Source organism: Panthera uncia, chromosome F1 (genome assembly GCF_023721935.1).
Source record: "Panthera uncia isolate 11264 chromosome F1, Puncia_PCG_1.0, whole genome shotgun sequence".
Classification (NCBI taxonomy): domain Eukaryota; kingdom Metazoa; phylum Chordata; class Mammalia; order Carnivora; family Felidae; genus Panthera; species Panthera uncia.
In genome coordinates, this window is record NC_064813.1 from 35,084,297 (window position 1) to 35,144,130 (window position 59,834).

Genomic DNA, 59,834 nt, shown 5'->3' on the forward strand with positions numbered 1-59,834 from the left:
GGAAAGAAAACACTATTTGAAGAAATAATAGCTGAACATCTTCCAAATTTGGTGGAAACTATAAGATCATAGATCAAAGATAGTCAAACACTAAGAACAATAAACATAAATAAAATCACAGTAAGGCAAGATATAATGAAATTGCTTAAACCTAGTGATCGAAAAATTTTAAAGCGCTCAGAAAAGAAAAAACAGCCCAGAGGAACAAAAACAAGAAGAGAGCAGACTTTTTGTCAGGAACATTGCAAGCCAGAAAACAATGGAAGCAACATTTTTAAAGTATACAAAAATTAGAAGAAAGAAAACCTGCATCCTAGAACTCTATACGTAGTAAAATACTTTTTAAAAATGAGAGCCAAAAATAAAGACTTTTTCAGATATATATATTAGCTGAAATTTTCACTAACAGACCTGTACTATGAACCATATTAAAGGAATTCCTTCAGATTAAATAAAATGATACCAGATGGAAATGTGGTATTCAGTCTACATAAAGGCTGAAGAGCACTTCAAAATAGCACCTATGTGAGTAACTTTAAAGATTTTTAGATTATCTAAATCTTTTAAGAGATATATGATGGTTAAAAGCAAAAGTGATGAAAATTATACTTTATTATGGGTTTATAACATGCTAAGAGTAAAATATTGACAATAGCACAAAGGTTGGAAAGGCAGAAATATAATATATTAGAAGATCTTTATACTATATATGAAGTGTTATAATACCACTTACAAATGGACTGTGATGTAAATACCACTTACAAATGGACTGTGATTTACTAGAAACCTGAAAGTAACATAACAAAGAGTTATAGGTAATAGCCAACAAGGTAGATAAGTTGGAATCATAAAAAACAAAACAAAATATAAAAAACAAAAAAGCAAGTATTTAATCCAAAACAGGTCAGAAAATAAGAAAAAGGTTTTAGTGGAGAAAGCAGATAGGATGAATAAACAGGAAGAGGATAGATTTAAACTCAGCCATATCGATAATCACATTAACTGTAAAAAGTCTAAACATCTCAAGTAAAGGTACATAGAGATTGGCAGATTAGATTAAAATACAATGACCCAACTATATGAACTCAACAAGAAACCCATCCTACACAAATATACAAATAGGTTAAAGAGTAAAATATGGATATATATACAATATGTAGAGGGTTTATGGTGGCCCGGAAAAGATGTGTCTATATTGTAATCTCTGGAGTCTTTTTTTCCAAAAAGGGTCTCTGCAGATGTAATTAAATTGAAGAGTCTTGAGATCATTCTGGATCATCACAGAGGCCCTAAGTCCAAGGACAAATGTCCTTATAAGAGTGAGGCAGAGGGAAATTACACAGAAGAGAAGGCCATGTAACCTCAAAGGCAGAGATTACAATGATGGGGTCAGAAGCCAAGGAATATCTGGGGCCAACAGAAAGTGGAAGAAGCAAGGAACAGATTTTCTCCCAGAACCCTCAAGAGAGAGCACAGCCTTGCCAACACCTTGGTTTCAGATGAATGGTCTCCCAAACTGTGAAAGAACACATTGTTGTTGTTTTAATTCAACAAGTTTGTGTGAATTGTTACAGAATTATGAAATCAATACACATATTAACAATGATCAAAAGAGAACTGGAGTATGGAACAATGTAAAGACAATTAATGCCAATAAATTTAAAATGGTTAAAATGGTAAATTTTATGTGTATTTTACCATAATTAAATATTTGTAACATGTAAAAGAGAGAGAGAGAGACAGAGAGAGAGAGAGAGAGAGAGAGAGAGAGAGAGAACAGGAATTGCTGTATTAAGTCAAATAAAATGGATTTTAGAACAAAGAATATTGCTGAGAATAAAGAAGTTCATTCTACAATTATAGAGTGATCAATTTATCAAGACAACATAGTCCTAAAGATCTCCTCAATTAATAAAGAGCCTGAAAATACATGTAATTTAATCAGTTTTGGTTTTTGGTTCAAGGGGAAATAGAAAAATCCACATTTAAAGTCCAAGGTTTTAATAGCCAACTCTCAATAACTGACACAAGTAGACAGAAAAACAGTAAGTATACAAAAGCCTTGAACAACACTATCACCTAATTTGACTTACCTGATATTTGTGGCACACTCTACATGATAGCAGGACATTTATTCACGTGAACATGAAATATTTGTGAAACAGACCATATTCTGGGCCATAAAACAAGTCTCAATCAACCTAACGGAAGCCAAATCATAAAAAATACTAGAGTTGGATTAAGTTACAATGACATCTAGAAAATCTGCAAGAATTTGCTGTCTAAACACATATGTAAATAATCCATGGGTCAAACAAGAGATCAAAAGAGAAAGCATTTTGAACTAAATGAAAATGAAAAATATATCAAAACTTGTGGGATGCAGCTAAAGCAATACTTAGAGGTAAATCTATAGCAATGCCTACTTATTAGAAAAAAAAGGATTTCAAAACGACTTAGCATATACTTTGAGAATTAGAAAATGAAGACCAAATGAAATTCCAAGTAAACAGAAGAAATGAATTAATAAATGATCTAAATTTCATATGAAGATGGGAAGAACCTAGAATAGTGAAATCAACTTTGAAAAAGAACAAAGTTGGAGGACGTACACTGCTTGATTTCAAGCTTTATTATAAAGCTACAGTAATCAACACAGCATGATACTGGCATAAAAATTTAACAGATTGGTGGAAAAGAAGAGATTTCAGAAAGAGACCAATACTTATATGGTCAACTGATTTTTGACAAATGTGCAAAAGCAATTCAGTGGAGAAAGCATAGTCTTTTCTAGAAGTCAGCCTGGAACAACTGGTTGTCCATATGTAAAAAAATAAGCTTTGATCCATACTTTGTAACATATACAAATTAATTTGAAATGGCTCAAAAAATATACAACAAACTAAAATGACACAAGTTCTAGAAGAAAAGCGTAATAGAAAATCTTTGTAACCTTGGGTTGAGTAATGAGTTTTTAGATGCAATACCGTGAGTATAATGAATGAAAGAAAAAAATTGGTAAGTTAGGTTTCATCAAATAAGAAGTTCTGCTTTTCAGAAGGCACGGTTATGAGAACGAAAAGACAAGTAACAGACAAGGAGAAAATATTTGCAAGTCACTTATCTGATAAAGGACTACTATCCAGAATATTTAAAGAATTCTCAAAACTTACTAAGAAAACAACCCAGTTCTTAAAAATTGACAAAGACTTGAACAGGCTTGTCATCAGACATATGGATGGGAAAAGAACACTTGAAAAGATGTTTAACATCATTAGTATTAGAGAAATGTAAACACAATGATATAACACTACTCATCTATACAGAAATTTTAAGATTATGTTTGACCATAACAAGTATTCTTGAGGATGTTACCAATGTATAAATATGCAAAGAAACATATTGGGTAGACACACCATATTGATTCACACTCTTAGAGCAGGGGTCTCGTTGAAACTTATAATGGACAAATAAACCAGGAGGGGAAAAGATTTGAAAGACTGGCTAAGTCAACTAAGTGAACTTGTTCACACATTCAATATGATATAAAGAGCAAAGAGAAGACTCTACTGGAAAGGCCTCTATGACCAGGAGGTGAAAATGAGAATGAAAAGTAATGGATGGAGTTACACCACTTTTTGTTTTTTGCTCCTCACAAAATTTTCCTCTATCTTGACTGACCCAGTTGCCTCAAGACTGGCCCTGTACTGCTGTGTACCAGTACAGCACAATATCAGTGCACAAGACACAACATTCATACCATTAATTTTGACAGTACATGCTCCTAAGGGAATATCAGAGCCATCACAACTTTATGTGGCCAAATGAGGGGTATATGCAGTCCCATTACTAAGCAGCAAGGACAGGCCTATAATTCTTTGTCAAATCTAACACACATCCCTGGGAATAGGGCAAAGGGTAGGCCATGGAAAGACTGAGGTTACTGTTTGCTTTAGGAGTAATTAGTAAAGCTGAGCCAGGGGAGGAAGGAATGGGTTAAACAGTGTGCAATAAAAGAAACAGGAGATACGGCAAATAGAGGGTTTGACCTGAAAATAATACTCTTAGCTGTCTCTCTCAGCTCCAGTGCTAACGGCTAAGGCTAGAATACACTTGACTCTTTTCCCAGAGAGGAAAAACTGGACTCAAACTGATTTAGGAGTCTGCCCAGTCTCCACTTGGGTAAACTAGTGATGTGATGCAATATTCTCAGTGATTTGAATACCAGTATCTGTCTGGAGCCACCTTTTGGCTCACCATTTGTGGTCAAATTTCCTTGATTGGTTTTCAGGTAACCTGAAGTTAAGAGTATCCCCAACTTGCACAATATGGAAGTTGTTAAAGAGCAAACATCTGCATGTTCATAGTGAGACTATGAATCAAGATGAGTTTTCCCTGAGAAAGCTGCCTGGGTACGATGGGGAGCAGATTGCTACAACTTACCATTAACTCAGCACTTACCTTAGAGCAAATGTGAACACAAATGTAATGAAAAGTCCTTTTATGAAAATGGCAATGGAATTTATTTATTTTTAAATGTTTATTTTTGAGAGAAAGAGAGAGATAATGAGCAAAGGTGGAGCAGAGAAAGGCAAGGAGAGAGAATCCCAAGCAGGCTCTGTTCTGTTAGCACAGAGCCACGTGGGACTTGAACTCATGAACTGTGAGATCATGACCTGAGCCAAAATCAAGAGGTGGACACTTAACAGAATGAACCACCAGGCATCCCTGGAATTTAGATAGCCTCGAAGAGAAAGTACCAATAGAAGGAAGACACTGAACAGCACTGTGAACAATTCGTCAGTAACACCGTGGAAGTAAATATGTTATTGGATTACTCTTTTAATGCACCTTGATAAAGATCAATTGCGAAGATTGACAGCAAGAAGAATTTATTCTAAATATTCAAAAAGTGTTCAGCAGGTATGAAACAATGATGCTTTGGCAAAGCAAGGGCAAAGTTTAGATCAAATTTCATTTTGTACTCATTTAGATCATAATTAAAAAAAATACCACTTTCACAAACAAACAAGTTATCTGCAGTAATAATAGAATATTATTCATAGACTAAAACTATGGCCTAAAACCTGTTTCTGAAATAGGCATCTATAATTTTTTTAGGTAAAAAAGTCCTTAATTTATATAAGCTTCAGAAGCTACTTTAAGTGATCCTCCATAAACATTTCGTAAAATAATCAAGTTTTTAGAATATTTCCTTCTTCCTTTACATGGGTTGGGAGTTTGTACACACACTCAAACATGCTCTCAAATATTAGTTGGAAATAAATATTTCCACTATTTTTAATTCTGGTAAGTTATAAGCAAAGTTTTTTCATTGGAATTCTCCCTCTTTATTTAAAACAGAAAGACAGATTATCACTCTTTCTTTACACCAAGAATCAATGGCTATTTGAACAATACACAAATTAAAAACCAAGCCTATTAGATGGGCACTTGGCTGACTCAGTTGGTAGAGCATACCACTCTTGATCTTGGAGTCGTGAGTTTAGGCCCCTCTACCCATGTTGAGGGTAGAGTTTACTTAAAAAAATAAATAGGGGATGCCTGAATAGCTCAATTGGTTAAGCATCCAACTTCGGCACCGGTCATGATCTCACAGTTAGTTAGTTCCAGCCCCTCATGGGGCTCTGTGCTGACATCTCAGACCCTGGAGCCTGTTTCAGATTCTGTGTCTCCCTCTCTCTCTCTGCCCCTCCCAGGTGCTCTCTCTCTCTCTTTCTCAATGGTAAATAAACATTAAAAAAATTTTTTTTTAATAAATAAGCAAGCAAGACTATTAGCAAAATGTAGCTACTAGCAACAAGCAATCCAATTGCTATAGTATTTTCTTAATCAGTAAAGATTTTTAAACGTACTAGGCTTTCATTGCTATAAGCAAAAATTAGAAGCTCTAAAGATAATAAGTGTGGAAAAAAGTCACCTACCTATTGAGAAAAATTCAACAATTCTGAATACAGAATGCATACTGTGAATTTCTTCCTCTTAAGCATGAAGCCGAAGTATAATAGGAATAACAAGCTGTGCTAGGAATATGTAGATAAAATTTCCAAGGATCTAAAGCATGGATTTTATTTGTAGAAATCATAGCTATGTAACAATACATTTATCTATCATTTAAAACTAAATTTAAAAAATGACACAGTATGGTTATAATGACATCTACTGGACATTTGGGTTAATTACGGTTAACAGGAGGGTTAATTTGAAATTCACCTAACTTCACCATTAATAATAAACTCATGTGAACTAAAATTAGATTGCAGTGAATACATTTATTTTCCTTCTTTAATATAATGTACTAGCTCTGTAGAAAAGAGCTACTTCTGAAGTAATAGGCTTCATTTCTTCTCAACCAGTCCTCCCAACCAATATACAATGACATACAACACAGACACGCAAGCCTTTTAGCTTTTAGGTCTTAGAATCATGATATGGATTTATCACATAAATTTGGGAGAAATGCTCTTAATATAAATATAGGATATTACGTAAAATTTTAAAAGATTAGTTTGAATTTCAACAACGGAAAAATTTTTAACACGTGGAAGTCATCTTACATGTATTAACTTCATAGAAATATTTCTGGTGCAAATACTTTTTGGTTAAAATCATCTTAAAGGAAATTAATACCAATAAACATTGTATCCTAGCCTAATTTACTAAGGTAAATAGATTTCTGGGGTGCCTGGGTGGCTCAGTTTGTTGAGCGTCTGACTTCAGCTGGGGTCATGATCTCAGTCTGTGAATTGAGCCCCGCGTCGGGCTCTGTGCTGACAGCTCAGAGCCTGGAGTCTGATGCAGATTCTGTGTCTCCCTCTCTCTCTCTCTGCCCCTGTCCTGCTCATGCTCTGTCTCTCTCTGTCTCAAAAATAAGTAAAAACATTAAAAAAAATAGATTTCTTATACTACAATTCCTTTAAGTGAAAGAAAAAAAACCCAGAGCATTTGGGAGAGTCAACAAAAATCATGTTTGAAAAATACTGAGTACTAAGAATTCCTAGAACACTTTATTGGGAGAAAAAAAATAGCAAAGAAATATCACAAATTCTAGAGTTAACTTCAATATATTCTTTGATATACCACAACGGTCTTCAGAGCTATCCTAACCAAATCTCAGCCGATTTCAGATTAATTAGGTGTAATCCTTATTCTAACAAATTAGAAAACTAAGTAGTTAAGTGGTCTCTGCATTTTTAGCTACTACTGATTCATTTAAAAGTTAAAACCTTTTATGGCTTCCATATATGGACACATTTTGGGACACTATCAGATTTCAAACAGCCACTGGAATTAGGCTTTGGTGGCCCTGAAACCACACTGGGTTAGTATTGGTAATAGTGACCCAAAACTGTTGAAAATACCAAATTAGGTTTTAACACCTAATCATTATCAGGTCTATGTATATGACTAGGTGACAAGTTTCTCTTGTAAGCAACATCATACTCTTTCCAGGTCAAATTAGAACTCCAATCAGTTCAAAGGTAAGGGTTTTTAGTATATACAAGGGCAGGTGGAGTTTAATTTCCCTAGAGAAGCTCCCCTGCCTGTCTGGATGGTCCAGTCCGTCAAGGAAACAAATGGAGATGTTGTCTGGGGGCATTTGTGAGATTATTTTATCCCCTTGTCACTTCTAAGTGTGTTGGCAGAATCTCGTATTTTCAAAACTTGTTTTAGAAAAATGCTTCAATTAATCTATAAAATGAGAGTAATAAAGCTATTCTTTTCCCTTCTGGAATATGATTATATTCAGACTAATATAATATTTTAAGGTAACAGACACGAATAAGTGTTATAATCATTTCATGAGATAGTGGTTTCTCACAATCATAAAGCCATAAAATAACAAAAGAACAACAGTTTAGTTATTGTTTTATATATATATATATATATTCATATATATATATACATTTTAATTTTAATACAAAACTGGATTTTAGAAGTTGTACAAAAGAAAGCCAAAAACACTCTACACATGCATGATTAGCTTTAATAGTTCTTTTTACTGTACATACTGAAAATGTTTACATTTACTAGTAAGGAATGCCAAGCGTGTCCATCACCATTTGAATAGCTTGTAGGGGATTTGTGATTTCTTCCATGTTATCTCTTCTCAAAACCCAATCTGGTTTAAGTCTGAAAAGAATAAAAATCTTGCATTAACAAAGTTCTTCTCTTCAAGGGGTTACCTTCACTGTTTTGTCTGAACTAAAATGTGGCTACTCCTGAGCACATTGCTTCCCTTTTAACAGGTGAGAGGGCTTCATATTATTGCCGTTTACTATTTTCAGGCATTTCTTGTCATCCTTCTTCCTTTGAAGTTTATGCTGTTTAGCTCACCACTGCCTCTGGGTCATCTGTCAACCTCCGGTGTTTTGTTCTTTGTAAACCTGGTTCTTGATCTTCTCTCAACTTTTGCCACCATTCTTAGTAACTTCAACATTCATGCAGCCCAAAAGCCAACAACCTCTTCTGTCAGTTTTTGCCCCTTTCCTTCTGTTCTACATTAACCAACCCTTTTCTACGAGATCACATAAGAGCCTTTGTCATCCCCAGAAAGTACCCCACCACTGACATCTCAATCTGAGGCTGCCATTCTCCCACCACTTCTGATCTATCCATGTCTTTTGATTTAATACGTTCATTGCACATATTCTTCCACCCTAAGATCTCTGATTCACTGACCTCAACATGTATCCATCCATCCATCCATCCATCCATCCATCCATCCGAATGCTGATCTCACTTCCCTCCTTGTCTAGCTTAGGGCCATCAATATAATCCCCTTAGCAAATTTCATTAACGCTATTGTTCTCTATTAAATTCAAATGGAAGGTTCTATTTGGATTCCAAATTGAATTCAAATATCTGCCTTCTCCATTCCTGTACAGCTGAATAGGAAGAAAAGAAAAATTGCAGAAGCAGGCTGACTGATTTTATGTCAATAATTACAAAGTTAAATGGGTGCTTGAAATTGCCGAGTATGCTTCCTCTTTCTCCAAGATAACCATTTTATTCCTTTCTTCTTTTCAAATGTCCCTTCCATACATACCCTCCCTGGTCTGCTTTTGAGCTAATGTTTATAATCTCATACTTCATTAAGAAAATAGCATTCGTCAGAGGGGAGCTCATACATCTTTCTCACATAAATCCCTACTATGATATGCATTTCCATCTTCTTATTCTTTCCTGTTAAAAATCCAAATATCTATCAATTGTTAAGTGGTCAAAGCGTGGTATAGCCATACAATGGAATAGTACTCTGTGATAAAAGGAAATGAAATTTTAATTTATGCATCAACATAAGTAAACCTCAAAAACAGTAAGCTAAAAAAAGAATCCAGTCACAAAAAGCTATATACTGTATGATTCCATCTGGGTAACCATATAAAAAAGGCAAAACTAAAAGTACTGAAATAAGATTAGTAGTTGCCTGAATCTAGGGGCTAAAAGGAGACAACTGATTACAAAGAGGCACAAGGTAACTTGGGTGTGACGGAAATATTTTATCTCAGTTGGTAGTGGTTTCACAACTGTACACGTTTGTCAAAAGTCACTGAATTGCATACATATATAAAGGGTGCATGTATACACTGTTGGTAAATTCTACCTAAAAAAAGTGACTATATTGAAAAAAAGGGGAAGCTAGTTATTCATTCATGTTAATTACAGTTTTAAAAACATAATTAGTATTAAAACTTACCAATTCCTTAAGTAGAAATCATATATAGAAATGGTCCTCATTAATAAGTTTCAAGCAAGTGCTATTTTTATGTTATATTGTGAAATATGCAATCAAAATTTCAATTTGCAACTATTACACAGTTTGTTATAATGAGTAATTATAAAGCAAACTGCTAATGTTAACCCAGGTCAAAAAATAGTGCATTGTCAACACTGTAGGATTTATGCCTGGCAGAGAAGTGCTGAGTCACAGAAATGGAGACAGGCAGAAAAGGAAGGAAGGAAGGAAGGAAGGAAGGAAGGAAGGAAGGAAGGAAGGAAATAAAACATCATGAGTTAATTTAGTTCATCAAAACCAATTAAATCTTTTATTAATAAGGTAAACTCAGAAAATGCTAACTTGATTATTTTAAAATAAAATTTTAATGTTGCTTCAATAAAATGTAAAAGTCATAGCTGAAGTTCTAATGTTATAAATTCTGGGTCATAAATAAATTCATAAATAATAACAAACCTGTCCCTTAAATCAGTATTATAATTCCAATTTAGACCTTCTAACAGAAGAATGTTCCTACAGTTCTCTATAACAGAAGACCGAATTTTGTCATAAAAAATTCAACAAATATTACACTTAAAAAGGATGAATTTTACTGTATGTAAACTGTATCCCAATAAACCTGACTTTACAAACTATGTAGTAGCATGGTTAAATTACTACCTAAGTTTCTAAATGCTGACTCTATGCTCCTGAACTTTTAGCAACACAGAGCAGTAACAGACTTTGCAGCCTGGCACTGGTCTGGGGGTCACACTTATTAGAGTAGCACAAAAAGGTGTGAGGTGATTCAGGTTTGTTTTAGTGACAAGAATCATATTTAGATGGTCTTGTGTACCAGGAGACACAATATCGGGTGGTCTTATCTTTTTGTGATGTTGAGATTCATCAATGGATTTGACTACTGCCACAAACATCGATTTAATTCATCTAAAGCTTTTATCAAACATGCATGTTCATGGCCCAGAGCACACCTATTATTTCATGAGGGGCTACAAAATAATAATAGTTTCACATACCTTCTGCATTTATTAAACAGAATTTTTTTTATAGAAAACTTTTCTACAACAACCATTTGGTTACCTAAGATATAGTATGTATAAAAAAAAAAATGGGAAAGACTTGACTCCTTCCTTTTACCCGTAGTAAGTATCATGAGTGGTTTCTCTAGCATCCTTCAAGGGTAAGCAATGAGTTTTTTCTTTAGTATCATTATAGACTCATCAATTTTTCATCTGATGTGTTGCACCTGTTTGCAGTCCTCATGACTCTGTGTCACTGCCTCACCACTGGCTTCCATCTTGTTGAGTCCAAGGGGCAAGTTTCACACCTCATCTAACAGCCTCTTAGCAGCAAGCTGAAGGGCTGATGTGCCGCCAGTCTGGAACAGTGTCTATCCAGTCAGCAATTCCTGTCCAGAGCTGTTGGCTGGTTCTTTCTCTTGTCTCAATTCTGGAGAAATTGGGATTACTCTGAGGGTCAGTTTGGGGCATTCTTTTCTAGGTATTCTCTTCCCCTGAGGTGATCACGTTCATTGCGGTGGTCTTGAATGCTACCTAATGATTCCTGAATCTAATGATTACCTAATTTAAACCTCTAGACTGATTCTTCTGGCCAGAACCACAGCCCTGATTTTCTAATGGCTTGTTTGTCTTTTCCTCTAATTTCTCATAGGCACCTCAGACTTACCCAAAACAAAACCCACGCTTCAACGTCCCTTCCCACTCTATCTTCTGTCCTTCCTTGCTTTTACTTCTTGTAATTATATCCCAGAGACAATTTCCTAGTCACAGCAATTTTAGCAGGCCCTCTGAGTGATACTCTATCCTAATAACAACCACAATCTTTGATACTTTATTTGCTTATTTATGGTCATTCTCCTGAACTATGTAATTCCATGCTGTACAATAATCACAAGTCCAGCGCCTTAAAGCACAGGGTTCAGCTCTATACCATTCTTACTCTGACACTGATGGAGGTGTCTACTTGGTTAACCAGGTAAGCTAACACCCATTTTTTTTTTAAACTTCTAAAGTTACATGTCTTAAACTAGTTAAGCTACTATTATCTCTATAGGTTGGCTGTTGGCTGAATGGTGGCCCCCACACCAAAATGATACATCCACATCCAAATCCTTAGCATCTGTTAATGTTACCTTATTCTGAAAGGGGGTCTCCACAGATAAACATAACTAAAGGATCTTAGGATAAGATCATCCTGTATTATTGGAACTGGCCCTAAATCCAACATATGTCCTTTTAAGAGACACAGAGGAGGGAGAAGGAGGAGAGGCCCATGTGAAGACAGAGGCAGAGAATGGAGTTATACAGCAACAAGCAAAAAACACCTAGAGTCACAGAAACTGCAAGTCAAAGACAGAGTCTGCCACAGAACCCTCAGAGAGAGTGAGGCCTTACTGACACCCTGGTTTTGAACTTCTGGTTTCAAGAATGTTCAGAGAATAAATGAGTCTGTGGTTATTTTTTACAGCAGTTCTAGGAAACTCATGCAAGGTCTCATAAAGAACTTCTCTAGAAGGAGAAATTTCAAGTACCAGGAGGATTATGGGAGGAGTTGGAAGTTGATATTTTGGCCACGAGGGATTTTTGGCAGCTTCCAAGCAGAATAGTTTGTCCTACATGCAGGAAAAAAAAGTTTATACGCCAAAGCTTATAAAAAGCTAATTTTCAGACTTAGCACTTAACTATTTAATACAATGAATTTATTGAATGACTATTAAATACCCAAAGCCACGGTGTTATTGCTTCATTATTTACTGAGATTGTCTACTTTAGAGTTACCAAGGATTCTATTCTTACTCATATGTTGTTTCTCCACTGTCCAGCACAGTACCTTGCTTTATAGTACATACTCAGTAATGTTTGCTGAATGAATGAATGAATGAATGGATAGTGGCACAAAACTATAGAGTACATTTACTGCTTACCTTGAAACTATTCTGGTTCTTATGGGTGTTTCTGGAATAAATGGAATACTTATAGAAGAATTCTTCTTTTGGGTATAAAGTATTCTTTCAGTATTCATTTTATGTTTACGAGCTGTAAGTTTGTAGAGACTATAAATACGGTCAACAACTTTGGACCTACTTCGAACATCCTAAAAAAGAAAATGTACATTTATTAAAACTGGGAACAATTTTGTAGCCCTTCTATGCTAGTAAAAGCAACAATAAGAACCACTATAGTGTAAACTTACGAGCTTTTAACAAAATCAAAAGCCATTCTTTCCAAATTTAGCAGTTAGATTGGTTAACATTATATAAACTAATTTGTAAGACAATTATAAAAAAGGCAAATATTTAAAAATTGTACACTTAACTCCATACTGAATAATAAGGTAAATATTATAGTCAATATATGTATTATATGGAGTTACCAAAGCCTGTGAATTTTCTCTCTTCCTAGTTTCCAACGTTATCCACTTGTCTCTTATAATACAACCCTAGGTCAAGTACAATTTCTTACCCAGACCACTGTATCTATATTTACATTTATATTAATATTTATATCTATAAATCTATCTCTATCTCTATCTCTATCTCTATCTCTATCTCTCTCTCTATCTCTCTCTATCTCTATCTCTTATTTCCCTCCTTCCTGGTTTCCCTACATCCACACTGAACGGTCTTCATACATCCACACTTTCCCAAATCTATTCTTAAATCAGTAGCCAAAGTCATGTTAGAACCCAAACTGGAGCATACTCTCTTACGTAAATCCTTCAGTGGTTTTGTTCTCACAGTGAAGGCCAGAATCCTATTACAGCCTACGGTCAACTCTCTGCCGACTGTAACACCTAGAGAGGTCTCACCATGGAAAAACTTGAAATGTACTTACGGGTTACAACAAGAAGATGTGGAGCCACATATATGTGGTTTTCTACCTGGATAGGATCACTTGTTTCTTTCCTCAAGTAAAAGGGAAATGGCTATTTCTATAGCCATAGTACATTTTATTTTTGAAATTCAGTTTCTTTAATATGTTAGAAACACCTCTTATATCAACAAAAAAGGCAGGTTTGAACATATACAAAACCCTATTTAAATTGTGATAATTACTGGGGTGTCTGGGTGGCTCAGTCAGTTAAGTATTTGACTTCGGCCCAGGTCATGATCTCATAGTTCGTGAACTCGAGCCCCGTGTTGGATTCTGTACCGATGGTGCAGAGCCTGCCTGGGATTCTCTCTCTCTCTGCCCCTCCCCCACTTGCTCTCTATTTCTCTCTCCCTCTCAAAATAAATAAATGAACTTAATTAAAAATTGTGATAATTACTGAAGGAAAAGTGTAAAAGTCTTAGACCTGAAAACCTAGAAAGATACCTGAAAGAAAGATAATCAATACTTACAGAGGCTCGATTTGTTGTCTTCAATAAAATAGCTAACAAACAACAAGTTTTTGTAAAAATGCTTCCACCCTTGTCTGCAACTTTGTCACCGGGCTTTTCTCGGTACATTTGTAAAAGGTCCAGTAGTGTGTCTATGCAGTTTTCTACATGGTAAACTGCTGCAGTGGTTTTCTCATACTTGAAGAGAACAGAAAGAAAGCAAAAGTTATAATAAATGCATATGCTCTTAGAAATAGCCCAAGCGGAAAGAAAGCTTAGGACCAACTTTTTGGACTATCTACAGCCAGTGCAAGGGACTTCATGAAATGAATTTTTGATATTACTATCATGTCTGAATCCATTTTATATGCATATCTGCATTGTAATTTTTCTCTTCCCACCTACTTTAAAGTGCCATAAAATGTGAATCAAATCTAGAATCCCTGAACATGAACACCTTGAAGTAAATAAAAACAAACTCAAAAACAGGGCAATTTTAGTGAGAATCTCTCAGGAAAAACAGAACTTATCTGTGATAGTTAATCATAGGGTAAAATACTGATACAGGCTAAGATTTAATTAGTTACCCTACTGCATGCTTCTTGAGAGGAAGATGCACTTGCTTTAAAATAAAATAAATTTGGGGCGCCTGGGTGGCTCAGTCGGTTAAGCGTCCGACTTCGGCTCAGGTCACGATCTCGCAGTCCGTGGGTTCGAGCCCCGTGTCAGGCTCTGGGCTGATGGCTCAGAGCCTGGAGCCTGCTTCCGATTCCGTGTCTCCCTCTCTCTCTGCCCCTCCCCCATTCATGCTCTGTCTCTCTCTGTCCCAAAAATAAAATAAAACGTTAAAAAAAAATAAAATAAAATAAATTTGAAACTAGTAAATTTAGGAGATATTTTTCCTGCCTCAATTATCTCATTGTATCACTAGATTCATATTGAAATTTGCCTGGGAAAAAACCATGTGAAGGATACTAAGACAAAAATAACAACAAAACGCTATTAGCAGTTCACATTTATTTGGTACGTCTATGTATGAAGCACATTATATATATTGACTCACTTTATCCTCACAATAACATTATGAGGTAGATACTATTACTTTACCCATTTTACAGTTAAAGAACATGAAGCACAAAGAGGCTAAGTAACCTAAAGTAAGCTGCAGAGCTATGATCTGAACACTGGTGTTCTTAACCACTCCTTCTCAGAAAGAAAATACTGGATAAAGTGCTCTAAGTTGTGGCTGAAGGGTTGGTTGGGGAAAATAAATTTGTCATCTCAATACTTTTGATTACATGCATTTATAGTTTAGTACAGATATCTGCCACCAGTCCAACGCCAAAAACGTAAATTCTAATACCTATACAGAGTATGACATACAGGGTAACTAAGTTGAAGCAATATCTTAATCATGTTTTGCCAGACATGATTATAAGAGGTTCTACTGCTTGGATACAATGCAGTGAATAAGAACACCAGTTCCAGAGGTGGACAAAAAATGGATCCAAATTCAGCCCTACCACTTATCACATTCAAGTGCTGAGGCAGGAGGCTTAATTTCTATAAGGATCACTATTCCTTCTCTATTAAACAAGAATAACATTAACTGCCTCAGAGGATATTGTTACGAACTAAATTAAATGATGCATGAAAAACGCTAGCGCATCGTGAGTACTCAATAAATGTTAGTAATCATTGTTATTAATATCATAAAGACAAGAAATAAAATCATAAAAAATTAGTGTTTCTATGTATAATTATGTTAATGCATTAAACATTTCCCCCACCTAAGACTCTTGCACACAAATTAATTCTAACTTGGCGATCTAAATTCCAGTGGTGAGTAAGCATGAACTTAATTTGCTGGATCAGATTTCTTGACCAATGAACAACTCATTATCAAAATGTTACTACCTTAGCGACATTAAGCAAGACTTGCACAGAGTATCTGATGACTTCCATACAAGGAACACTACGATTGCAACTTCGGATCAAAACAAATATTTTAGAAACTGCTCCACTCTGGGCCATGTTCTCACAGCAAAGTGGAGACAATCTAGTAACTACCTCTGAAAGGAGGAGAAAAAAAAAGAGAGAGAGAGAAATAAATTCCCAGCAACAAAATGAAGTTTTAGCTAATATTGTATTATAACACTCTTTGCACACTCAACGGTAAAAATGCATTTCTACCCTCATACAAGCTATTGTTAAAACAAACTAACCTAGGTGCTTTAGAGCCTCAAGAATAGCAGAAAGGTGCTTATATGTCAAAAGATAATGAAGTGCAAGAGCAGTTCTTTTGTAGAGTTTGTTTTCTTCTCGAATCTCCCTATTAACAAGTTGAAGACTTAGTCGTATAGCTTTAATTTTTGTACCATCATTTTTCTTCCTCCAAGAGTATCCTCTCCATAATGCCTTAAAGAGACAAAACACAGTGATTGTAAGATTACAATCCATGATGTTTTGAATTTACATTTATAACTATTTCTACGAAACAAGTATTTTCCGTAAATTCATATGATGTAATCAGACACTTTGCGAATAAAATCTCAAGTCAGGTTCTAATAAATAGCAAAATCAATTTTTCCGGAAAGAAAAATGTATATCATATTCCTGTATGTAACCCGAAGCATCATTCACTGACCAAAGATATCTAAGTCTATTTTAAATCCTAAGGTATTTTTTCATGTCTTCATCATAAATGTCTCTAGGGAAATCTGAAAATAAAGGGCTTAGCAATGACATAGCATTTATGAGTTATTTTATTGGTGAACCTCAGCTTTTTAAAATATATGTGGCTGTGTTTTTAACACGTTAGATGTCTCACGTAGGTGAATTATAAACCAGAGTCTGGAACTAACATCGTAATGTTTTCAGTTACCTGAATTTTAGTGATTCCATTATTAATTTTTTCTTTTTTTTTATGGAGGAGAAAACGGCGTACTGCTTTCTGTATTACTGATGCAGCTCTATTTTGCTGGCTCATATGTTCTTGAAGTTCACGCTGACTTTTTATGACACTGTGACATTTCTGAGCAAACCTCTTTTGCTGTAATCTTGTTCGAAACCATCTCTGTTTAAAACATTAGAGGCTTTGTTTTTTTTTTTAACTTCAGGTTTTTAAAATAAATAAATAGATACATACACATGCATACATAAATGAAATAAATAGAACATTAGATTGATATCTTTCAATCCTCCCCAGTGGCATTACTTCTCCACTCCATCTGGTACAAATCCTGTAGCACTCACTGAGCAGGGGGAGGGTGTGAATTTAACCCTGTACAACATGGCCTTCATTTCATAATTTATATAAATTCTATCAAGCTGTATGTGTTCTTCTGCAATTTGTTTTCTAACTCAGTTTTTTATATGTAAGTATATGTTAATGTATACAGAGTTCTTACCCAGAATACATAAAAACCTATAAATCATAAGAAAAAAGAAGATGCAAAAGAGAAATGGGCAAAGTATATGGAAAAAACAACCCATATATACATACATTAAGAAAAAGCACACAATACACAGATAATAATTTGAATAGTCAACACACGAAAGATTTTTTAGAACTGCTTGCAATCAAAGGAAATCCAAAGCAAAAATGAGATACAATTTGCCATTCATCAAAACAGCAAAACCCAGAGTCTTTTAATGCTGTGTGTTGGCAAGAATGTAGAAAAACAGGTACTCTCAGACTTTGCTACAAGTATAAATGAGTACAATTATTTCAGAAAATAATTCATAGCTTTATTCCTGTATCATAAAACATCAACCTATTTCTAGCCCATCAAGCCATCCTAAATATGTCATCCTAAAGCAAAAGGCTAAATATTATATGATCTTAGCATAAGGTATTTTGAAATTATTTATTAAAATAAAAAATTCATAACAAAAATTCTACCACATAGTTTTACTGCAAAGGAAAAGCCAACCTGAACACAGATGACTGAATTAACCTGCTTCTTAGCATTCTTCATAACCATGTGAAGTTTATATGCTCTTTGAATTCTAAGAGCAGACAGGTGACAATATGCAGCTGCTGTGAAGTGAAGAAGCCTAATTTTGGTTCTCTGTTCTGAAATCTAAAAGAGAAATAAAAAATTAACCGCACATTTGACTCTTAAGACAATCGATCAGTGTTTATTTTTGTATATCCTCCATACTGAATTATATAAATTAGCAATAATAAATTAACTTTTAATTACTGAAATTATTTACATTGATGGAACTCAAGGTGATTATAATCTTTTACTATACAATATTTCCAAATGTGTACCCCCTAACTCAGAGTATAAGAAAGCAAAATTATATTTTGGGCACTTTACTAAAGAACAGCATTTAATTTAACTGGACTACACAATAACAGTAAATAAAGCTTTCGATGTACTAACTATAATATGAGAAGTCTATGAATACAATACTCACAAAAATGTTGGGAGAACTGTTGGGAGACGGTGATAGTAAGTCAGACAAAATTATCTGAGTGGATTTCTCCGGTTATTAGACAGTCTAGCACAAATCTAGCACAAGACTCTTTGCAGCGAAACCTCTCTATAGTGGCCTTTAGACCTCTAATTTGTATTTAATGAACACAGTAGAAGAGATTTCTCCTTTTTAATTTCAAATTTAAGTATTTTGTCTTTGACAGCGCTTTGCACATTGATGCCAAAAACGTTGTGACCTCCCCGGGAGGGATTCTTTCTTGCTGAAGATGTGGAAGTTATCACAGGAACAGTAGCTAACAACACCTCAGAGTTGCTGGGTGGTAGCAAAAGGCTACTTGAATGACAACCTCCTTCACATTTGGAGCTCCTCCCTCATCCTTCTTTCAGTTTCTTTGTTAAGATTCATTACAAGAAAAAAATTAGTTTGCATTTTTGGTGAGCATCTATGAGAAACAGGCTCATAAAACAAAAATCTATAGCAACCAGTGATCTTGTTATAGGCCTCTGCAGAAGCTGAGAGGTTATACTGGTTATATTATTAGTTCTGAAATTATTCTCCAAAATCTAAAATTTCTTAACACAATTTAACACCACATACCTTCATTTCTTAAGACTGAGGTATTCTACTTAAAAATACTTACTCTTTTCCTTACTAACCAACCGCGCACTAGTGCTTGTAGAACAACTGTAGATTTTTTTAATTCAACATATTTTATCCTTTCACACTTCCCGGCCTTCCTGGCTCGTATATATCTCTGTATGGTCAAAGCGGCAGACTTCTGCCGAAGAAAGACCTGCCTTCCTTTGTATCTTCTCAAATTCGCTTGAATCAAACAAGCAGCTTGATGTCTCTACAAGGAAAAATTTGTGAGTGACTTAACAGAAAGGAATAATAATTTCAACCCACTGGAGGCTTTTGAATTTCTCAATGAAAAATGAGATGGTGTAATTACGATTGTTTTTTTTTTTTTTACATTTTTAGCTTAAGAATGTCATATTTCATATATAAGGTGACTGTATGTAATTTCTACAGCTAAAAATTAGGTTTTTATGAAGGTGCAAGCCAAGGTCAATAGATATCTGGTGTTCTTTCCCTCTCATCTTCCTGATACTTCTCATTGTGAGGGAGAAAAGGACTAATATTACCAAAGAACAAATACATTTAATAAAAGTGCTAGCAATATAGAGAACAGAATGGGCATTATAAACAACTACCAGGGAAGCTGTCTGTTGCTTTAAGAACCAAAGACTACATCTCAGAACCAGCACATCTTAGACTCCTCGATTATATAACATCTTGACAACCAATTCTAAGAAACCTAAAGAAGTATATAAATTAAAATGGGCACTCGTTCTGTTTTACAACATAGATTCCCCACCAACTAGCCGGATGACGTTGGGCAAGTCACTTTACCTCTCTAGACCTCAGTTTCCTCATTTGTAAAATAAGAATACTAACTACTTCAATTAATAATCACTACACCAGAGGGTTTTTATGAGGATCAAATTAGTAAATATACACTAGTAGGCATAATAATAATAGCTATATAATAATAGTGAATATTACATTGAAATTTACAAATAAAATTTTAATTTTGCTTTCTTTAATAAAAGACTATAGGTACTGCAGCTATTCTAAAACTCTGATGTTAAATATTTTGAATAGGCCACCAATTGTAGTTTAAAAAATTTTTATTGTTTGACTTATAGTAGACAAAATATGCTACATCTATTATGACTCTCTCCAAATAAATTATTTACTCTAAAATTTACTTCAAACTTCGGTTTCAGAATAGTTTTTAAATATAAATATACAAATTAATATATTCATAAAATGTATTTTTAAGGGTGAATATAATTTTTAGTTGACTGCAATGACGTGTTTAAAATAAATGTATAGCTAACAAAAAAAAACCAATTCCTTTTGTTTTCTTTCCTAAAATGGCTCTTTGCAAATGAGCTTTTTTTCCCCTTTCTTTACCTACTTTTATCATTAAGTGCTCATGAGCTATTCTTCCAGAAAGCATAGCTCTCCATTTTCTCTGAATGATAATTGTTGATGCTCTCATATTCAAAAACCTAAAAAGTAGGCATTGGAAAGCAATTACAAATTTCTTTAATTTACTCAGTAAGTATCTATTGCCCCCCCCCCACTACTTAATACTAGAGAAAGAAAAAATAAGAAAGGCAATGAAAGAAAAAAAGAAAGTGGAAAAGAACAATTTATACTTTAATTCTAGCAATCAGAATTCTACACACACACACACACACACACACACACACACGAAATGACACAATGAAAAAGAAGTTTTGCAATTGGCAATGTTCGTAGCAAGAAATATGAATTTCTAGAATGAGAAAGAACTCCAACCAGGATGAAAAGAAAGTACAATTATCCGGACCTACACAAAGCCTAGATAAAGGGGATGCTGACAGAAGTAACGGCAGAGTCTAAAATCTGGGTCCATATTGCAAGTGAGTCTTTGAGCAGATAGGAGCGGGTCACAAAAAGAACTTGGGAGATTAGAACAGCATCAGGCAAATGAGAAATGGAAATTTGTTTGAAAGGGAAGCCAGGTATCGTACAAATATCTGAAAAGAAATGTTCTGTAAGGAGAACTAGAGAAAAACTTAAAAACTAAGGGCCAGAGATTAAACGTTAGGGGCCAACATAGCAGTAACACATAAAAATTGAGAATGGATTTAACTTACATCATGTTGCCATATTTCTTAGAAAATAAAGCTGAGCACCAATGAGAAAAATTCAAGATTTTGGTACAGGAAACTTAGGTACTACTGGTCCTTAACAGCTGATAGCAGCAACTATATCTTTATATGGTAAGCACTGAGCTTCCACCTGTGGAATTTATCAAGAAACTCTTCTAACATTAGAGTCTCTCCTAAAACAATCTTTAAAACCATCACTGATATAATAATTCATCAATTCTGGTAACTGGGGGAAAATTCTTACACTGTGAAATAAAAAAATAATATAGATAATCTGATAAGAGCTTCAGAAAATGTGTTTCAAAGAAATGAACTAGGAACAGGAAAATACAATGAACAAAAATAAGTTGGTAATTAGGTCTTCATTAAAGTAAAATAGGGGGCTAATATAAAGTAAAAAGAGAAAAAGAAAAAGAAAAAAGAAAAATGATTGTATCAAGGCTCTATCTCAAAAAATAAGAGTCTTATTTTGTTTCATCAGTGGAGATAACACTAACAAAAGAAACCATACAAGCTAGGCGTAGCAAATATTTAAAAGACAAAGAAATAAGCAGTATTATTTTATATAAAGACTTAGCTACCACACACACAGACCCTCATACTCCCCTAACACAGCTATGATACATTACCGTGTTCTCTCCAGTTTGGTATAGAAACAACCTTGAATGACTTTAACAGCTTTTAATATAGCTAGATATTCTTTACGTGCTTTCCAAGACCTATACCAGGCTTGAATCTTGCAAGCAGCTTTCACTTTACATAAATACTTCCTGGCTTTATAGCTCCTCCACGCAGCCTATTAAATACATAAATATAAAAAATATGCAAGGATATGTATTTTTTTATTGTTGTTAATTGAAAAAAAATCAGTATTAAAGATAGCTAATGTAATGCTAAGTAGACAAAAATCAATTGCAGAAATATAGTCATATGATGACTCTTCTATTAGGCGCATTCATTCCTGACATAGATGAGCCCCCTGAAACAGTGCGGCTTACCACAGTGAACACCTATTATATGCTTTATCACACGTACCCTGGCTGGCTGACAGCTAAGCCTAATATAACCTTAACAAATATTCCTAAATTTTAATATATGTATAATGTCTGAAAAGCCAGATGCGTGCATTGTCCTTACTATCTCAATCCGTTTGGAAGAACAGAAAGCAAAGGAACACACTGACTACTTATTGGGAAGGAATAGGAATCTCTCGTACCTCCCACCCACTTCCCTCACATGTATCCCGGGTTTTGTGTCCAGGCTGCAGCAAAATCCTGAGAGCAACTATCTGTCTGAGCACTATCAGTTTTTCCAATTTCTGCAACCTTGCAGCTGACTACACGTGTAAGTGACAGCTATAACCTATTAAGCCCTTCGCACTAAGCACTATTAAAACCTTATAATAACATAGGTAGATAATATTTAATCTAGAGACGAGTAAACAAGGCCCAAAGAAATTGAGTAACTTGTTGATGTGCAGGTAGTAAGTGGAAGAAGTACCTTTATTCTTTACAAATATCTTGTGAGATGATTATTAAGATCTCTATTTGACAAAACAGAAATCAACATTGACGAAGAAGAGACTTGTTACACCACAAGGCCAGTAAGCGACAGAGTCAAGATCTGAACCCAAGTCTTGACTCCAAACAAATACTGCAGCCACAATCTACATGGGGATCAAGCTCCAAATTCAGCTGACAAGCAAGAATTACTCTTGTGATGTCCTTAACTTACTCAGAGCACATTATATATGGCTTTTATGTAAACAAACCTGAACACCAACATATTGGTATTCACAGTAGGAGCCAGGCATCAGTATTTCTAAAAATTCTAAGTGATTTCAATGTGCACTAAAGTTTGAGACCATGAAGGATATGTTAAAAACCAGACGTGTAAAGTATAATTTTTAAATGTAATCATGTATGAAAAAAATAGTCAAAATTTCCTAAGATTGTTACTGTGGCTTTTCTGTCATTTCAACTGAATATAACCCTAACACATCTAGTTAACACATTTCAACCCTTAACTTCTTGGCAGCATTTGGAATTTGAGCATTCGTTTCTTCTTCCCTCAATCCTTGGTTTCTTGATACTATAAATCTTTCAGTTTTCTTGTTCTCTCTTACTACTATGTGTTGGCTTCTCCTCTCAATGTTCTCACATGCTGACGTTCTTCAGTGTTGGAGTCCCCAGCAGGCTCTCTCCTTTTACCCATTTTCCACATTACTTCTACGTGATCCCGTCACTCCATGACTTCAATGATGCTATGTATGCCAATAATGTAGAAGTCAAATTCCGAAATCTGTACTACTCTCCAAACACAGCCAGCTGCCTTGCTAGACACTTCAACTTCATCATGTACCTCAAACTGCACACCTCATCAATCTTCCAGTCTGCTCCTCTCTGCTGCCTCTGTCAGCAAATGGTAGCATCTGCTGTTACTTAAGTTGCGCACGTGGCTTGAAAGCTCGTTTAGGCTCTATGTGATGCAAGTACTACGCCCTCCACTCAAAAGAATCCTTGCAATCCCATTGCCACCACTAAACTATCTTTCACCTGACCTACTGCCAACAGCCTCCTGGCTGGTCTCTCTGCTTCTAGTCTTGCTCCCCTTCCAGTCCCTCTTCCACATTATTGTCAGAGCAATTATTTTCAAAATAAAAATATGATTCTGGTCTTCTTTTTAAACTCTTCTAGAACTTCTTTTAATCCGATGGAAAAAGACTACCCTTCTATGTCTTACAAAGCTATCCACAATCTCACTCCCTCTATTGCCATCCTGGTCTCCAATCACTCTTTTCACAGTACTACACACACTCTTGCTCTAGTTTTTGAACTCCCTGTTATCTCCTACAACTAGAATGTTCCTTGGATATATTTTAGTGGGCTCTTTCCAATTCATTCTTGAGCATAACATCTCAACTTAATATATGTATAATTTAATATATTATACATATGCATGTTAATATAATGTATATGTAATATATAAATATTATACATACATATTAATATAATGTGTATATATATGTTATATGTAATAATAATAATAATAATAGAATGAAAAAAATAATATAAAATTGCTTTGGAAACCAGAAGTGCTAAATGCTCTGAATAAACTACACCGGCCTATCTAGCTTAAGTAGGTCTTATTAGCAGATTGGTAGAGGGATAAAATTATACCATTTGGCCTAAACTTGGCCAAATATCACTTTACCTTAGCTTAAATTTCTCACTTAAAAAATAATTTTACTCAAAAGAGTAAAACTATAATCAAACTATATTCTCAAAATTAACACCCACTGAAATGCAACAAGCGTAGAGCGATCATGTCCAGAGGAATTCTAGTTCTGCACTGTCTTAGCTGAATTATTAGTTCCCTTTTCCCACTCTCAAAAACGTTCCATTTTGGAAGAAAAGTGAAATGGTCATGTAAACTAAGTATTATGTTTTATGATCTGCTTAAACTCATTTTATAAATCTAACAAATATTGGTTAAGGAAAGAATGCAAGCGTTACATTTAAATGTACAAGTACCTGGATTTTTATGGTGCTATCCTTAATTTTCTGAAACTTTCGTTTCTGTATAAATCCTCTTGTTCTAGCTTGAATAATGATAACACTGCTCCTAACGTGTAAATATGCTTCTCTTTGAGGTTCTGCAGACAAAAAGCCTCTGTGGTGATTTTGTAAAACCGATGCTGCTTTCCTATACAATAAAAACTGCTTTCTTGCTTGCCATGTCCTGAAATACTGCTGTAGGGTTACAGCAGCTCTTTTCTGCTGGACAAATCTTCTCCGATACACAGCCATCTGAAGGAAGGACTGAATTCGTAGGGCAGCATGCTTCTGTGTTTCCAATATTTCTGTGGCCGTTTTACAAAAAGCTTTTTGAATCGTTACTGCAGCCCTGCCCTGGGAATGACACTCTGCCTCCTGTGAACAAGCAACTAGAGAAGCTCTATGCCACTTCTGAATCCTAAGTGCTGAGCTTTGCACAGCTTCATACAGAGTTTCAGTTCCGTGGCGGCAGAATGCAGATCGCTTCTCAATGGCTGCCATCTTTGCCTCAGATAGGTTTTTCAATTTCTGTCTAACTTTCATGCCTCTAAAAGCAGCCTGAATAATTCGTACAGATTTCTGGAGTGCTAAGAAATTGTTTCTTTCCGTTTTTACCCTGACATATGACCTATAATAATACTGTATAAGAACAACGGCAGTTTTCTTTGCCTGATAATCAAGTTTGGCCCTATGCATTCGGTAGAGTGACTGAATTAGGGTGGCAGCCAGGTGCATACGCTGGATATCCTTTCGGACCTTAAAGCCTCTGTAGGAAGACTGTATACAAATGACCGCTTGGGTACGCACTGCAGTTAGTGCTCTGTATCTCCTCTGAACAAAGACTACTTTTGCTCTGAAGTGCAGATAATGCTTCCTTACTTTGGAGGCCTTAAGATGCTTCTGAAGAACAGTGGCGGCCTGATGCTGCTCCTGAATCTGTTTCCTTATGATCATGTCCTGGAAATCTGCCTGAACACAGGCCGCTACTTTCCTAAGTGCATCGTGTTGAAGTGCTTTCCTCTTCTTTGCTCTATATATTTTTTGGATTACTTTTGTGGCCCACTGAATCTTTCGGTAAAAAAGATACTGTCTATACATTCGATATGTGCTTTGTATTATGATAGCAGCTCTGTGTTTTTCTCTTAACAGCTGTCTTGCTTTCATTTCCTTATATGCAGCCTGAATGACCAAAGCAGAATGTCTTTGTCGGACATAATTTTCTCTTTGCAGTTTTGCAGCTCTGTATATTCGGTAATGTTGCTGAATTAGAATTGAGGCATGTTTCCAAGCCTGAAAGGTAACATACGTCCTGTGCATTCTGTAAGTGGCCTGGATGAGAGCTGCAGCCCTGTGCATCGCCTGAACCTTCTTCTTTGCCATCAGTCTTCGGTAAGATGACTGGATTGTAATGACCGCCTTTTGTACTTTCAAGAATTGATGCAAGTGATGCCTGGCACACGTGGTGGCCCGATATCTCCTCTGCACAAAAACAGCAGCTTTTTTGAGGGAAACAAATCTTTTCCTTACCACTAAACCCCTAAACCTGCTCTGAATAAGCACGGCAGAGGAATGCATCATTTTCAAATGCCTTCTCGCTTTCATACCCCTAAATGCAGCCTGAAGGATCAGGGCAGAATGTCTTTGTCGGAGATAACGTTGTCTCTGCAGTTTGGCAGCCCTGTTCGCTTGGTGTCGCTGCTGGATTACAACGGAGGCTTGTCTCATGGCCTGGTACCTCACGTGTGCTCTGTGCATTCTGAAAGCTGCCTGGATGACAGTGGCAGCCCTGTGCATCTCTTGCATCTTTTTCCTTACCACCCATCCTCTGTATGATGACTGGAGTGTAATGACCGCCTTTTGTGACTGCAGGAATTGTTGTAAGTGATGCTTTGCACAAACAGTTGCACGGTATTTTCTCTGAACCCAAAGAGCAGTTTTCCTGAGAGACAGAAATCTTCTTCTCATCTTCAGAGTTCTAAATCTCCTCTGAATCAGAGTTGCAGCTAAATGCATCATTCTTAAGTGTCTTCTAGCTTTCATCCCCCTAAAACCAGCCTGAATGCATATGGCAGAATGCCTTAATTTGTTATACCTTTGAAATTGTACGTTTCTCTCCTTCACTGCCCGGTACCTCTGCTGTACTGTTTGTGTTACCTTCTTTAACTTACTAAAATACGTTTGCTGTCTGTATCTTCTGTAACAGGACTGAATGCGTATTGCTGCATTCTGCATCTTCCTGAGAGTCTGTCTAACTCTTACTCCTCTAAAACTTGCCTGAAGAACAGTAACAGCTTTCAAAATTGTCAGGTACTTTGCACGCTGAATTTTACCTTGACAATATGCTCTGTATCTTACCTGAATGAGGACAGCTGCTGTTCTCATTTTGTGGTATCTTACTTTTGCTTGATGCATTTTAAACATGGCTTTAATGAAAGTGGCTGCTGTGTGCATGTGTTGAATACGTCTTCTCACTCTAATACCTCTAAAAACAGCTTGAATTTTAACTGCTGTCTTCTTTAAATTAAGATATTCCTTACGTTGACGGTTTGCAATTTTGATATTTCGATACCATCTCTGAATTAGAACAGCAGAAGCTCTGTAGGTTGCATAGTTTTTTTTGGCTTTGTAAGCTCTATATGTAGACTGTATAGCGACTGCCGCTTTGTTGTACTCCTTTATTTTTTTTCTTACTCTCATACTTCGGTAAGCAGACTGTATGATGACTATGGCCGCTTTGGTTTTCAGATACAACTGACGCTGTCTCCTTCCAATCCTGTACGCCCTATAATACATTTGAATCAGACGAGCAGCTTTTTTCATGATGTCCCACTTCTTTTGCTGCACATGCATTCTGTAGTATGACTGTATGATGACAGCACATTTGTGCTGCTTTCGAATCTGCCTTCTCACTATTTTTCCCTTCCACGTAGACTGAAGCATCAGTGCTGCATTACGGAGTTCAGTGTATTCCATACGTTGCTTCTTTCCCGCGCTCCATGCTCTCAGATGTTGCTGGATGACTAATGCTGCTGTTTTGAACAATCTGAACCGTTTCTGGGTTTGGGCCATTCTAAAAGCAGACTGAATCCTCACTGCAGCTTTAAGTTCCCTTCTGATCTGCGTTCGAACTTTCCAGCCACGATAAGCAGATTGGAGAGAAATCACAGCTGCCTTTGTCTCTAAAAATTGCATTCTTACATCACGAACAGTCCTGTATGTCCTGTACCATCTCTGAATCTTGATAGTAGACTGAAGCACATACTGATATTTCTTCCTTTTACTATAGCCTCTAAAAGCAGTTTGAATTTTAAGAGCAGCTATAGATTGCTGTTTGATTAGCTGGCGTACTTTATAACCTCTGTAAGCTGCCTGCACACAAGTAACTGCTCTTTTAACTTGCAGGAAGTTCTTCCTCTGACTGACCTGTGCTTTGTAAGCGCGATAGTAATTCTGAATGACAACAGCTGCTTTATACATTTCCAGGTAGTGCTGCCGCATCTTTCTCATTCTGAAATAAGATTGTAGTGAAACGGCAGCTTTTCTCTGTGACCTCATCTGCTTTCGAACGAGGTGACCTCTAACAAAAGCTTGCAGTTTGACACAAGATTCCCGCATCTGGACATATTCTTCTCTCTTTAGTGCAGCCACTTTTATGGACCGGTACCATTGCTGGATAAATAGTGTGGCTGCTCTCAGATGTAAATACTGTTTACGAGTCTGTTTCATCTTGACAATTGACTGTAACTTTACTGTAGCATGTTTCAGTCTCAGAAATTTTTTTCTGGAAATATAAGCTCTATAATATGATTGAATTTTTATAATGGATGTGAGGATGTGAATAAACTTTCTCCTGGCTTGCATCCCTCTATATGCAGACTGTAGAACAATGACAGCAGAACGGGTTTTCTGGTAAGATGCTAGAGCCCTCTTGGCTAAAATAGAAGCTCGAAGATGAATCTGAATTCTAAGGGCAGCTTTCTTTATCTTCTTATATTTCTGTAATTGCTGATGCATTCTTACTTGTGCCTGCAATTTGATAGTAATTTTCTTAAGGTTTAGAAATCGAAATCTGTCTCGTCTCATTCTCCAGTATGACTGAAAAACACAAGCAGCCCTAATCTGTCTGCGTAAATTACGAGCTTTCATCCCTCTGAAAGCAGCCTGTAGTTGAATGGCTGCAGCCCGTTTCTGCAAATAGTTGGCGCGCTCAGTCTTTCCTTTCAGATGTGCTCTGTAGAACTTTTGGATAGTCAGTATAGCCTCTTTTCTTCTTTTGTATGACTTTTGGGCTTGAAGGCACCGAAACCTTGTCTGAATGATAACAACACAAGATCTAAGGTGAATATATTTCTGTAGTTCTTTGTGCATTCTATACCATGACTGTATGACAACAGCAGATTTTTCTTCTTTAGCTCGTTTCCTGACATGCCATTCTCTAAAAGCTCTTTGCAATATTATTGCAGCTTTTATTTGTAATTGCATTTTATGTTGCTTCCATCTTCTGAACACAGACTGGATTATAAGAGATGATGATTTTAGCATCTCATATCTCTGTTGATCATGTTTCCTTCTTAAATAAGCAAGCCAATGTCTCTGAATTGTAACTGTAGCCCAACGATATCGTTTGTAAGAAGTAACTGCTATTATCATTCTTATCCTAGATTGCAGGATGACTGAATAATACTTCAATTTAAGAAACTGTTTTCTAGTGGAATATCTTCTCCAATACCTCTGAAATGTAAGAAAGGACACAAAGTAAAACAGACATAACTTTCTATACTTAACACCTCTGCAAGTATTTTTCCTAATATTTTGCTTAAAAATAAACAAGTTAAATTAAAAAAACAATATATTTTTGGAAATTACTTGTCTCTTTTGTTTTTGTTTATGTTTGTAGTTATGTAGTTTCTATATTGACACAGCTGTAGCCAATTCAGAAATCATGATCTCAATCTTAATGGTATTTATATTGCATCTGTGTTTCAGAAACATAAGAAATATAAGCAAGTTTATGTTCTATTAGAATAACATATAAGAAACAGTCAAAATAAAATTATAGTGACATTCTGCTATCTATTGATTCTAAGTAATTTCCTATAAATATACCTTTAGATTTTGTATTTTCTCCTTAATATCAAGACTGCTAAGCTATCTGGTAATGATTGGAAACTGTTTACGTGATGGACCCTGTTCAGGTCTAATAGTTTAAACACAGGAATTTGAGAAACAAGTGAGCCAGATCACTCTCATTTTTCTCATTAAAAATAAAATTACTTCTTCCCAAATTTTGGAATTATAGACTCATGGTCAAAAAGTAGTATTCTGAAAAGATCTGAGAAATGACAAACTGTTTATTTCTTGAATAGCCAAGGTTGCTTCCTTCTCATACTACCCACGGTCCCTAATTCCTTCGTCAGGGTGAGGGTTGGGGAAGAATTCCCTACTGCAGATGAATTTTCCTTACACATAAGGAAAACATTTTAGGGGCGAGGTACCTCTGTCTCCATTAGCACTGCCCATTGTTATGCACCTGTGCTTGGTCCAAGCACACCCACCCATGGGTGAGGAGAGTTAGGGACCCTCTAAGATTTTTCAACAGATACTGCCTTATTCCTTTACTATGTGTCAATTGTGGTTCTGTTTCTACTCTTCAGTCTGATGAGAAATAATGTGTACAGCACATTATTTCTCTTACTATAAAGAGATGCATAAATAATTAAAATATTATAAGTAAATTACAGAATATTAGAGACTGAAAGTTAAACCACAGTTAAACTCAACACTAATGAATATCACAAATTTAATAATGTAGAATAAAAGAATTTACATTGTTTGGACCCATCTAGATAAAATTAAAAAAAAAAAAAAAACAGGCAAGACAAAATGATAGTGTTTAAAGAAGATGTGTAGAAAAAAGGCATGATTAGCATATATTAGAATAATGGTTACTTTGGGCTGGGGTGAGGAAGCTAATGGACTGAGAAATGGCTTCTGAGAAGCTGACAATATTCTATTTCTTGACCTAGGTGGTGGTTACATGGGTATTCACTTTGTGAAAAACTATCAGGCTCTACATTTGTGTTTTGTGCAATTTTCTATGGGTAATATTTCACATTTAAAAATGGTTCAAAAAAGATAATTTGTTAAATCAGAATCCTTCACTTATCAACAGTAGTAGCCAGACACAAAAATTTCCGAATTTATAAAATATAAAATTATGGGGTGAAGCTTCAATGACATTTACATAGGGCAAATTTAAATAGTACACCTCTCCAATGTTATCAAAATAGAATCTAATATCAAAACCTCACACGAAGTTATGGGGAATGGAATATGTCTATTATGCAAAGTAGATATGTTAAAAATTTTTTCTAAGCAGGAAACTAACATAGGCATTCTATATATAGATTATAAGTAATATTTCATTATATACCAACTAAGTGGGCTACAGAGGAAAACGCACACATTTATCCCAAAAGAAGTTTCCAGGACTCATAGTAAAGATTAAAAAAAGAGCATGGTAGAGTTTGTGGACATACAAAGTAAAATGGTACAGTGGGTCAGCATGTCCCATGGAGAAGACTGCAAACCTCTAATATAAAACAAAGACAGAAGGGGTAAAGAATTAAGACTATTCGCTCCTTCAAAGCAAAGGAAGCATTTTGATTTGTTTGAGCCTTATGCTGATCATAGTAGTAGGTAGTAGGAAAGTATTAAATATTTGTTAAAGTACGAGAAAAACACGAAAGCCTAAGAGATACTTTAAAACTTTATATTTTACTTTCTTTCTTAAAAATGTCATTAAAACTTTTTAAATTCAAAATACCAGGATTCTATACCTGAATAACTGATGCTGATTTATTTTGAACTTTTTCTAGTTTTTCCTTTTTTAACATTAATAACTTTCTTTGTGCTAAGAGTCTTCGCCAATGTTTCTGAATGGCCAATGCTGCATTAATCTCCTTTTTCAATCGTTGTTTAGATAGAAAACTGATTACAGCTGATTGAATGATTCTTGCAGCTTTGTCTCTCTCCTAAAAAAACAAACAAACAAACAGAAGACAAAAAACAAAAACAAGCAAATATGAATCAAAAACTTAATTACTTAAGACCTTAAACCATTATTTGTAAGAAAATAATTTGTTAAATATTAATCAAATTGATCCTGAAAATAAAACATTCCTCAGACTTAAGATAGGCTCATCTTTGGAGTAAAGATAATTCTGGGAATGATGAATGGTCCGATAGGTGGATTTGCATATATATTTATAGGATGAAACAAAAATTCCTAGTAAATATAAGTCTAAAATAAAGATCATACACACGTTTGATATACCACAGATTGTCAATAATAAATGTAAAGGCAATTTAAATACGGTATGTTTATCAGATTATGGCCCAGATTCATGTTTGATTTTTTAAAAAGAGGTGGACTGGGGGGGGGGGGTGGTGGGGAAGAGACCCTAAAATAAACAAAATGCCTTACAATAGAATATAGTATTGTTTTGTTACAACTTGAACAAAAGAATTAACAAAAAGAGAGAAGCAGCAAAATACCACTTTTAGCACAGGCTACAACGGTTTTACAGCATAGACACTCAAAAGATAAGAATATTGGATTATGAGAAGTGGTATCAGGACCTATGCCCGACAGCATAGGTGCTCAAAGAGGAGCCACCTACCCTGGGAGCACTATAGGCTGGTACCCTACATGTCTCTAGATCCGTGACTCCTAATAATGCATTACTAAGAAAAACAACATAGGTTAAATACTTACTAGGCACTAGGCACCATTCTAAACACTTCATGAATGGTTCATCTAAATCTCACACAACTATAAGAGCAGATGAACAGGTACTAATTTTATGACTATGAGGAAACTGAGACAGAGCAGTCAAGTAGATTGTCAGTCCACTGGTAAGATAACCAGGATTTGAACTAGGCAATCACTTTGCCAAACTCTTCAAGGCTAGATTTATCATTTCAGTTACCTGAACTGGAAACTAGAATAGAAGTCATTCCCTCTTATGGCAAGAACAATTTATAGCATGTGTGACAACCTCTTTTTAGCTAAATGGGACAGCTCACCATCCAAGGGTGGGCTCTACACAGATATTAGCTATAGGTTCTAGTTATTAATTAATCCTAATCAGTTGTTGAGTGGAAACCGCACAGTATGGGAACACATTCACTTACGGAAGGGATCAAACTGCCACTCTAAGAAAGGCAAAATGTAGTTAATGGATTGAAACAAATACTAACAAATTGTGAGAGTCATATATTAGATCACTTCTGAGTGAGAAAAGACTAGACAATTCTAAAACTGGGCTGCGGAATTATGTCCAACAAACTGAGTAAGCCATCTAATATCACTGTCAGTAAGTCCCATGTGAAGCATATGGACTTTAAGGCTACAGATAGCCAAATTAAAAGCATCCCCCCTGCCACAATTTCAAAACATATTTCAGAGCTACGATAATCAAACTGTGTGGTCCTAGCAGAAAGACAGGCATATAGACCAATGGCACAGAATAGCCAATGGCCACAAATACACCCTCATATATGTGGATAAATGATTCTTGACAAGGGTACCAAGAATGATCTATGGGAAAAGAACAGTCTCTTTAGTAAACGATGCTGGAAAAACTAGATAGCCATATACAAAAGAAAGAAGTTAGACCCTTTTCTTATGCCATATAAATTAACTCCCAATGGACTAAAGTCCTAAATGCAGGACCTAAAACTATAAAACTGCTTATAGAAAACATAGAGAAAAATTTGATTAACATTGGATTTAGCAATGATTTATAGGATGACACCAAAAGCACAAGCAACAAAAACAAAGAGTAGACAAATGGGGTTACATCAAACAAAAAAATTATTTTCTGCGAAGGACACAATCAACAGAGAGAAAAACCATCTACAGAATGAGAAAAAAAAATATTTGCAAATCATATATGTAATAAGGTACTTGTACCTAGAATATATAAAGAATTCCTATAACTCAACAACAGAAATATCCGATAGCCTGACATACAAATGGCTAACACACAAATGAAAAGATGCTCAACAACACCAATTATCAGAGAAATGCAAATCAAAACCACAATGAGATATCTCTGTACTGTTAACGAGTATTGGCAGGGATGTGGAGAAGTCGGAATCCTCATGCACTATTGGTGGGATTGTAAAATGCAATGAAATAGTATGGCAGTTCTTCAAAAAAAATTTAAAACTGAACCTACCATATGACCCAGCAATCCCACTTCCGGATACATATTCCAAAAAACTGAAAGTACAGTCTCAAAGAGACACACCCATGTTCAGAGGCATTATTCACAAGAACCCACAGGTGGGAATAACCCAAATGCCCAGTGAAAGGTGAATGTATAAACCAAATGTGGTATATACACACAACGGAATACTATGCAGCCTTTAAAATGAAGGAAATTCTTCCACAAGCTACAACATGGATGAACCTTGAGGACATACACTAGGTGAAATGATCCACTGACAAAAGGGCAAATATCGCATGACTTCACACATATGAGGCATCTAAAATAGTCACCCTTCATAGAAATAGAAAGTAGCACGATGATTTCCAGGGCTGGGGGAGAGGGAAACGGGGAGTTATTTCATGAACACAATTTCAGTTGTGCAAGTTAAATTCTGGAACTCTGTTTCATAGCAATGTAAACACGCTTAACACTATTGAACTGTACGCTGAAAAAAGTTAAGACGGTAAGTTTTATGATATGTGTTCTTCACCACAATTTTTAAAATCTGGGTTTAAAAAGGAATTTCCTATTAGCTTAAAAATGGAGTCAAAAGTTGCATTTGAGTCAAAAGTTCTAAGAGCAAGGGGCATTCTTAGATATAGTAGGCTAAGGTAAGTTGACACTTTCCTGTTTGAAGGCTATCTCAATCTCAAGCAAAGTAAATGGAACAATTTTATGTGACATTAGGGAAGCTACAGATGGAAAGTAGACAAATTCAAGGAGGTGAACATGTGATGAAATCAGCAACTTTGAAAACTTATACAAACTGATGGTGAAAGTTCCAATGCTGGCAGTCACTGACTGTTTTCTAAATTAGACCACGTCATCATTTTAAATCCTATGCTGTTGGACAGCCAACAGCCAACCTGTTACAGGCTTGTTTTATTTTACCTTGCATATGAGCCAAACACAGGGATTTACTTTGCTTTGCAGTTTGTGCCGACACTTTGACGGGAAGAACTAAACGGTAGAACGGGTCAGGGGACCGTTGGACAATCCTGTTTCATTCATTAGGTAATTGGGCCATTAGTCAATTTTCACTTGTCTCTGCAAGAACTTGAGCCATTCTATTCTCAATGGATAGTTTATACGAATTACAACACCTGAAAAATCAGCTATCTCAAGTTGGTATTTATAGGTTTATTAACTTATAATATTTCTATGAGAATATACAGGGAACCTACTGCTTAATGTCCCAAATAGCAAATGAAAAGATATAATTGGGTGTTAGCATCATTGTATAAGAGAGGGAGCATGGTCACCTGAGAAAGGAGAAAAGCAGTGGTCTCTAAAAAATAGGGAAATTTCTACTACTGATATCAAAGAAGTAAATCAGGAAAAATGATCTCACCAGCAAAGAGCTAAGAAATCTTTGCAGTTTATAGCTTCTTAAAACAAGATCATCTCGGAAGATTTCATTTGCCACTCACCGACCCCCCACAAATTCTGATAAATATCTGTTTCTTGGGATTTTAAATATCTTATTTAATATCATATAAACAGAATTAATGAAATAATTTGAGAACTAGCCAGGAAAGGGTCTTCGCTGAAAACTCTCCTAAAGCAATTCTCCTACAAGCTTCCAAAAGTACAAAAGTTATCCTTGAAGGGATATGTGGGCAAGGAGGCAGATCCTGAGAAGATGAAGGGCAAAAGAGGGCACAAAGAAGATACGGCAGCAAAAAAGACCATTTGTGAGTATAAGCCACTGCCTAGCTCCCAAAAGTTACTACCAAGAGTTTGAGTAGGGTGAAAGCAAATTTCAATTAATGTTATTTCTGAGTCTGATAAACTATGACAAAATACATGGTATGTGTAAGAGTTGCCAAAATGTAACTGTTTTTATAGAGTTATTAAGGACTCTATCCTAAATGCACAGCAACTCAAAATTGAGGAGCAGTATCGGGTGGAATGTATTTCTGAAATACCTGATAAATGTATCAAGCATGGTTGCTCATTTTATTTTGTTTGATTTTCCAAATAAGTGAATATGGTATTATTAGTGGAAGGAGTAGGTAGAAAAAAGGACTAAAATAGTTTGTTCAACTTGATCAACACCACTTAACAGATGGTTAAAAATCACATTTTTCTCGAAACTCAAAAAATCACTTCTGTTTACAAAGTTGTATAGTATTAGGGTCACAAAGGGAAATAATAAGTAACATTCCTATCCCTATGCCCAGGTCCTAAATATCTTGAGAAATAAAACAACAGAAACCAAAGTACCACTTTTAAACTAATAAAGAGGGGAGCCTGGGTGGCTCAGTCAGTTAAGCATCTGACTTGGACTCAGGTCATGATCTCACAGTTGGTGGGTTCAAGCCCCGCATCGGGCTCTGTGCTGACAGCTCAGAGCCGAGAGCCTGTTTCAGATTCTGTGTCTCCCTCTCTGTCTGCCCTTCCCCCACTCATGCTCCATGTCTCTCTCTCTCTCTCCCCCACTCTTTCTCTCAAAAATAAATAAACATTAAAAAATAAATAAACTAATACAGAAAACACTGGAAAACAGTTTCATGACAGACAGAATGAACTGGCTAACTGAACTGCAAAACCAGACACTAGACGCCTAGACCCAAGGGGCACTCCAGCACCAAGCCTCCCCGAACACAGCATGAAAACCTCATGGAAAGCTCCTGTTCCCTGGAGATACATTAGATTCCAAGAAGAAGCAAATGCTAAGTCAGGTCTCCTGAGTTTACTTTTACAAATTTACAAAGGAAGTAAGTTATTCTACTTCCCCCGGAGCAAACCTGGGGAAAGCGGCCAGAAGACACATCCACTGAAGCAAACATCAGGAGTTAGGGAGAAATATCCATCCCTAACTCAAAACACACACAATTACTAAAATTATGTCCATAGTTTCACACATCAATAAAACGTAAAAATCCTATCAGGAATCAACCAACTGGCATTTTGCGAAGTACAATTCACATTACAGTGTTTTCATTTTTTAGTAGTACCTGATGACGTTTTAGGTCTGTTTTTTGTTTGTATTTTCTCCAAGTTGTCTGTATAAGTCGAGCAGCTCTTGTTTCTTTACAAAGATCCAAAAGTCTTGCACAAAGAAATGACAAATAGGTAATAACCACCTAAGAGACAACAGAAGAGATGAAAGCAGATGTTTAACAGAGATTGTGCAACTTTTACTGTCACCTTCTGAGACTCTTAGTTAAAAACTCTTCTTTTACTTACCTTTTCGTCAGGAATCGTATTGGACATATCTGAATGATGAATCATAGCAGGTATTCCACCAAGGTCTCTAACTGCAGACCTGACCAACTGAAAATTTTTCTTCTCATTTTCTAGCAGTTCTTTGTATAGCTCTGAAGTGTTTTCTACTATGCAAATAAAAAAGAGATTAGACAGGTCCAGTCAAAAATCTCACACGGCAAAGAAAAAACTTGAAACGTTCATCAGCCAAAAGGGACTAACCATGATCAAGTGCTTTAAGAGACAAATCCAGAGAACTTCCATCAGATTCAGAGGATGAATTTAACACGACTGAACCAGTCTGGGTGCATTCCACGGTCTGAGTAGTACGCTGACATATAGCATCAAAAGGCACATAGTGAGGATGGTAGTGATGGATCAGGTAACATAACACACGCCCATCTGAGAAAGACACTGTAAAATTCTCCACCTGATGGAAATACCAGAAGCATAATCAGCTGGGATTATATAGTAACACAGGTTATTAGTGGTTTTATGGTCCATATTTCCTTTCAATAGCTGAGAATATCACATTAGGGGTTAATAGGACCTAGAAGAATATTATATTTATAGCCAAATTCTCAATTATAAAATTCTATTTCAAAAACAAAATTTGAGTGGCTCGGTTGGTTGAGTGTCCAACTTCGGCTCAGGTCACGATCTCCGGATTTCATGAGTTCGAGCCCTGAGTTGGGCTCTGTGCTGACAGCTCAGAGCCTGAAGCCTGCTTCGTGTCTGGGTCTCCCTCCCTCTCTCTTCCCCTCCCCTGTTCATGCTCTGTCTCTCTCTCAAAAATAAATAAACATGAAAAAAATTTTTTGATTATCGTGCTGGGAGAAATAGGATCCCTCAAAAAATTCGCGTCCTTCCTAGGACCTGAGAATGTCACATTATTCAGATATAGACTCATTGCAGATTTAATTTGTTGAGATGAGGTCATACTGCAGTAGTGTGGGTTCTCAGTATCAGTATGTCTGGTATCCTTATATGGAGAGAGACACAGAGGCAGACACAGGAAGATGCTATGTGAGAACAGAGGTGGAGATTGGAATAATGTATCTGGAAGTGAAGGAATGCCAAGGATTGCCAGCAACACCAGAAGTTAAGAGAAAGGTTTGGAACACACTCCCCGCTAATCTTTAGTGGCTCTCTAATATTTAGTTAAAACGTAGAAGATGATCCATCTATCTGACTTTTTTTCTATAACCAGAGTCGTTCAAGGTATAATACTTTACTATATTTAGTTACATGTATTCTGTATCATTTTTCTGACTTCATATTCCCTACCAGATATTTTATTCATTTTTACATATTTACAATTAAAGGTATAGTTCACACAGAAATATAGTATCAGTCTAATAAAACACTCAACTTAGATTTTTTCCTCCTCCTTGTACCCAGCGGTCAGGTTCTCTATTGATCCTTCCTGCATGAGGGGTTTATTTGAATTTACCTTTATAAAAAGGGTGTGATCCTTAGGTGTCCCAGTTTTATACAAGTGTCTCCTATTAAAACTCCTGACTAGAACAATTTTTCTTAGTAATCGTGCATTACACAACTGGTGACAGATTAAATACAGTAAGTGAAAATATCCTCACTCATTTGAGGACAAGTTTGCTCATATATAAACTAAATTATTTAAGAAATGCAATGAAATATTTTAGGAATTGAAGTCTGACTTTAACCAAAATGTATTTAAAGACACTGAAGTAAAACAAAACAAAACAAAGAAACTTACCTTTTTATTATAGAAAGCACAAACAGCATTTACCCAATCCATCAACAGCTTTATGCTCTCACTATATCGTTCAAAGGAACCACTATTCCTTTTGTCTTTTTCCTTATTGATAATAGCATCAGAATGGCATGACAGTGCAGACGTTGTTTTCTTCAGACTCTGTGTGTGTTTTAAAAAGTCAATTTCTTCTTTCAACTGGTCTAAATTAAGGGAAATATCCACCTGAAACACACAAAAAAAGATAAGTCTCTTTATGTTTTTCATGTGTCATTTGTAACCCACAAAAGTTAGTCTTTTTCCTTAAGGTAAACATAGTTTATGAAGCAGTGGAATGCATAGTGGTTAATGTGTGTCACGTGAATCATGCAGAAGATTTGGGACCACACGATCCTGGGTTCTAGTCTCGTCTCTGCTTCCTATCGATAAGGTAACTTTTAGCTTTAGTTTTCTTACCTATGAAGTAATGACAACACCTACCTTACACGGGTGTTGTGAAGATTAAATTGGAATATATATAAAGCAATTACCACAGTTCCTGGGACAGAATAAAGCCTAGTAATTTTGCTAGTCCTCATCTGATGCAAAATGCTTCTATAAATCAGTACTGAAAATTGACAAAAAGTGCAAAATTTACAAAATGTACAATACCTGAAAAGCAAATGCTATTTTCCAAAGTAACGCAAGAGTTTTTTCTCTGTGCCTATCCACAATATCCTTAGATAGGATTGCATTTCCTGTAAATGAAATCAGTTTGTTAGCACAATCTATGTATATATCAATTTTTGGTGAGAAGAAAAATTTTTATCTTTACTCAATTTTTACCATGTTCATCATTTAATTGAATTCCTCGTGATCTAAGAATTTGAAGAACAATGTCGACATTGTGCATCTTCTGAAGACGACTTATTGCAGGGATCCTGAGTTTCTTTGAGAGATTCCAGTCCCGTGTGAGAAGTTCCATGATTCGCCTAACAATAAAGGAATTTTCAGATGACACTGTCATATAAAAATATATAGGAAAAGCCCCCTGCATCAAAAGATGGGTCTCAAACCATATCCCAAAATGTCATAAATATCCTGTCCTTACCTTCCCCACACTGAGACGCTAAGAATCTGTCAGTGTATGATTGTCCTTATCACAGGAAAAAATAAACTTAACTTTGCTTTAAAAAACAAAAAAAAAAGGGGTGCTTGGGTAGCTCAGTTGGTGAAGTTCTAGTCATATTCTCACAGTTTGTGAGATTGAGCCCCGTATCGGGCTTCATGCTAATAGCATGGGATCTGCTTGGGATTTTCTCTCTCCCTCTTTCTCTGCCCCTCCCTGGCTTGTGCGCTCTCTCTCTCTCTCCCTCTCTCTCTCAAAATAAATACAAATAAACTTAACTTCCCCCCCACACACATATAAAAACAAAAACAAAACAAAATAAAATATATACGTAAGATGAAATTTATTTAAATACAGTTATCACCCACATAAATTTCCAACATTTAAAGAATTTTAGGTTAGAAAGATCCCAAAAAACTATCTGAAAACTGTTGCTTCATAGTTAGCAAATAAGAGTCATTCTCATTTTAAGCCTGGGGTTTGAGGTCTATGAACAGAATGTAAAAAAAAAAAAAAAAAAGATGAGACACACATAAATGAACACATGAACAAAATAACAGAGTTCTACAGGGAAAGGAAAGGAGAAAGCGTATTTATGGAGGGGCTACTGTGTTCTTCAAATCAAGGACGTGCTGTCTTTTCTTAGTCCTCATAGCAAATCCCACAATCAGGCATTATTATCCCACTTTTTTGCAGATGAAGGAACCAAAGCCCAGACAAATTAAGTAAATTGCTTGTGGTCACATAGCTAATAATGACAGAACTGAGATCAGAACTCAAACTCAGTTTTATCAAACTCCAAAGCCATCCTGTTATATACACCAGATTATTGTAAAAATATGAACACCTATCTCAAAAAGACACATATACTCCAATTTAAATTCAAACCCCTAATATCATCTAGGTCACTAGTATTTTATCTACTAGACAATAATCAGTGTTTCTATAGAAAAAGCAAGCTTCAATGGATTATTATATATAGCTAAAATTTGGCAGAATTGTTTATAGAACCATAATTTCTAAAGGTTAGAAAGCAACTTAAGATCATTCCAGGTCAACTGCCCAATCAACATATGAAGCATTTCTGCAGCAGTAGACCACCTCATCACCTATGGCATTAGTACATCAACCATTCTCAAGCATTCTCAAGTAACTTCAAAGATCTATGATCATTTTGCTGACACTGAGGAAAGTAGAAATCTGGTATGCATGGTCAAGTCTCTTAACTAGTGAGAGGTTCTGATCAAATAAAAAGCATCAATGTTCAATACTGCTAAGTCCTCAGTAACTCTTGTAAAAACATAAAAAATGTCTTTCATTGTGGAAAATAGCACTAAACATGAAACCAATCACTGCCCCTCCTAGAAAGTGGAAAAAGTCTAAAAATGTGAATTCTTATTGGCCAGAAAACAGATGTGGCGGCTTGGATTTATGAAATGAACAAATTAAATACAAAAATAACATGTGAAACATTTTCAGCCAATGCGCTAGCCTCTATGGAAACTGCTCAAGTAAGAGAAAGCTACAATAAAGTTCAAAAGCTATCACCTTGCTGTGAGAACATATGATCAGAAAAGAATGTTCATGGAAATTTAATTTAGAAGGAAGCATGTGACATGTATGTTGCTTTTGAAGAAGTGGGGATTTTTCCAGAGATCCCTTCCTCACAAATGTCAAACGTAACATAAATTTGGAGAGTTTCCTAGAAATAAGACAAATGTCTCCAATGTGGACATCTTAAAGCGGTCAACTATAGTACCATGCTCACGACCACTCCTCCCAAAGCAGGAACAGCACACTGAATTCACATAACAGCCAATTTCAAAGATTCTAGTTTGTTACTGACAGATGCTGTGTGCTTTGAAGCCAGACATCCTGAGTTTACGTCTCAATATCATGATATAAAACTTGGGCAAGGCCTGTCACTTCATCTTACTTTTCCTCATATGTAAAACAAGGTTATTAATACTGCTAGAATTGGTCCCAAGTGATGGAGTACTCATGAAATCATTGATGATACACGTGATACTTAAATGTTTGATATTTTAATTAGTTCCATGCTTGTCCCAACTCCTATTCTGGGGCATCAATAGTTCCTACTCACAGTGACCCTAGTCACTGCCAGCATGGAAAAAAACTGTGGACAGGAGACATGGTTTAAAATTGACACATTTTACCAAAGTGTTGGAGATACTTATCCCCAGTTTTTTAATCCTGAAATTTATTGCATTACATGAAAGAGCAGGACAGACTGTATATATACAGAAAAGTGTTTTCTAGAAAATTTTAGTCTATTCCATTAAGGAAAACAATTCTATTTCTTATACTTACACAAGACGCACTCCACATTGCAAGTCTACAGCAAGATTTGTAACAGCAAAATCAAATTCATCAAATGGTGTCTGCACATGGTTAACAGGTAATCCCAAAAAGCTAAGGTGACGGGAAAGGTCACCTTCACCACTTAGGAAGTCTCGTGAAAAAGCCAGAAGAATTTCTTTACTAGTCTACGGAAAAACAAGTTGCAGGTATTATATTCCAAAATTATAATTTTGTTTACAATAATAACAAATTCTTAAATTTCTGAGCATATAGAAATAAAGTAAAATTAATGGTAGTATAAAAAAATGTCAGGGGGTGCCTGGGTGGCCTAGTTGGTTAAGTGTCTGACTCTTGGTTTCAGTTCAGGTCATGATCTCAGAGTTCATGAGATTGAGCCCCACATCAGGCTCTGTGATGACAGTGCGGGGCCTGCTTGGGATTCTCTCTCTCTCTCTCTCTCTCTCTGCTCTTCCACTATTCCTGCATGTGTTCTCTCTCTCTCCCAAAATAAACAAATAAACATTTAAAGAAAAAAAATGTCGGTTTTATATCATACAGTAATAATGAACATCTATTTCCAATTTAAGGCCTTGGAAAAAATTACTCATAATAATAGACTCCAAAAATTAGTATTAATTTTTTTTTAATGTTTATTTATTTTTGAGACAGAGACAGACAGAGCATGAACGGGGGAGGGTCAGAGAGAGAGGGAGACACAGAATCCAAAGCAGGCTCCAGGCTTGGAGCTGTCAGCACAGAGCCTGATGCGGGCCTCGAACTCACGGACCGTGAGATCATGACCTGAGCCGAAGTCAGACACTCAACTGACTGAGCCACCCAGGCGCCCCTGTATTAATTTGATAATATGCTAAATTAGGAGTGAAATCTCTCCCCAACCCGAAGTTAATTCCTCAGAAGTATAGTTTCATTGATTCTCAAATCAAAGTTAATAGGGTGTGCCGGTGAAAGGTCAATCATTAGGTTAGGTGGGGTTAGAACTACTAGTAAGACGGACTACACACTATTCCACTCCAGACTACTGTTCTTTGGGAAACTTCAAAGTTTTTAAGGAGAAAATACACAATAGAAACAAGCAAAAGTCTTAAATGTGAGATATAAAAGAAATGAAAGCTATACCTTGAATTCAGCATCTTTACAGAAGAGACAAGGATCATGATCAATAAGTCTGGAGATTTTGGCATAATCAAGGAAACAAACCAACAACAACAACTTTTTCAATGTAAACTTAGACAAAGCTTCTTCATGACCTTCAATGAAGTACAAAAAAGCACAGCAAGTTAATCTGTGAAAGACAAGTTTCACCTGAAAATACGATAACAATGTGCTAATAAAGAAAAGTAATAGTAAGCATAAATAGAACCCTATGTGCCTTTCTCAGTGTTTTATATATATGAATTCATGTACTACTCATAGTAACTCTATGAGGCAGGTATCATTTAATATTTCCAGTTCATAGAGGAGGAAACAGAGGCATCAAGTGATTTAGTCTATCTCATGCAACAAATATTTAATGAGCACCTACTATGCAGGTAGCATCTTAGGTGCCATATGTGGTAGCAAACTGAAACTACTATGATCTCTGCAGGCCTTACTGCCTACTTCTGGGGACAGGGTGAGTAGAGACAATAAAAAGGTAAAAATAATTATAGTGATGGAGGAAATGATGGGGAATGATGAGGGTAAAGAAAGGGAGGAGAGTAGAGAGAGAGACTGACTATTCATATTGGCAGCTCTAAGAAGGTAAAATTTAAACAGAGACAGGAAGAATAAGAAGACAGCATTTATGCAGAGTGTGGAAAGGACGCGGTGGTGGCAGAACTACTTACCATCTCTATAGAGATGAGGAACACTGGGGTGTCTATACTCAGCGGCTATATCAGGATTCCAAAGTAAGCGATTCAGAATAAACACAGCCAACCCTGTGACATCACTGTTATCTTCCAAAGATATGAGTTCTCCATAAATTGTCTGAAAAGAAATTAAAAGCTAAAGTCAAGACTATGTTACCTTTAAGAAGCAAAGGGATACAAGAGGGGGAGAGCAGACTATGATCTTCTAAGGATCTTCTAATGTTCTATTTTCTAAATAGTATGTAAATAACATGATATGTGCCAAATAACTTCTTTAAACTGTGTGTATGTTTTGTGCAGTTTTTAGTGCATATGGTATATGATGAAAAAAGGCAAAAGCTCAAGGCTAAGATAAATTTTTAAGTATCTGACAAGTGATATTTACATTTTAATGTTTTCCTTTAAAGAACTATCAAATGTATGGGGTGCCTGGGTGGCTCAGTTGATTAAGTGACTGACTTCAGCTCAGGTCATGATCTCATAGTTTATGAGTTCAAGCCCTGCATTGGGCTCTGGGCTGACAGCTCAGACCCTGGAGCCTGCTTCGTATTGTGTCTCCCTGTCTCTCTCTGCCCCTCCCCTGTTCACGCTCTCTCTCTCAAAAAGAAACAAACATTAAAAAAAAACCCAAAAACTACCAAACGTAGGCATATTGTTCAAATTCAATTAGAATTGTCGCACTAAGTATATCATGAAGGTACAACAGAAACGAAAATATTCAAAATTTTCTAATAGTCAACACGTGGAAACCCATCTGCAAATAATCTAAGATAACAATTTGGGAAGTTCAGATCCATTTATAATTAATGATTTAAATACGAAATTAGTTTAACATCAACATGCCTAGTTTAATGATTTTTAAAGTGATTAGAAAAAACTAAAAACATATCAAATTATACCCTATAACCTTACGTTAACAAAATACAGAGATAAAAGCATAGGAAGTATATGCCAAAATAGAAAAACTGCATTTTTATTTACTTATGTTTTTTGCCTTTGATGTTTTCTTAAAATCCTCAAAGGTTATGCCCACTACCAGAACCTGAAGGTGTGGCGGTGAGGTAAAATATTTTGTTCACAAGGACTCATCCCTCCCTTCCCTCTAAAAGGATTGTACATCCCCACCAACTGCCACGGACTTGCTGTCCGTGTTCATTTGTGTTTGGCCAAATAATGTGCTCTGGCCAGTGGAATATGCGCATTATATCCAAGCAGAAGTTTTAAAAGGCATTAAGTTTCCACCTAAACCTCTTGCTTTTTACCTTTGGTACAAAATGCTGTGTCCCAAATAGAGGGATTATACTCCAGTTAAGGTTCTAGAATTATTTGACTTGTGAAGCAGAGCTGGTTGATACTTATTTCACTAAACTGAAATAAGAAATCTTAGCAATGACACTATCCAGCTGTATGACCACAGTAAGCTTATCATTTGTTCTCTTTGTGCCACAGCTTCTTGATAAATAAGAGCCAAATTATTGCTAACAATTCCTTTCAGTCCCAAAGATCATTCTATTCCAACACCTGGAATAAGCTGAAGAACAGAATATCTCACATGACAATGGCAAAAAGCCTAAAGAAAATGTAAAAGTGTACCAGTAAAAGACGAAAGAAATCTATAAACACAGAGAGGATGTTTTAAATAAAATCATAATTTTAGTTTACAACCGCTAAGGTCCTTTCCATTCAGTTTTAAAATCCTAAGTATTATTGAGCTATGCACCAAGTGAAAAACTCAGATTCAACGTTTTTATGGGAAGAGTTACATCAACATGGCTACAAGTTTGGACTCTGGCATCAGACTGGCATAGTCTCAAATCCTGACTATTAGTTGGCATCTGGCATGTTACTTAAAATCTAAGGTTCAGTTTTGTCAGTGAAATGGAAATAATAATACACACCTCACTGGGTTTTAAAGAGGCTTCAATTATTTGAAATATATTTAAAATGGCCCAGTATGATCATTTGTAAAAGCTCAAAAAAGAGTTTACTATACCTGTTATTATATCAAGTACCAAGCTATTGATATTTAAGAAAACTACCAGGAAAGTTCTTTTGTGATGACATGGCAATAATACATAATGGCATGATCTAATTACCTAATGAGTATTTATTAAAGGACCTTAAATTTTATACTCAAAGATCAATTAAACTAACCAAATGACTTTATAAGTGAAACTATATTTTATTAAAGAATCTATTAAAAATATACAATAAAAAGTCTACTAAAGGAATATATAATAAAAAAGTACGCAATAAAAGTATATAATAAAAAGTATTAAAAACAATAAAAAAAATTTACAGTATACTTTTTTTAAAGTATATCATTTCAAAAACTGAAGTGTATATACTTACCTCTAGGCCGATACGTAGCCACAAAGGATTATATGATAACAGCCAATTCAGGACTTTCTGCCGTTCTCCTGAAATGCATGTGAAAAGCAAGTAAGCTCAGACCACTAATCAAATAGAGACAATAAATAAAATTTTATGGAGAGAAATCAGTGGAAAAAAGAGATAATCACATACATGAAATCAATTAATTTAAATATATATCCATTCTTAAATGTATATTGATCATATTAAAGTGTATAAGATGGTAGGCAGCAAAGTGAAATCATGCACAAATCTGACTCTAAAATACAAAATCTCAAGTGTTTTCAATGAACTAATCTCAAGATTTCTATATCTTCTTACCCACATCTTTCCAGAGGTGTCTATCTTTTCGAACAATCAACCGCCTAGCTTCAATTTCAATTTCAAGCTTCTTAATAGCTTTGACCATGTTTTCAGAAGTAAATAAACGACATGCTGCCCGACGTAATCGATTCAGCCGGCACCGAGCAGTGTAAGCTCTGAGAGACATTTCATCTTTTGTAGGAGCTCTAGCAACACTGATTTTATGTTGACTCTCCACTCCCAAAAGAAGAGTAGCAGCATTTACTGGGTAAAAACAAAAGGAAGAATGTTTCCGGTGAAACTATAGATCCATATCCTTAAATCCAGCAATACATGCAATTTAAGATGGCCAAAATAGGATTTCTTCTCTGCTCCTTACAAGCTTGCTCTTCTCTTTCCTGTCTCAAAACATGAGTGTCACTCTTCACTCAATACGTGGGCCATTCTATCATTGCAACCTGGAGCTCTACCTGCAAAATGGATCCCAAGTCTAACGTGAGAGTTACTTCTAGCGCTACCCACCACTATTATCCAAGTTCAACACTATCAATCAACTCTAACCTAGACTAAAATAGTCTCCTAACTGGTTTCTCTGTTTCCATCTTCTGCATAAATTAAAAGCAAAAAAAAAGTCTCTTAAAGAATGTGACTTTAAAAAATTCAATTAAATTTTGAAATGCAATTTGAAATTTTATAAAACACATTTTCTCCCAAGAGAACTAAGTATCAGGCTGTGTTTACTTCTGGAGAAAAAGAAAAGCAGCCTTAGAGATATCTAGCCAAAGGGCTTTTACTGTGAAAATCCTATATATTGTTCTTTAACAAATATAGACTGGCCTCTCCCTGAACACTGTAACAGTGGAGAAACTATCGTCTTAAAGACAGCCTATGCGATGGCTTGGCAATTTAAATGTTTACAAAGATTCTTTCTTATCTTGAGTTGAACTGATTGATCCCTATCATTTCTATGCAAGAGTAGCACAAGTTTCCCTTCCTCTCAGGAAAAAAGCCTTCAAATGTTTGAAGGACAGCATGTTTCCATCTTGCTCTACATCTGAGTTTTCCCTTTTCCAGAACAAACACTGAGATGTTTCTCCATATCAACTGGTTTTAAGATTCCTCAAAATTCTGTAGTCTTCCTACACACATCTCAAACTAAGGTATGTGAAAGTGGAGACAAAAAAAGAAAAAAAAAAAGGGAAGACAATATGCCTGAAAGGATCAGGTCATGTAAGGCTATTAGACTTATTCACCAGGACATTACACTTTATTAATGTGGTTAAGATTGAATTGGATTTCTTAGTAGTCATGTTTCACTGTTAATTCAGACTGAACTTGCATTAAAATAAAACTCATTCCCCTGAAAGGCTGGAATTGAATTGGCTGATGAACAAGAATGGTAAGCAAAAAGAAAAAAAAAAGTTTAGTACTTTCAGTACAGAATTCCCTAAAAATTCTCACTTATATGAATCTTTAGCATTCATGTCAATGAATTAGTGAGCTATGCCATTAACTATAATATATATGTATAATTAAAAAAACGAAAATTCATGTTAAAAACTATCTGTTAAAACAGTATTATTTAACTTAAACATTAATTTAATGTTTACCTTCAGAAATATTTGTTTTTACAGTGAAGTCATCAGGAGTTAATATAAAATTTAGCCACCAAGTGAAGCCCTGCTCCTGCTTTTCCTTCCAGCGTTCATCATAAAACATGTTCTTTGCAGCAAACGGCATTGGGTGTCTAGGAATATCTACGAATACAATTGGTTTATTGCATGAGAAGTTCTCTTTTACATTATTATGCAATATATAGCAAAAGACCATTTTTCCTAGCAAAACCACCTTTAAAACACTGAACAATATTCGCTTTTCCACTATTTAGTGCAAACAGTTGAAAGCGTTTTAGGTACAAAATATAATCAAAGTGTAAAGGGAAAAAGTAGAGCTGTACCTCCTGGTTATTTAAAAATCCTGTTACCGGAGTCAATTTCACCGAAGTCTGAGAAAATATCCTAATTGTTATCTGAATACACATTTTAAAATGCCTCGAGGCTTTAATGCAACAAAAAAGTATCAATTCATTTCCATTTCAAATGCCATTCATGCTTCATTCCATGGCAGTTTTTCAGTGACTTTAAAGATACTAAACACTTACCTGTTTTTAATGGTTTTATGAAAGTCAGAGTAGACTGTGCCACAGCAACAACGGGTTTTGTCCTTTTGCTTGTTTTAGAATGAGGAGTTCTATATACTAACGAATCTAAAATAAGTTAGAAAGTAGAATAATAGCATTAAAAATGAAATAAGTTCCATGAATGAACTGTCTTAAAGTTAAATTTGGTTCTTCAGTATCACATCCATTTAGCAAATACTGAATAACTACTATGTACCCTGTACTACGCTATGAACTTGGTGGTCCATAAAACCTACATCTGGAAGTTCTACACCAGAAGTTACACTTTATCTTGTGTGCCTATAGAAGCTAGGAGTCACATTCAATCACAATTTATTTTATGTATGTATTGCAGATTCTATGCTAGGTACTGAGAATGCAGAATTGAGATATGGCCCCACCCCTTAGGAAGTTCTCAGTCTAGTACAGAAGTTTAAAAGGAATTACAATACAATACATAGAGGAAAAATACAACATTTAAGCAGCAATGAGAACAAGGAGAAGGGACAGCTAACTTCACTTAAAAGGGCAGGACAAGGGGCGCCTGGGTGGCGCAGTCGGTTAAGCGTCCGACTTCAGCCAGGTCACGATCTCGCAGTCCGTGAGTTCGAGCCCCGCGTCAGGCTCTGGGCTGATGGCTCAGAGCCTGGAGCCTGCTTCCGATTCTGTGTCTCCCTCTCTCTCTGCCCCTCCCCCATTCATGCTCTGTCTCTCTCTGTCCCAAAAATAAATAAAAAACGTTGAAAATAAAATTAAAAAAAAAAAAAGAAATGACCCATTAGAGAGTAAAAAATGAAGATATGAGACAGAGAAGACAATTGCTAAAGCAACGTCCTTGGGTAGAAGGGCACAGAATCTGCTGTGTGCACAGATCTGTGTCAGCACAGGGCCTGCTTGGGATTCTGTCCCTCTCTTTCTCTGCCCCTTCCCTCCACTCTCAAAAATAAACATTAAAAAATACTGTATTGATTATAATTATTTTGTGTAATTGTTATGAGTATTAAATGAGGTAATAGTACAGCACTTACAACTGGGTCTGACAGAACACATGCTCGGTAAATATTACCTCCTATTATCAACGATGAGAGAGGAGGAATGAGAGGTGTTAGAAGTTTCGGGAGAAAAGAACGGAGGGAGAAGATAGTCTACAGTAAATCGATAAAAGCCAATAAATCCAAAAAGATGTAGCCAAAAAGAGTTAAGGGCTTGCTTGAAATTAGTGGTCATTAAAGACCAACCAGCAAGGTTCAAGCACAGAGCAGAGAGGGTTGGATTGGGATGGAATTTCCTAGGCAAATACAACGAGGGAGAAGAGAGATGAATTAAATGATGATGACGCGTTATGGAATCCAAGCTGTATAAGTAGGAAAGTAAGGACATGTCAGAGTGAGGACTGTGGAAACCATGATAGATTAAAGGATTGTGTGTGTATGAAGAGGAGAAAAAATGTTGGAGCTGGGTTTCAAGAGAAAATGCTAAAATCACAGAGATGGTGATTGGAGATTGGAGTTTGGAGACTTTTAGGAGAGTGTGGCCTAGGTACGTTGGAATCAAAAGGCCAGAATATTGAAAGGATACACTACAAAGATTTTGAAATCATCAAGGATAATGACGGTAGTTGTGGAGAAGCCAAATGTAAAAATCTTGGGAGTAATCTTTTACTGTAACAAGGAAGAACATGGGTGGAAGAGAATGAAAAATGAGCTTCAAGCTGTTTTGTTGCTGTTTGTTTTTTGTTTGTTTTTCAAGGAAGAAAGGAGAAACAATAGTAGATGTGAGGAGGAAGGTGGTCCACTATTCCATTAAGAGGCCCAAGGTCAGAGGAATACGAAAGAAAACAGACATAACTTGAGAAGGTGGCAATGCAAACAGCAAGGTAAGAAACTGAGGGAATGTTTAGAAAAGATAATGCTAATGAAAGACAGTAAGTCCAGAGGGCACAGACACTTGAAAGAGCTGGAGAGATATAGAAAATGGTTCAAATTAAGGAAGGGACGTTCAAAGAGAAATGAGATAATACAGATGTGTGATACTTCCTAGGAGCTCTAGGATTCTTTTAAATTATCTGTTAAATAAGTAGAGTGGTTTGTTTCCCTTCCTGGACCTTAACTACCATGAGGTAATTTGGGTTAAAAGGGCATGATGGAATTAGTCCTGTTTTTGAGGTAGTCTTGGTGGTCCAGTTGTACTGGGGAAGGAGCAATGACATTTTTCCCAAAGGAATATAGAGCTCTGGGGCTCTATCTAGGTTGCTAATTAATGGCTAAGTAAAGGCTGAGGGAGAATAATGTCATGAGGTACACAGAGTATGTAAAGACAACTTCTGCATTTTGTCAGACGGTAATATGGGATCCAGGGACACCACTAGCTCTTCCAGTCAGGGCCTGGACTAAGGTGAGGCAAGTGAAGTACTTTCCCCTGGGTGTAAAACTTGAGGTGGGTACCAGGTAACTGGGGTAATCAAGGTAAATATTTTAATGCAGTATTTTTTTTACATTAAAATTAAGGCAAAAACATCATAATGAACAAAATATCAAAGTTTAAGTAAGAGCAAAATCAAAAGGATTTTAGAATTCAGCCCCACCCTTTTCCATCTTGTACGAAGCAAACCGGTAAACGTAAAGTACAACTTAATGCAAGCTTATCAACAGGACATTTACCAAACCAAAAGAAACAGAAAATATGCTCCTTATACGTATACTTTCATTAAAGATTTTACAAACAAGACTCACCCGTTTTCTTCCTCAGGTTTGATTTCTCTCTGTAGCTAATATGTTTTGAGATGGGTGTTATCATCTTTTTTGTTTTTTTAACAGTTGCCATTTTAGATTCCACAGGAGAAAAATGGATTCTTTTGATTTCTCGTACTTCTGTATGTTCTGTAACTGTAACTCTCACATTTGCATCTTCCTTGTTTCCCTCACTCTTTCTTTTGCGAGCAACTAAAGCAGTCTTTGAGGAAGGAATTACTGCATTTTTATAACTCTTAGAATTACTGAACACTGGATCTATAACTGGAAGACAAGACTGAAAACCACTTTTCTCTTTTTGAGTATCTGTTGGTTTTTCAAATTCACCTGCAACACTGTTGAGACATCTTTTTGCCTTTGGTTTATTAGCCTCAGTTTGGTTTTCTCTGCTACAAGTGGATTTGCTTTTAGTAACAGTGGCAGAAAGTATTGGGCGTCTTGTACGTTTATCATGGCTGTAACTAGAAATATTCTGAATTACAGAAAATTTAGGCTGATTTTTTGTAAAACTGTAGCAATCTGACTTCATTTCTAAAGTTTTGGATTCTTCAAAAATAGCTTCAGGAGATTGTGAACCCTGACATTCACGAATACAAGGTAAAACTCCATTTGTTCTCTGATCTTGAGGAGACTGTGAGACCTGAGAATTTTTATTTGATAATGATGATAATTTACATGTTTGCTGAGATATACATATATATGCCATATTATCTTTGACAAATTGATTTGGGGATAGAATTGGGTTAATTGACTCTGGTTCTAGATCCTGGTTTAGTCCATAATTGTCATTTATGAAAGAATCTGGACTTAAAATTGTCCGGTAAGTTTTATGTACAGTTTTTGATTCCAAATGCACAGGACTTGAATTATCTTTCCTAAATGTATCTGATGAAAGACATGTAGCTACCTCTGGTTCACTATTAGCTGCATGGCTGTTATTTACAAAGGAATCTGGACTTAGAAAATTTCCTTGGCTTTGTGTAATGTTCAAAGTTGAACAACAGGTCGGGGTAAGAATAAGCTTACTATTCTCTTCAATTTGGCCACTCATATTATGTATGGAGCTAAAGGAAGTTTCACTTGTCACTTTCTCATTAAAATTAAAATCTTCTGAACCATCGGCACCTTCTACTTTCAACAATTCCCCGGTTTCACATGCGTGAAGAGATGTGTATGTAGTAGATCGACGTACAGAAAGAGGCAAGGACGTCTCACCATGGCATTCTTTGAAAATGGGACTAATAGGTGATATTGGTATTTTATTTTCTTCAAGGCTTAAAGAATTGTTTTCTGTTAGGAAACAGCTTTCTTTCATAGCCAAATTTTCACAGGCTTGTAGTGGGCTCCGAACTCTATCAGCTTTTTGGGAAACATAAAATGTTGTATTAACATTTTGAATATAGGAATTCCTCTTATCACTTGAAGAAGTTGACATTTTCTTCTTATTAATTGTATCCCAAAGACTCCTCTGCAAAAATAAGCAAAACATACAGATTAGGTTGACAGCTACTGAAAATTACCTTTAAATTAGCAATATCAGACATGTTAGACTTATCAAAATATAAATATAAATATAAAATGATTCTTATATGTTATTATTTTCTTAGAGTAAATCACAGAATGATTAAAACTTATTACCTTTTTCTTTTTCTTTTCTTCTGCATTTCCTAGTAATATAGCTTGGTGTTTCAGAACATCATTTACAAGAAATGTCACAATCTCTCTTACTCGGCCTTCTTTTAATGGTGTCCAGTTAACAGAAATAATAATTTTTTCTTTAGGCTGTAATCAAAGAACACATTTTGAATGACTATAGAAGTAGTGATGTATAATAACCAAAACATATTATGTACAATTTAGACATAGTAGAGGATTAATAATTATTGGTCACCAATACTCTACACCATAATAACATCTAACAGGTCAAATATATCTTCCTACCCTATCTCACTTCATGATAAGGAAAAAAGCCACTAATAACAACAAGATTCAACAAGAAAATAAAATTATAAGAAAATCTTAATTGCATCTATAGCCCATAGCCCGGCAGGAATTTATCGAATGCAAAACCCCGACAATGACAAAACAAATTGTGTCCGCTGTTTTTCAGAGGAGAAAAGACAAGTTTTGTTTTAGGGTAGAAATCATAAAATATCATAAACAGCTAGTTTTAAATTATAACACTTTAAAAAGTGAGGGGCGCCTGGGTACTTCAGTCGGTTAAGCAGCGGCCTCTTCATTTGGGCTCAGGTAATGATCTCATGGGTCCTGAATTCAAGCCCTGCAACAGGCTCTGAGCTGACAGTGTGGAGCCTGCTTAGGATTCTCTCTCTCTGCCCCTCCTCTGCTCTCTTCCTCTCCTCTCTCAAAAATAAATCAATAAACATTAAGAAAATGAAATAAAAATGTAACTTTAAAAAAGTGAACTTTTACTCTGTAAGACGGCATATTCTAACAATACAAAATTAAAAACCATAAAACAACTTTAGTCCACATAACAAAAAGAAATAAAAAAGTATTACATAGACGGGAAAAAAAAAATCTATCTGTCCACAGAAAAGAGGGGAGACAAAGGTTCTTAAGTGTAAATGAACCACTGCTTACACACACGTCTATGGACCTCAGATGAGAACCTCTTCCCACTACCTTATGAAGCAGTTGCTTAGACAACTGGTCAGACTCCGCATCAGCCGCTCCGCATTGAAAGTGTGGCTTATTTTCACACTTTCAGAGGTTCTACTCAATGCAAAGGCCACAGCAATCAAAATAAGAACATAAATTTTCTAGTTGGTAAGAGGGATGGGAACATTATCACGGTCAACGCAATGCATTAAAGGTACCCAGGTTGTTCTTGAAACAAGTCATAAAATTAAATTGGATTCCCCATTAAAAGTACACTACAGCAAAGGGGAAAAAGGATTAAAATATTAAAGCGTGCATACAAAAAAAAAAAAAAAAAAGCACAAAAAAGCACAAACAAACCCTGAACAGGTGTTTTCATTTTTTTGCTGTAGACACTTTCAGCCAAAACAAAGCCCACTATTGCACCTGCATAGTTACCCTGACTCTATTTGGAGTCAGTTTCCCTGATACATATGGACACTAAAATGCATGCGAAGATGACTGATAGGAAGCAAAACATTTTTAAAAGCTGCTCTTTCTGGCAATCTTAAAAACGAGTATTAACTCTAGAACTTCAAGTCTTTGGCAACGCCTTAGGTCTACTAAAAAGCTATTTAATAGAGGTCTATTAGAACGCTTCTAATGATGCTCCGTGCACGCGCGGTGGTATGCGGTCACCGCCCAAGTTACCGCCCACCCAAGCCTTCCATAGAGCCGGTGGGACAAGGACCAGCCCAGAGTCGGCGAAAAGGATCTACGGGTCTTTCATTTGTGGGTTTCTTTTCCAAGCCGCGCCCCTCCTAGGGAGGGTGTGCGAGAGCCCGCCGAGGGAGCGCTGGCCGGGGCACGCCCAGCCCACCACCTACCTGTAGCTCAAACGATCGCGGCGAGATGCTGAAGCCCTGCTCGGCGGCTGGGAAGTGGGCGATCTTCACTTCAGCCACCTCCTCGTTAGGGTTGTCCAGGGCCAGGGGCAGCGTCCGCGAGGCTCCCAGACGCACATCTCCGAAGCAGAGGAAAGGCGACCTGCAGAAGTGGCTGAGAGACAGGACGGGCGGGGAAGCTGCCGCCTCCTCGGCCGCGGAGTTCCGCGGCCTGGCCGACGGCCTCCGTTCCGTGGGGCTCACCTCCCAGCTTCGCCCCGCACGCCGGGTCGCCATGGCAGCTTCGAGACGCCGCCCGGAAATTCTGGCGCCTCGTCCACAGGGCTGCTCCGGAGCGGGGACCCCGACCGCGTCCCCTCGGAGGCGGCTGTGGAGGTCGTGAGAGCGAATCCGCCCCCCCGCTTTCGTTTCCAGGAGCCGACACGCCAGAAAAAATAAGAAACAAACGCCACAAATTCGCAAACTCCAAAGAGGAGCAAAACAACCGTGGCCCTAGCCTCGGTTTAAACTTCTCGCCTCCACCAATGGGCGCGCCCGGACACCGCCCACCTCCTCACAAGGCCAATCAATGAGCAGCAGCCCCTAGCCAATGAGACGGCAGCGCCTTGTTTAAATAATCGTCTCGGCCGCAACGTGTCTCCTAGGAGGGGGCGAAAACCGTGGCAGAGTCTTGGGCACACCCTGAAACTACGGGTTAGAATTGAAATTCGCCTTTTTATTTGAAAACAGGTTGGGTTAAAGGGAAGAGAGTAACAGCACTTCCACATTAAAGGTAGCAATCATTGCGGGTACCCAGAGGTCCACCTTTGTAAAACCGTTAGGTAGGCAAAAAATTAGTTTAAATCATTCATCTAATATGCCCCACCCAGCACTATATTCATTAGCTCTTCTTTTGCGGTTTCCTGGGGACGAAAGGGAGAAAAATGAAGAAAATTAAATTTATAATTGTATCAACGTGCTCATTTCAGTCACTGACCATAACAGGTGCTCAGTAATTCTGTTACGTGCTGGTTCTTACCCCGGGATACTGGTAGCAAAACTAGATAAACAAAAGAGAACCGAGGTTCCCAATAATTTATAAGTAATGGTTTTGACAGGCAGTGCCCTTGACAAATAACTTCTTGGTTTTTATCTTAATTGTAGGTATCTCATAATAATGATTATGGCCTGCATATTACTGTTACTATATGCCAGGGATTGTTTAAAGTCCTTTACACGTTTATCTCAACTTTTACTTCAACCCTGTGAGATAGCTACTATTTGTATTTTACAGATGAGCAATAGACTATACAAGACAGCAAGCTTGCAAAGCTAGGATATGTACACAGGCAGTTGGTCCATATTCTTGCTCTTACCCACTATACCATACTGCCTCTAAAGATAGTAAGAAATTAAAAAACAATATATGGATGTGTGTATGGGGATGTGTGTATGGGGACACAAAGCAAAGTCTCTGAGTAGAAAACAAAAGGAAAAAGGTGAGGTTTATACTAAATTATATTCACTGACACTCAACAGGACCTAAAGTTGAATCCTGTTAACAATTTTTAAAGAATATTGTTTGTTTGTTTGTTTGTGGAATCCTTTAGGACTGATGCACAATGAGAACACTACTAGTTTTTTTAAGCAAAAAAATGTTAATATGATTGCAATTATTTTCAATTGCACTTATTTCATATTGTGAATGTTATTCATCAAATTAACATTGAACATACAAGCCCTCTAAAGCTTAGGTCACTGAAAGGTTTGATTCACCTTTTTTTAACATGTTGATAGCACATTTTGTTTATATGTGTTCTTCCTTCACGGTTTTTCATACATGCTGTTAACTCACAATTTTTTTTAAAAAGCAGAATGAACTGTACTGGATATTTTTTATTTGCCTCTCCTTTCCACTCTCCACTATTTTCCAGGCTGCTCTTTGCTGTGGGATTCTGATCTGCATTCTATATATGCTACATTAATAGTTTTTCTTACTCCATGGCTTCCGTTTTGCTTCAAAGAGGGAGGTCACTAAAGGTACTTACTTCCTCCACTCCTCTCCTGCCTTGGACTCACTACATCTCAACATTAAAAGCAACTCATAGTTGAACAGGTGGCCTCTCAACATGGGTGTTCTCCCCTCATCCCTTTAGATCTGGGGGTGGGAGTATCACAGTTGTTAATAGTTCCAGAGTATTGCATTATTGCTTGTTACCCTACATTCATCTTTGCAAATACAGCTGAGCCTAGAACAACATAGGTTTGAACTGCACTGGTTCACTTACAGGACTTGTTACAGTACTGTAAGTGTATTTTTCTCTTATGATTTTCTTTGTAACACTTTCTCTAGCTTACTATATTGTTAGGAATACAGCATATAATACACATAACATGCAAATGAAACATGAAACAGCTAAAATGTGTTCCTGAGGTTTTCACAATTTAAAATGTCCTATATTCTAATTTTGGAAATTAGAGGCAGCAGATTTGTTTGTCCACCCACTGAGATAATTTCTTCACAAGAATTATACTATCTACTTCTCAGACTGTTTAAAATTACATGAGAAAATGTTAATGTTTATGTTACTGGTAAGACTTCCAGTCAATAGGCTATTAGCAGTAAGCCTTTGGGGAGTCAAAAAGTTATACAGACTTTCAACTGTGCCAGGGGTCAGTTCCCCCAACACCCACATTGTTCAAGGGTCAACTGTCTTTTGCAGCCTCTGTCTCAATCTACAACTTGGGAAAATTGCAAATTTCCTTGTGACCATTTCATACAGGAAGAAAAAGCCTGGTTATGGTTGGAACTGTATGGTAAGCCAGATGTTCTATTTGTTCTATTTGTCTATGGTCTTTGCATTCAATTTTTTAAGGAGACATGCAGAATATGTTCTGCATTCCCATGCTGTTAAAATATGTTCAATAAAACCTAGATATGCTGTATTAGGTAGGACCAAAGAACTTTATATTTATTTTAAATATCAAAATAACACAACAAACTAGTTCAATATACAATACACTTCCTAGTCTTCACAGAGAACTGAATTTTTCTATAAAGACATTTGTATTTATGAAACATGAGACAGCTAAAATATGTAACTCACAAGATACTTCACACACAGTTGACAAAATAATGAATTTTGATATTTTAGATTTTTCTTTGTAATTGCTTTTAAGTGTCCTTTAATGATTAAAAACAAAACTTATGATTTGAGACTGAAGACTAAGTTCAAAAGCATTTCCACTTTAATGTACATCATAAATCCCCTTAATCAGAATATTTACTACACAACATGGAGCAGCTAAATGCCCCCCTCTGTACTCATTATTATTATTATTTTTGGCAGCCACACTCATCAATTGTAATACAGTTGTGTCTATAGGGATAAGAAAAGTCCAATTGTTGGAAGAAACAAAAAATTCTGTATTACACCACAGTACACTGTCCAACTTTAACGCAAGCAGGAATACCAAGCAAAGAGGCGAAATAACAATGAAAAGTGTACATGCTCTTCATTCAAGAAATGTTTTAGAATCTCCAACAATGCAAGCACTAAATTACTTTTGTACTTAAGAATTAAAAAAAGATATGTCCGTCTTTGTAGAACCTCTATTCTGATATAATTCTTAATTTCTTTTTATATAAATGGCTGCAGAGACTAAATTTAAACTCTCTTGGGATTTTTTAATAGTCATAGATTTAAGATCAATACATAGCAAGTTGAATGAAACATGAAGAGGAAACAAAACATAGTCACTCTCTCTACCAAGACCTTCTTTCTCTCATCTTCCACACAACCTAATCCTATTTCTTCTATCTTATTAATGTTACTTCCAAAGAGAAGAGCAGAAAGCATGCTAATATTCTAGATAAAAGTATCTTTAAGTTGAAATAACATTAGAGGAAACAAAGGGGTGATCCCCCCAAAAGAACACTACAGACTTTGCGAAGAGAGGAATGTGAGAAAGAAAGGGAGGGCGGAAATCTAAGGAAGAAGTGCCTATAGTTCCTAGAAATTATTTAGAAAATTGTTCTCACATTATCCATTATTCACCCTAATCGCAAGTAACATTTACCATAATACTATTTAAAGTTTTAGAAATGTTACCTGTTCCTTATTGAAGAATGTATTTTTAGTCATTTTAAATTTGACACTGAATCTTAGAATTATACAAGTATGACTTTAAAAGTCCTAAGTTTTCCTGAGTCCATCAACTCAAATTATATGTTGGTTGGGATGTTGCTGCTCCTAATGAGAAACTCATCTCGAACCATCACCTCTAGTTCAGTTTTAGGCAAACTGAAATGAGAAGCCATTCAATGTAGAGAGCTGTGTGGATATGGGGAACTGATTATTTTTAAAAAGGAAGGTGGGGGTGGGG

General features: G+C 36.1%; 1 protein-coding gene across 5 annotated transcripts; it reads right to left on the reverse strand.

Annotated features, from left to right (window-relative positions):
- Window positions 1-7,988: 7,988 nt before the first annotated feature.
- On the reverse strand, window positions 7,989-57,359 carry ASPM (assembly factor for spindle microtubules). 5 transcript variants are annotated; one of them, XM_049634292.1, is made up of 28 exons: window positions 55,452-57,359; window positions 53,602-53,745; window positions 51,946-53,431; window positions 49,196-49,300; window positions 48,645-48,791; window positions 47,053-47,298; window positions 46,711-46,778; window positions 44,335-44,476; window positions 43,625-43,755; window positions 42,497-42,672; window positions 39,883-40,028; window positions 39,709-39,794; window positions 39,061-39,282; window positions 37,545-37,752; window positions 37,305-37,447; window positions 37,073-37,201; window positions 31,674-31,868; window positions 24,811-29,565; window positions 21,907-22,073; window positions 20,536-20,629; window positions 19,192-19,401; window positions 18,038-18,187; window positions 16,987-17,178; window positions 16,328-16,520; window positions 16,020-16,174; window positions 14,124-14,300; window positions 12,705-12,874; window positions 7,989-8,154 (listed from the first exon to the last, which is right to left on the reverse strand). In XM_049634292.1, exons 1-28 carry the CDS (start codon window positions 55,743-55,745, stop codon window positions 8,052-8,054), a joined length of 10,434 nt encoding a protein of 3,477 aa, XP_049490249.1. In that variant the 5' UTR covers window positions 55,746-57,359; the 3' UTR covers window positions 7,989-8,051. The 5 variants fall into 5 exon arrangements, with proteins under 5 accessions (XP_049490249.1, XP_049490252.1, XP_049490248.1 ...); XM_049634295.1 differs by having other exon boundaries at window positions 27,190-29,565; window positions 37,305-37,450; XM_049634291.1 differs by having other exon boundaries at window positions 37,305-37,450.
- Window positions 57,360-59,834: the final 2,475 nt, after the last annotated feature.

Excerpts from the sequence above, each read along its gene's own strand:
- ASPM (XM_049634291.1), bottom strand. The coding sequence starts at position 55,745 with ATGGCGACCCGGCGTGCGGGGCGAAGCTGGGAGGTGAGCCCCACGGAA. Across the intron at positions 42,673-43,624 it reads GTAAAGATGCTGAATTCAAG|ACTAGTAAAGAAATTCTTCT; the intron begins GTATAGCTTTCA and ends GTTTTTCCGTAG. Across the intron at positions 16,521-16,986 it reads ATGGAATCACTAAAATTCAG|GCATTATGGAGAGGATACTC; the intron begins GTAACTGAAAAC and ends TGTCTCTTTAAG.